The sequence below is a fragment of the Phytophthora infestans genome, genomic scaffold (genome assembly GCF_000142945.1).
Source record: "Phytophthora infestans T30-4 supercont1.45 genomic scaffold, whole genome shotgun sequence".
In the NCBI taxonomy this organism is placed as follows: domain Eukaryota; phylum Oomycota; class Peronosporomycetes; order Peronosporales; family Peronosporaceae; genus Phytophthora; species Phytophthora infestans.
In genome coordinates, this window is record NW_003303714.1 from 1,091,230 (window position 1) to 1,160,496 (window position 69,267).

Here is a 69,267-nt window from a genome sequence, read left to right on the forward strand (position 1 = left end):
AAACGAATACAGGGAGCTCACGGTGAGCAGCTTCGTGAAACATTTGCTCAGCCACTTACTTGCTCTGTGCGTAGCCGTTTTCGAGCTGATCTGACAGCTCAGTCAGGTCCGCAGTCTCCAGGAACTTGGGCGCGGTCAGCGTTGATGGGAACACACTGTTCGTTGAGATGTAGTGCACGGGCTTCCCCCAGGTGGAATTGTTGGGTCTCATTAAACAGCGCAAACTTGTTTAAAGCGCTCTTAATAAGATCCATCGCTGCGTCTTCGTCTGCAGCACGGACCAAGCAGAAAACGACGCTTGTCGAGTACTTGAGCAGAGCGTGAAGAAGCTGCACACCGAGAAACCCTGTTGCACCAGTCAAGAAAAGGTTGCGAGGAGGAAGACTCACCATTTCCACGCGGTAACGATTGTAACCAGCTTTGCGCGTGGCAGCGGGGTAAATGGACGCGTCCGAATATATGTCCTCTGGTATTATGACGGCGTTTGGTGTTGACATGCTCACTGCACGACACGGGAGACCGTGGAAATTGCGGTCCTCCACCGCAGCGTACACACGTCGCAGATTCTCCAATTGTCGACGGGAGCCCTTGGGTATGTGGCCGGAGCTCTCCGCTACATCGTCCAGATCCTTTTCCAGCCGTCCTGAGAGTTTTTTGCCCAGCAGCCAGCGATCCACGTCCGAGTCACGCGTGTAGTAGATTTCCACCATGTAATACTGCTGGACTGGGGGATTTGGAACAACAATTGGGAACGAAACAGACTTGGCTGCGATAGATAATGCTACAGTTTATCATAGAGGCGATATTGGTCCACTGTGTCTCGCCATAATAGCTCTCGCAGTTTGGCGGCCGCATCTCCACCTAGGTACGGCATGGACACAGCTGATGGAAGACGCAGGCGAGCTGCCAATGCGTCACTTGCGTTGTGACCTTCGAGCCAACCGCGCGAATACGTGTGTGGAGTGGTAATCGGTGAGGTTGTTGGGGCTTGGACTGGAGTGTCAGAATAGTGAAGACACGATATATACACGGAACGATATATGTTCCGAATTTGCCCCAAAAATGGTGTAATGCATTCAGTATAGCTGAGTCAAACAATAGGAACTTTTCATTCTGCAATTTGCCACACACACTGCGATAGTCTAGTCAGGATAGTGAAGGCAAGATATATACACGGAACGATATATGATCTTTCAATGGCGCGCGTGTCGAAAGTGGAGTGTCAAGTACATCTCCAGTGAAAACTAGTACTTTCCGTAGATGACCAAACAGAGACGCATGCGACTGTACGCATCTCGCTCCAGCGCTAACAACGTCATGCCGTTTCTCGATGCCTAGACAACGATGAGCGTTTGTCTGAAGAGCAACCTGCGCGACAACATGGCCAAGTCCCGCCCCCACATCGAGAAACACGTCTTCCTGCCGCACCTCTCCTATCATCTGTAAGATACTTCTGACTGCCGCGGGCAACATTTCACCAGCATTCTCGTCCGTCTTTCCAGCTTCTTGGCGAATGTCGGCTGCAGAGACACTACTGTAGATGTCTTGGATGGCCATTTCAGCTTGACTAGCAAGTAGGGGAGTACATGTTGAAGGCTTAACGGACTGGGTGTCTTCAATCGCCGCTCTGGGTCGTAAACACCGTGAAAATCGCGCAATGGTTTTTCCGTAGGTGCGCTTCAACGCTCGTAGCCTCTGCTCCAGTTCACCAGGGTGACGTTTTCTCCGCATCCTGTTTGCGAGGTCTTTCCATGAAATGCGCCTCCCCGCAGCCTCACACTCATAGGCGATGGATAGAAGCTGTTTGTCCTCCCCGTTGAGAAAGTTTGTTCGCATAGCGGCGAGAACAATGTATCTATGAATATGTCGAAGTTTCAGTATGTATGGCTGTATTTTGCTAAGTAGATGCCTTCGTCGGGCGCCCGTCCTCCACACGATAAATGATAGGTATCGAGATTTGCACGCCGGATTTATTATCAAACTTAGCATCCTATAGCAAAAAAGACGTTAGTAGGGGTGAGAAAAGTACGTTTTCCGGCAAAATTCTTAATATCATTTCACTAGTCGCGCGCACTTTACCTTTCGTACTATCCCTAGCCTCGACAAACCTGCAAATGATTGGCTAAAAGTAAACAACGTATCATTATGCTTCTTTTTAAGGGTCTCTTTGAGTTCCAACTTTCGAGAAAGCGATTGAAGGCAGCAATTTGCTACCTCGTACCACGATAGGGTTAATATCAGGTGAGTTTTATTGACGGGGAGGCTACAAGCAAGGGAGTGAGACAAGGGGGCTCCAATCCAACATGTTGGAGCTAGTTCAAAAGCTTAACGCCCCGAAGAATTGTGTCCACGGAGATATTTGCCCAGCGATATGGAGATCAGACCGAGAACGCCGCCGTCGCGCAGCGGATTGTCCGCTTGGAAAGAAAGTTGGCTAGCTTTAAGTACGAGATTAAGGCTCTGTAGGACAAGCTTCCTGCTGGACAGTCGAATCGTAAACAAATGGAATAAGTGGTGTTTTTTTCATCAGAAGGTCGCGAACAATGAGACGTTAATTTTGCATTTGAAAGACCTACACAATGACATGGAGCAGCGATTCTGGTCACGCATCAGTGTCAAGCTGCAGTGTCCACCAACTAACTCCATGCCCACAGCGCTAGTAAACGCATTAAGTTAATAAATAGAAGCCTATTGCACGATAGTACCTCAAATACAAGCCATTGCCGAAATACTACCGTAGAAAAAGTAGTCTAACACTATTACAAGAATCTAGACCAATTTACCTTCAATTTTATTTGGTCATGAATGGAGACCGATCGAGGTAAATGAATGAGCCGAGCTCAATCACTTTCGCAACCTGGCTTCGCGTCGTAATACTGCAAACCTTGCTTGCATTCGTATTTTCACACCACGCTAAGCAGCCTGCAAGCCTCAAGCGAATTAAAGCTGAGATCGGATATTTTATGGTATGGCTAGTTTGAATTTTGTTTACTTCACTATTTCCCCCGGCTATGTAATCGAACTTAGTGATATCACAAAATTGGGCGATATCGTCAAATCGCACATTTAATGGGATACAATCTAGAGAGAACGCTTGGTTTAAAAATTGACCGGTAATTTTTAAAAAAAATATCTTATATTTTGGGCTTCACTCAAAGATAAAGGAGAGCACCATCAGTTAAGTAATAGATCTCGTAGCTAAACTGATATAGCAATTTAATATTGACTCCACGTTTTAGGAACACAATATGCTACATGGGCTATTTTAGCCAAAACAGGAGGGTAACAGCCTGGATCGAGTATGCACCATCCATCAGCGGAAATTTCGTGCTTTCAACTCTATAAACACAGATAGAAGCGGTCTAATGTATTAGACTTCATGCCTTAATTACATGTTATACTGTACAAGCATTCACAAGGCGTGAAATTTAAAAATATCTTATTCTAAATGGATAGTAATGAGAAATTCTCACTTTTTAATCAGAACCTATCATTAACTCGCATGCGTACTTTGCAACGAGCTGGTTTTCTACAAATACGAACTTCTGAACTAAAGCTATCTGTATACTGTGTGTTTTCACTTTGTATGGCATTTTTTAAGATTGGGATAAACCCGGCACATTTGTACGGTATTATGGAATTTTCTCCAAAAATGCCACGCAAACTTCCCAACAGTTTGAAGCCAAGGGGAGAATTAAATTTATCCAATAGGAGGCTTACCCTTTTGATTATCAACAATTAGAGCTAAAACAATTGTTCATTTGGGGACGGCGGAAGAAGTGCTCTTCTAGTGAAACGGCTCTGCATTCGGAGTTTAACAACAAGGGCTTTTCATTTATGTTTGTACCGTCGGTGCTTCAAAAGTGTGACAAGAGCTGTTGGACACCGTATCTTAAGGTAAACTCAAAGACCGCGGGCCAACAGTAAAAATACTTTGGCTACACGGTCCAGCCGGTATTCCCATGCTAGCGCTTCACCTCTGACCACTTGTAGGCTCCTAGCATTTAACAAGCTTATCGGCATGCCCACAAACGCGGAGGTACTATCACACTCGCATGGCTAACGTTCGTACTCGCATAGGTTTGCAGATAAAAAAATACAGGAATCCTATTGACTGGTGAAACATGCAAAAACATTCGAAACATGTCTGCTTTTCCGTCGTTTTTTTGTTCGTGCTATAATCAGTCGCTCGTCACACAGGATTTCATCAAGCTGGTTTTCGCTATTTACTAAAACGTTTCGAGCCTCTCTACTCTATGTGCTCGCCATATTCTGCTGATGGATCGAATTCTAAGAAAAATCAAGGTACAACACATCGGAAAGACCGCGCTCAATGACGGCAGCTCAGTTCTTGGCCCTAGTACTTGCGTGTGGGGCGCTCCACGGGGACGACGGAGTTTCTTACCCTGTTTTCGGCGTGACAACGTCGGTGGGGTTTCACTTTTACATTTTGTAGGACGCGTCATAATGTTTGGTTTTAGGCGATGCCAAGCCTCAATTCAAGCTTCCTGGTCTGTTTGACGTGAGCGCTCTACAAGACGCAATAAGCGAAAAGTATCCGTTCTTGAGCTCTGTTTATGCTGTTATAAATGAACTAAATCTTCACCTACATGTATCGGGCCGCTCTGAAATTCAGAATTTGTTCAACAATGGCTGAACGCCCGACCACTACGTCAGCATCATTTTCGTGTTTTCGCCTGCTGGAGTTGTGACTGCGTGCGCTTAATGCACCTGGATGTGTGCATAATTTTAAAAAGCTAAGTGGGAAGATGTGTAATCGAAGCTTCTGCAATTTTACCAGTACACAGGCTGACAAGTGGTCGTTTAATCAGCCTTTTCGAAGGGTACGTATGACTTCTTGCTAAAGAGCGGGAAAGCCGCTTTGCCGGCGGTAATCGGAAAATAAGTATAATCGCTCAGCTGGGTAGAGAATAGGTGCGCTGGAGACTGCCTTTGCACGATAAAAGGACCGCCTGACGTACGAGAAGAGAGGAGATCGCAAGTGCTTCTTATCCTCGATAGTCCCCTTGTTTAATATTCGTACCCGCCTCGTCGGGCTCAAACAGAGCCAATCTTCGTATTACGCTAGTAGTATCGATAGAATGGCTTATGAGCTGTTGCCCTAAAAATTTATCATGGGATTTAAATATCAAGCTTACTAACGGATGCGCCCGAATAAAAGCCCCCTACCGAATAGTGTCCTGTGTAGTGCTACATGCCTGCACTATTAAATACAAGCCCCTCCTGAATAGAGTCCTTATAAAAACTACCAAATCTGCTATTATTACAAACTTGCTGACCATCCATTCTACAGAGAGAAACTTTTCCGTCATTTCCAATAATGCCTTATCAAAGGCAGTCAGTTAGCATTGGGCTTAAGCAAGAGGTGATCAAGTGGATTAAAGATGTACCTACTGTACATGGAAGTTAATGCTTGGAAAGAGTCAGACCGAGTCGAATACACTCGCTTTGGTAACCCACGTATGCCAAGTGTTGACACCGTTTGCGATTGGGGCCTCCGCGCGTGGCGAGACACGGATGAGGCAACAATCATGCGGAGCGTTGAAATAGCAGGCTTCTCGAGAGACCCCTCGTCGTAGTTTATATCCAAGCACGATGTGTAAGGCGCAAAATTTCGTGAAAAGTGGTCGAAGGAACCGCATATGAACGAAGTCGTCGATCTGTTAAATCTTTCAGAGTTAGATGATGCGTTAGACGATATTAACCTGGTACACGAATCATTTCAGCAAGGAATAAAGTCCTTACCCGTTTAAAGTCCTCTCTGTCACTTTCGGGCGGCACTATTAAATATAGTCCGGACTCTAATAGGGCGCGTCCGTTATTGCTACAATTATCGGCATAACAGCTCGTGGCGGCGGTCTGCTTCTTCACGTCGCATCCACGCTTCTTGGCAATCTTGCGCTCTTCATCCCAGCGGCGACGCTCTTCTTCCAAGCGCTCTAGGGCTTCCACGTCGCCCACGCTTTTCCACTTCGTTCTGCAGCAGCTGCATCCGCATAAGCTCCATAAGCCCCTCATCACCGTTGCTAGTCTGCGGGTGATGCTATTGGTTGACGTGTGATTGCGGCACATTGATCCTAGGTGTTCTTTTAAGAGCATTGGGTACTTGGAACAGCATGCGGAGCAGTCGTTTGGGAAACCAACAAATGGTGGACGTAGCGTGAGGGACTGACTTCCTTAGGTGATCTTGAACTTGAGTCTGCTGCGAGTGACTTTCATCGGTTGCTGTACCGATGTCGTTCTTTCTCAGATTGATGCCTTTTCTGATGTCAGCTGCTGCGTCATGAGGTAACGCACACGCTTCACAGTTCGAACCTCCACAGGGCACTAGGGCTCCCAGCTAGAATCCTGGAGCGGCACAAATAAGCAACATTTCGGCGGAGCGAGTCAACAATGCGGTTGTCGGCACCAAAGTGCTGGTTGTGAATGGCAAGACCCCCCCATCACATCTACCGCCACTCGTCGCACCCCTGAGGCGAGTACTCCTCTATAGTCTCAAAACGCTTTGCGGCTCATCTGCACCGCAGCCGGCTTCACTTTTTTAAGCCTCGAGAAAGCCGAGGGTTTGTTGAAGCTGCTGGGGCTGCTGGGTGTTGATGAGCAAAATAAAACATGTTGTCAAGTGACGACTCGATATAAGAAGGCAGAGGATTTTGAATGGAGATCAGGCAAATTTTTAATTGGAGACTGACCTTAAACAAGCAGCTAAATATGTCAACTATTTTGCTCAGTAGTGCCAGAAACGTCGAGTATATTTATGTGGCATATTTACCATAAACTGGACAAATACGCGCCAAAGCAACGTAATTTCATGAAGCACTCACTGTCTGCACGGCCAGGCTCCAGCTGTTGTTTGGTGGGACCCTGGAGCTTAAATGGCTCAATTGATCACTCACCGGTTATCTAACGTACCTTTCGCAAAATGTGGACTTGTATCACTTTTTAACCGCTGGCTCCATTTGTATCACAGCCCACACGCACAAAAGATTTCTGTTTCTACACGCAATTATACAGCCTCGGCTTGAATACCTCAGAGGAGCGCATTCGCTTCGATAATCCAGCTGCGCTATTTGTTGATTCACGTCGTGAAAAGTTTAGGGCAACTTTCTTTGAGCACGATTGGCCCGTTGAAAACCGACGAGATAAAAAAGATTCGCAGAAAGTTCAAGTACGACTGCAGCAATTCTACTAAAAGAACTTGCTCTGCGCTAACGTATTGACATGTCCGCGTCTTATAAGACCGGAAATGCTACAAAACCTAGCGACTTGAAAGCCATCTGGGCGACCTCGACAAAAAAGATGCCGCAACCAACGGCCCGTCAGCGCCGACAGAATGATGGTCATGGTGAGCCTCTGTTGCAGAAGCAGCTGGTGTAGCGATTGCTTCTTCTGCTGTAACGGACGATCGGCTTGGCCGGTCTCCTAGGGGCCTAATCGTGTGCAGCTAGCAAAGCGATTTTTTCATGCAAGACGTTTCTGTATGTTTTACGTGATTTTATAGGGTACATTCATCCAAGCAAAATTCGAGCTGAATGAGGGAAATTCCAGCGGATTTCGCATTCTAGGGGGTTAGCCTGTTTGCTGTCGCTCTCTGAGCACAATGCTATCGGGATTCTAGTTGAATTGCAGCGGATTTCATCCGCTGAATTACTGTTCGCATCCATATGTTTCTAGTTTTGTAGTTTCTAAACTAAATATACTTTACACATGCAGTTGCAGTCTGAGGCGCGCAGCCTGCAGACATCGACCACAGTGTGGTTCTAGCTGTGTGCAATGTCGTGCCGCATCTGGTACGAGTAACTGATCGATCTAGCCAGCTCTTCAACCCCCAAGGCGTTCGCTTCCTCATATCCTTGTTTTCGATGCTCCGTATCGTTTTTCGGTTCTCATGCCTTAATGTTTCAACACTTTTGAGATATGTTTCTACACGGCTGTCGCTAGTTTAAAAATCGGCGATCAGAATGCTCCACCAAACACTTGATCAGCGACCCCACCGCTTATCGCAATTTTCGAGGCCTGTTACGATCCAAGACCTGCACACCCACAGATCCTGCTGAAGGCCCTTCAGAAGATGTACCGCCACGTTTACGACACGATTGTCGGCGCTCTCAAGCGGGAGTACTTGTCTATCTATATCGACATCGGTGGTGGTATACTGGAGCACGCCCGGCGACTCAGTCGATGCTGGCCAAGCTGGAGTGCTAGAAGGAGTCGCTGACCGACGCAGAGCAGAAGAGCAATGTTTTGCAGAGTCTCGAGCCAGACTGGAAAAGTTACATTAGCTCTCTGGAAAAGCGTCTGGTGGTAAAGCCACCGTGAAATACGCAGATGCACCCAAACTGTTCGTTGTGGAAGCGCTTTCACGACTGCTGCGCATGGAAAGCAAGGTGTGCAGTAGGGCAATTGCTTCAAGCGTGGAAAACGGTAGAATTTTAACGGGGTCGTATACAGGTCAGGCCTGATTATTGGGTCAGGCTCCATTTCCAACAGGATCTTCCTACAGAAGAAGAAGAATCGAGCAGTGAAGAAGATGACGAGGCTGTAGACGTCGACAGTGATGATGACAACGAGGGCGTCTCTGGTACTAGCAGCGAAGAGGACGCTGCTAGTACCAATTTGGGCGCAGGTGTGATCAGCAATGACAGTGATGCCGATGAAGGCGACACTGAAGCCGACCAACCTCGTGCCGCGCAGACCATCGTGGTCTAAGCATTCTAACCCAACTGCTTAGCTTCGTATCTTTCACTTCAATATGTAGCTTAGCAATTGGTCCTGTGTTTGGTAGGGCCGTCAGGAAACCCGCCTGACCCAATTATCAGGCCCTACCCGTAAACGACCCCAAAAATAGCTAACCTGGAAAACGCAGTCAAAAGCCAGTGCAAGTCTAAGAAACGAATTGGCGGTACGTTTTGCAGCAAACGGGTTGCACACAGCAACGCTGGTGGGACTGAGAGTGGCTTAGTCTTCAAAATGAGCTCGGCTACCGAATCAGTAGGATCTGAGTAGTTCATTGACTGGGGAGCGTTGGGTCACATGACAGCATGCGTGACTTGCCGCCTGGTTTGCGCAAGATGGCAGCGACGTGGCTGTAACAACGTCTTGCAGTACGAAATTGAGCGCCACCCACCGTGAAGAGGTCCACCCACCTTTTACTACGAGCGGGCATCGCAACTTCGATAGTGTTTTGTACGTTCCTGGACCTCAACGCAGTCTTGTGAATCTGAGCAAGGTTGAAGCTGCAGGACTATCGGAGCCAAGAACGGTGTGATACTACTAGCGGTCGCACCAAACTTGTGGTAACGCGAAGCAGTAGTGATCTCTACGTAGTATCGTCGTCCAGTATGGGTAGCTTTGCCGAGGCAAATTCCGCCTCGGGGAATGCACGAGACGAGTTGGCGATCTGGCACGCCAGAATAGGGTTACATCCGACTTCTTGTGAGGATGGAGAAGGCTACTCTCCCTTTGCATCAAAGAAGTCATACGACTTTAAGCGAGGACACGTGCTGACTACATTTGACTAAGTGGAACCAAAGGAAACAACTTCACGTGACGGCTTTCTAAGCTGATTAGTCGAATGATCGAGCCGTACCATCTGGTAGCAGTGCTCTCTATTAAGGAAAAGAGGTCAACCACGCAGTTTCGCACTCTACGAGGTTGCATTAGCAATCTAAAATAAGCTGGCCTCATGGCTAGAGTGGTTGTACTGAAGAGTGACTGCGCTGTGGATTACGTTGATGGGGAAATTTGCCGAATTCTGCAACAAAAACTTGACCGCGCAGGAGTCCAGCACCCCTTACTCGTCGGCATGATTGAACAAAGCAACCGCGTTGTTGTCGCACTGGTGCTCACCATAATATTAGCTGCTAGTGAACGCTCTGGGAAAACGCTTCTGGAGTGACACTGTCATTACTGCCGCGTATATCCGAAATTGCTGTCCGTCCAAGGCCATAGGTGGAAAGACGTCGATTGAACAATGGATAGGTCTCACGCCAGCGCTTTACAAGCTACGAGCATTTGGCTGTGGTGCGGAAGTGCTGTCCTCGAAGTCTCAACGAGAGAAGCTTGACGCGATGACTGCAAAAGGAAACTTCATCGTGTACAAAAAACAGTAGCTATCGGTTTTGGGTGCCCTCTGGTCATGGAGGCAATAGAAGCGTCGTGAACGATGATCACCTCGCCTGTGTGAATCCTCCAACTCGAAAAGCAATTGCTTCAGATCGATACACTCCTTCTTACGATCGGCTGTTTCTTCGACCCACACGAGAAAAGCAACCATTCAGAGCACAGCGAACCCTAATGACAGCTTGCGCTCCTTGTCGCATACGAGCGCAGTATCACAAAAGACTAAGCTGCAGCCTTTCTTGTCTGCTCGGCAATACACGAGGTCCATGTCCGTAATCCACTTTGTTACTCAACTAAGAATCATCCGGTGCTAGTAGCTGAGATCCATAGGCGCGGGCTGTTGCGCTCTGTCTCCGCTACCTGGAAATCGCTTCACCACGGAGACCACATGCTTATGTTGTCTGATTGCCGCTACTGCTCCAGATGAGCACCATACTGACGAAAGTAGTTGCTGAATTTGCACTCACCGACTGGAAATTGTCGCTTGGGACGCAGTCGGCTCAGAGTCCAGATCACTGAAGATCCGCATGTTGTCTACACACAGAAGAACCACCACATTTCTGCCAGCCGTGCGCTTTTTAAACGACTCAAGTGTCCGATTGACACTGGGCAAAGTCTGACTCGCTCAAAAACGTTTTGTCACGGTTTCGTGCCAAGCCCGCGATGCCTGCTTCAGGTCCTACATGACCTTTAGCAATTTCCATCCCTTGCTCTAGTCTTTAACTGATGAGGGTAGTGACGAAGATGTCTTCCGAGAGATCACTATTCAGAAATGCAGTCTGCACATCAAGTAGAGGTGGTCCAATCCCAGTTTAACAGCAAGTGGGAGAATGGCTCAGATTAAGTCATAACGAACGAACAAGTCTCAGTGTAATCCACTCTACACTATTGCGTAAATCCCTTTACCACCAGTCTCGCCTTTTACTTGTTGAGGGAGCTATCCGTCAGTGGCTTTCGACAAAAAACTCACTTGGTGTGGACTAGACAGGCATTTGTCTCTCAGAATATTTTTTTGTACGTATGTAACGGGGTACGTGCCCCTAAGTGTACACTGGTTACATGAAGTGTGACACGTCACACTTCAGATTATTTGGTACTAGGTACCAAGGTCGCCCAAAGCCAACCATTGGTTGATGACATTGCATTTCTATAGGTAACTTATAGTTTGTATTAAACCCAAGCTTTATCTACCTATAAATATACTCAGTTTACATTCTACCTTAATTAGGTCACTTCGCTCTCTTTGGAATAAAGAGGTGACCTGTGAGCTGCCATTCACTGAGAGTTTGTATACTCTCGGAAGCTGACTTCCTCTAGCACAAGGTGCTGTGTGATCCCGTCACACTTGGTAGCACTCGTAGTTCGTTCACGCCACCGCGGGTAGACTACCTAAACCTCTCCGAAGTTCGTTACCATGGACAGGAACGACTTCTCCCATATGAACGACTCTCAGTTCGAGTCGGTTCGGAATATGGCAGGCATCTTCGGGATGGAGGCCCTGCAGAGCCTGGTGGTGTCAACACCGGCCGAGCATCTCGAGCGCGTCAATGCATTCGACGCGTACGAGCAGGGCCTCATCGCGCATGTGCGGGAGAACCTGCAGGCTCCGGCGGCGGAAGCAAATCCGCCTCACCGAAGCCAATACGGCTGAAAATTAAGTCGTATGAAGGGAAGGAAGGCGAGAACCTTCACTTCTGGGTCCGAGAAGTAGAGCTCGCGATGGACGCGGCTCTGATCTCGACCGAGCAGCTTTGTGCTGCTTTTGCACTCTCCAACCTTAGCGGCCGTGCTAAGAGTTGGGTGTACACACGGGAAGCAACATCCCCTGGATGTTTCACATCCTGAACTCAGCTGGGTGAACAGCTCCGAGCTGCGTTCCTCCTGGCGAACTACGAGTACCGCCAGCGTTCGCGCTTCCACTCGTGCAAATAAGGGAGGCGTGAACTGCACGAGTATGTGCAACAGATACGGGAGCTCACGGCGTCCCTAGTGGGAAACCCACTCACTGAACACATCAAGATGACTGTGTTCATGGACGGCCTTCGAGTGCGCCCCGCACGCACTCAGCTGTTCCGGGTGCATTCAAACACCCTTGAAGAGGCGATTCAAGTGGCTCTTCAAGAAGAGTACAGCCATCGCCAGGCGCGTACGCCGGCCTCAGCGTGGCCTGGGAGCTCCTTGTCGGCTCGTCGACTCCCGGTCGAACGAGCCCTAACGGACCAGTCCCCATGGAACTCGGGTCCGCCGAACAGCGTGACATCCGCTGCTTCGGCTGCGGGAGGATGGGTCACTTCAAGCGCGACTGTCCCGTGGAAAGACTCCGCAGACGGTCTTTCCACTAGCCCGTCCTCAAGGGTCGCTGGCATAAGCCAGGATTCCGGGGACAGGGGAGCGCCGGAGACCTGTAGGGGCGGGGCGCCCTACTGGGGAAGACCTAAGTCTTCGTGAGGGGTGCGCGGGTGGCGCGTACCACGGGGACTTAGTCCCTGAGAGCCTTCGTAGTCTCGATTCGGCGAAGAGCAGTGGCGGGCTGCGCATAGTACACATTTGTGCACGGGGATACGATCACCCCTTTGGAATCTTATCGGTTCTGGGGCGTCTAAGAATTTCGCACGCTGGCAGACGGTTGTTCGTAATAGCAACAAGCTGTTCGATGCTTTGAGAGAAAGCACGGGCAACGGGACGGTGTCAGTGCGACTGGCCGACGGGGAGACCGTCACTGTTCCCAACGTCCGAGTGGATCTAGCCGTCAAGTTTGAAGACTTTGACAGCCTCGAACAGCTTACTGTTCTCGACATGGTTGCCAACGATATGATCCTGGGCATGACCTGGCTTGAGAAGCACGAGCCCTGGATCGACTGACGAGGCAAGGCAATCGGTGCCAGCCGCCCTGCGCAGTCCGCCAAAGCATTGGTGAGTCATGTTCCCACCTCTGTCAGGACCCGGGGCGCCCGCAAGGTCTGCCAGGGTATTAAAGCAGATGCTTGGGAGTCGTCGACGTATATGACGACTCCGAGGATGTTTTGATGATGGCAGCGCCCAGCGGAGGCGCTGGCCAAGTGGGTAACCTAGGTCCACAGGCGGGTAAAAAACTTAGTTCCGCGTGCTCAGAGTGGGTAACAGAGTTCCTCACACGGTCGCCCAGACCTTAACTGAAGAGGAAGACGTCGGATACGCTTCATGGGTGGGTGACACAGTGCCAAACGCGGTCGCCCAGACCTTAATGAAGAGGAAGGCGTCGAACACGCTTCCTGTGTGTACCACACGAGGCCACGAGCGCCTACATCCCTAGACGTGGGCAGCAAAGCTCCCCGTCACAGACGCCGTCGGCAAAGACACCGCCGCCGCCTCAAGTCGGATCCGAACTTCGTTCCGATCGACGTCGCTTCAAGCGACTCGGAGTCCAGGGCCCGGGCTCCTCCGACAAGGCCGGTGGAAGAGTGTTATCACATCTTCGATGGCGAGACAGGTTTACCCGTCAAGGCATCTGGTGTCCACTTGGAACCGTTGCCAGAGGTTGCGGAGATACTGAACCTCGAGGAAATGACGGTTGAGTCTTTCCTGGCCAGCCTTAAGGCTGGAGAGATTGCTGAGATGGTGCTCTTGAGACCTGATACCACTTGAGAGGAGCGTAACTCCTCCTCTGTCTTGGACGAGAACGTCCTTAAAGACCTAAACAAGCAGCGTCAGGCGCGCTTGGGTTCTGAGATTCTCAAGAACCCCAAGGATCCGGTGTATCCTTTGGCGACGGAGTATGCGGACGTGGTGAACAAACACCCACCGACCCCAACTCCCACCGGATCGAGGAGTACGGCATGCGATTGATCTCGTGTCTGGCACAAAGTATTGTGTCACGAGGCAATGGCCTCTCCCGCGCGAACAGTGCGAGGTCATTGATGCCATCTTCGCCGCGAAAGCGAAGGCAGGCATGGTGCGGGAGTCGAAATCCCCGCACTCGACGCCGACTTTCTGCGTTCGGAAGCCGAACGGAAAGGGGCGTCTAGTTCATGCTTATAACAAGCTGAACAACGCGACGGTGCCGGCCTAAACACCAATTCCACGAAAGGATGTGTTGGTGAACAACATGACCGGGAGCGTACTGTACCGTGCGCTGGATTTGGTAGACGGATACTACCAAATCCTGATGCGAGAGAGTGACATCCCGCTCACCGCGATAAGCACTCCAAGCGGCATACTTTGGGAGTGGCTCGTCATGCCGCAGGGCTTGTCTAACGCCCCGGCGACGTTCAATCGCCTGGTGACGCAATTGTTCCGCCCTTTGCGTACCTTCGTACAGACGTACGTTGACGACATATTCGTCCATAACCGTGCCGAGGGAGGCAAGACGGCCATGAAGGTGCATCTGGGGCACCTCCGTCGAGGGTTGGACGTAATGCGAGCAAACCAGCTCTAAGCCAACATCGACAAGTGCGTTTTCGCGTCACCAGAGATTAAAGTTCTCGGTTGCTTCGTAAGCAACGTGGACGTTCGGGCTGACCCAGACAAGGTCAAGGCCATAGCAGCATGGCCGACGCCCCGATCCCAGAAGGATCTTCGAAAGTGGTTGGGCTTGGCCAACTACCTTCACAAGTACAGTGCAGGGTACGCGGGCTTCGCTAAGCCCTTGTCGGGCCTCCTTCGGAAGGACGTCGACTGGCGCTGGGAGCAAGAGCACCAGGATGCTTTTGACAGCATCAAGGCCAGTCTCCAAGAGGCCCCTGTCCTGGCCCTGCCGGACGAGACGAAGCCGTTTAGCGGCGTCTGCGATGCCTCCGATTACGCCATCGGATGTGCATTGCTGCCGGCCGACACGGCTGGACATGAACGAGTCATCTCGTTCCAGTCCAGGCAGCTCAAAGCCTCCGAGAGGAACTACCATGTCCACGACAAGGGGCCCCCGGCAATGAAATATGTCCTTGTGAAGTTTCGTGTTCACCTTCTGGGCTCCAGGCCCTTCGTGATCTACACAGACCACGCATCCTTGAGGACGGCGACTAACTCGCCACACCTCTCCCAAAGGATGGCGAGGTTGCTGTCCTTCTTCGTGGAGTACAGCTTCCGCGTCGAATACAAGCCGAGCAAGCTCAGCGTGCTTGCGGACGCCCTCTCTCGGCGTCCTGACTACGAGTTGGCCCACATCACACGGGTGAGAACGGATCTATATGATCGGATACGCATGGCGTATCGGGACGACGAGGCTGTCGCGCCTATCGTCAAGTTCTTCATGGCAGGAACGAGCGCGAAGTCCGACTGGCTCTCGTCGCGACAGCGCTCACGGCTCCACCGATATGAGTTGAAGGATGGCCTCCTCTATTACCGGGTGGAGCCCAATGAACCTCCACGGGTGGTCGTACCCAACGACGAGGATCTGAAGCTCGATATCCTTGCGGAGGCGCACGACGCGCCCTCCAGCGGCCACTTGGGCCGCGAGAAGACCTTTCTGTCGGTCTCTCAGTCCTTCAGGTGGACCGACATGTACAAGTGGGTCGCCCGGTACGTCAAGACATGTGAAACATGTCAGCGGGCTATGCCCGCAGGGCACGCTTCGACTCCGTTACAGAGCCTGCCCATTCCGACTAGCTGTTGGAAGGCGATAAGTCTTGACTTCATCTTTGGGCTTCCCGCCGACGGACACGGCAACACCGGAATTTCGGTGTTCGTGTGTCGGCTGAGCAAGATGGTACATCTTGCTCCAGTTCCCGTCACTGTGACGGGCGAACAAACCGCAAGGTTGTTCGTCGATGGCGTGTTCCGCTATCACGGTCTCCCGGAGACGATTGTCTCGGACCGAGACCCGCGGTTCACTGCTGCGTTTTGGAAAACGCTGTTCCCTTTACTGGGAACTCGTCTGCAGATGTCCACTGCGGATCATCCGCAGACAGACGGCCAAACAGAGCGCGTCAATCGAGTGCTCGAGGACACTCTGCGCAGTGTGTGCGCGGCAGCACCACGTACGTTGTCGACGCAGCTTCCAGTTGTTGAGTTTGCGCTCAACAACGCGGTGCACGCGTCCACGGGGCTCACGCCGCTCTACTTGAACAGCTTCCGTCACCCCAGAGTACCTCTCACTCTTCGAGGAGACACTGACTCCTCTATTCTAGGTGGGGGAGAGGCTCAGAAAGCCCTTTCCTCCCAGGTCTCGGATGTAAGACCAGTTTCGCTGCGGATACAGGTGGAATCCTTTATGGATACCAAGCTGAGCATTGTCAGCAGGGTCCGCGATGCCATGGCAGCGGCCCAAGATAAACAAAAGGAGTACTCAGACAAACATGGAAGAGGAAACTTAAGTATATTTGAGATTGGGGACTTAGTGTTGCTAGACACGAGGAACCTATCTCTTGACACTGTCAGCTCTGTCGGCAGCAACAAGCTGAAGCACCGCTTCATCGGACCATTTGCAGTCCTGGCCAGACATGGTGCGTCGTACACCATCGACCTGCCAAAGTCAATGACGACGCACCCGACGTTCTATGTTGGACGTCTTAAGCGGTACTTTGATCAGCAGGGGGTTGCTGACTCGCAGACCCACTTTGACCCAGCTCCTCGAAGCGAGGGCCGTCGACGAGGGCGTCGGAGCAGGCACCCAAGCATCGGTCGGAACGGCAAGGCTGCGGGCAAGGCCGTACGCCGGAGGGGCTCCGTACGAACGGACCCCGGAGCCATAAGCCGAGTACGGTGAGTACGCCGAGTACGATGAGTACGCCGAGTACACACCATACGCGTACGTCTGGGAGTGTGTCGCAGGCGGCTCCGGACGTGGCAGCAGAGCCTCGATCTGTCGGATCATGAGAAAGGCCTCGTCCAGATCGGACGAAGAAGCCCGGCGATCCACCCGCAGATGCAGGCTCGCGACCTCTCGCTCCAACAGGTCCAGGCGGCCCGCAAGACGAGCGAGCTCGCACTGATTCCCGGCCTGGGCGGCAGCATCACCGCTAGTCCCAAGGCCAAGTGCAATCTCAAGCATGAGGACACGTTGACGGAGGCGGTCAACCTCAGGGCCCGGTGTCGGATCCGCAGCCGGAGCACTCGGACGAGCGTGGCGTTCGGGAGGCGCCGAGTACTCGTACTCGTACGAGGGCACCTCCGCCCCTGCTTGACCGGAATGGAGAAGTCCACTTCCACGTGGAGCGGATCCTCCAGGAGGAACGGCGTCGCGGTAAGCGACAGATCCTCGTGAAGTGGAGGGGTTATGCCCACTCCGAGAACTCGTGGGAGCCGATTGAACGGCTCCTGATTGACTGCCCGAAGGCTGTCGCAATCTGGGAACAGAAGCGGCAGCATCTTTATAAGTAGTCCGGGGCTTCTTGCCTGAACGGGGTACGGACGATGAATACACTCCGTACCCGCGCGCGTCGTGAGCGCTGGAAGCCGCACGCTTCAGGATGTCCCTTGGCAGCATGCGCTTGCTGACTAAGTGGGAAAAACGAGCACGAAGATCACGCTGGTCCAGGATGCGGGACAGCAGCTGATCTTCATGGAGTTCCCGTAACTCAGTGGGTGAGTACCTGAGAGACTCTACCCACGACCAGAGCATGTCCTCACAAGAACGCCAAGTGGGACAGCTCTCGGGCATAACCCAGTGGTATCCCCAAAGAGGATAGAGACCCCTCTTCCGGGTCTCGGGCTTCTTACGACAAGTCGTGAAGTCCTTCAGAGGGATGCGGTGTGGCGCGAGAAGCATACACCGAGCAGCCTACAAGTTGTCAACGAACAACTGTTCCTTCTGAACAAGGGCAGTTCGCAAATGCCCCTAGAAGTGTGGCCGCCCACAAGGACACGAGGAGGGACGAGAAGCTCTAGGAAGAGGTCAGCCCCAGAGCTCTCCTCGGGAGGCCAATACCCTCTTGAGTTGATGGCAGCTCCCTGGCTGACGGGTGCCACCACCGAACCCCCACGCACACGCTGGGCAGCTTGTAAATCCTCCTGCTGCTGGTCGAGGTCATTCGTGACCTCCCGGGGCTCAGAGATAGCACCCTCGTCCTCCACTTCTTCGTCCTTCTTCTCCTTCTCTTCATCCGCGGAGTCGAAGATGCCCCGATGGGAGTGCCGAGTCCCCTTCTCCTCGCGGAGTGGAGGCTTAGAGGCTGTACGCTTCTTTGAGAGCTTGGCGCCTTCGGCTTTAGAGGCCTTATCATGCGCAAGACCCTCGGCAAGCGAGATACGTTTGCGAGGATTCTCTTCCTCATCGCTACCGGCTTTGGGAGTGCCCTTGGCCTTGACGGCCGGACTCTCAGAGCGCACAGACGTCCTGGGACTGTGATCACTTTGATCACTAGCGAGCGACTGCACGCTGTCATCCTTGTGCTCACTGAGCACTGGGCTGTGCCCTTCCGCAGAGCCCGTAGGAGCATCGTGCATGCTCTCGGACTCGGATTCGTCCTCACTGCCAGAGTTGAACTCACGTTCTACGAATCGAGGGTTCGGACGATTGTCTGGAGAGGCCGAGGGCGACGGGCTGCGGCGCTTGCTTGTTCGCTTGCCCACAGCCGCGTCACCCGAGGAACCGATCGCCTCGGAGGCCACCTGAGTAGCCTCCTTAAGTGCCGAGCCTTTGCCGTGAGGCATAGTGCTCTTGGCTTGCGCCTTCCCGGCAGCAGCCTTGGAGCGTGTCTTCGCACCGCTCTTTGCAGTGCCACGAGGCATAATAAAAAGTTGAAGTGGAGACCTGGAAGAAGAGGGCACAGACTGCTGCTCGAGGTTCTAACTGTGAAGTGAGCCTCCGCCGCGCTCGCGCGGCCAAGTCGATGGTTTTCGACTTTGAGAATTAAAGTTTGTGACGAACACCTCTTCATTCTGACTGGTCGGTAAATCGAACCTAAGTGGGGAAGGATGTAACGGGGTACGTACCCCTAAGTGTACCCTGGTTACATGAAGTATGACACGTCATACTTCGGGATACTTGGTACTAGGTACCAAGGCCGTCCAAAGCCAACCATTGGTTGATGACATTGCATTTCTATAGGTGACTTATAGATTGTATTAAACCCAAGCTTTATCTACCTATAAATATACTCGGTTTACATTCTACCTAAATCAGGTGTAGTGGGCCACGCCATTAGATAAGTAGGTAGATTTATATTACAAAAGTAGGTGCAGCAGCACACGGCTAGCGTGTGCTGAACTGCCGTCATCCTATTGGTTGATATATGGGGAGCCAGACCCATTATCACCCAATAAGGGTTTGACGTGTATTTGAGTGGTCAGGGCAAGCTGCCCTGGACCTAAATAAAAACAGAGTTGATTTTCCTTCAGACTAAGCACTTGGTTTCACTATCGCGGAACTTGCACGCTTCCTCATTATTACGTGTAAACTAGTAACGGACACTCTAGGCCCGTTACACCTGGTAGCACTTTGTAGTCCTTCCCATGACCAAGTTCACAATGAGCCAAGGCCAGACGTCTAAAGCTTCAGGGCCAACCCTGGAGCATGCTGCTTTCCCTCATCTCACTCGTGTCGAGTGGGAAGCCTTTCACCGCCTTGCGGCGGTGTCCGGTGAGGCTGTTGTCGCGTCGCTGCTGAGCTCAGCGACTCCCGATCAACAACGTCAAGCAGCTCAAGAGTTCATGGAACGCGAGCTCGCCGACGCGAATCGGCGAGCGACAACTCTCTCGCGTTCCTCGAGGAATGACATCGTCAAGTTGGAAACGTCAACCTACTCCGGTGAAGGAGCGAATCGCCTTCCGTTGAATCGCTGGTTTCGCGAAGTCGACATCGCTATCGCCTCGAGGATGATCGAGGCGCAAGGAGCGAAAGTTAACTTCTTACTTTCCCGACTGGCCGGGAAAGCCAAGGAGTGGGCACTCGGCAAACTGGTCGTAAACAACGATGCGTTCTCCACCCTGGAGGCCCTCCAGAGTGATCTTCGTCTCGCCTTCGAGCCTCCACAAGACGAGTCCCGAGTGCGCGCAGAGTTCTTCGCTCTGCGACAAGGCAAGATGACCATGCGCGACTACGTCCAGAAGACACGCCACCTCGCGTCCTGCATCGTCACCAATCCGATTGACATGGCATCTCAAGTCCACGTCTTCGTGTTCGGCATGCGTGAAGGCATGACGCGATACTGTCTGACTCGAGCGGAACCCTCCTCACTCGAGGAGGCATTTGCTCTCGCACTTCGTGAAGACTACGTAGTGGCGGCGTCGTACGCGCGGGCAATGTCCGCGGAAGCTCAAGAGTCAGCTCCGGAGCCGATGGAGATCGACGCGATTGACGCGTCGAACAACCGCCGTCGTGCAGTCCCTCGCGCGAATGGTGGTCGTCCCAGTCGATCCCTCACTTGCTTCCGCTGTCGGAAGGTTGGACATCGCGCGGCTGAGTGCCGCGCGCCCGCGCCAGTGCTCACGCATACTGTCGATGCCTCTCCTACCGATCAGCCAAAAAACGGTCAGGGCCAGTAGGTGCGGGGCGCCCTACTGGCTGGAATGGAGGTCCGGGTCCCCCGGTGGCAACCCAACCTTCTAGCCCTCGCGTGCTACACGCACACTTCAATGCCACCACAGCGTCGGGCGACTCAAGACTGATCATCATCAGCCTCCATGTCGCCGGCGCCCGACGTCCACTACGCGCGCTTGTGGACTCAGGAGCGACAAACAACTTCTTCCGTGAGTCGTGTTTGTCGACGCTACCCAGCGAAATCGCTGTCCGCAACGGTCGCGGACAGGTTGTAGTCAAGCTTGCTGACGGAAAGCCGCGCCACGTCGCGCGGCGCGAGATTACGTTGCCGTACACTTTCGACGGCTTTCGCAGCAATGACGACTTCCTCGTGATTGAGATGAACTACGCATTCGATTGCATCCTGGGCATCCCGTGGTTGTCACGGTATCAACCAGAGATTGACTAGTTGGCCCGCTCGGTTAAACACCGCAGCGGTTTCGACGTGAGCGAGGTGTTCACCCACCTCCTGGTTGCCCAAAAGGACTGGCCCCACGTCACCGTCGTGGACCGGTCGTCCACGACGCAGGCTGGACACAGAGTGAGCGATGGCCCTCTCTGCACGGCTTGCGCAGTGCTGTTGCACGAAGACTCCTCGCCGCGAGGCGAGGGCAAGAACACGATGGCGGTCGAGCAGGGGCTCCCGCAATACGAGCAAGCGGTCGAGCATGGGTTCCCGCAGCGCACAGCTGCGGTCGAGCATGGGTTCCCGCGGCGCACCACAGCGGTCGAGCATGAGTTCCCGCAGCACAATATGGCGGTCGAGCATGGGCTCCCGCCATGCAACACGGCGGTCGAGCAGTCGAGGCTCCCGTCACCCGAGCCGGTGGTCGAGCAGTTGGAGCTCCCGCCGAACGACCACGCGGTCAAGCAGTGGCCCCCGCGTGTGACCGGCACAGTCGAGAGTGAGCTTCAGTGCCTAGAGCGGGGTGATACATCGTCCAGCGAGAGCGATTCTTCCTCCTCGAGTACACACTCGAGGCGCCGGGCAAAGAAGTCGAAGCGCCGTCATTTGAAGCCACGACGTGAAACTGCACCGAGCGGCATCTCACAGACGGAGTCGGTCTGTGTCATTGAGCACGTGGACGACGGCATGGACCGTCAGCGCACCGTCGATCTTGTGTGTCCACCTCGCGACGCTCAATCGATCACCCGGCTTCCAGGTCTCTCCTGGAAGAACTTCCTTCGTGGTCTCAAGGTTGGTGAGGTTGAGCAGGTCTGCCTGATCACAGACACTTCGTCTACGCCACTCGAAGGGAACACCGTCAGTAATGACGACAGATCCACCCGTCCCAAGAGCGCCGAACCGAAGTCCGCTCGCGAGGAGCGATTCGCAGCGCAGTCCTGGGAGTCCTTGCGCGAGTCTGGTAATCCAGTGTACGAGACCGTCCGCGAATACGCGGACGTCTTTCCCGATAAGATTCCAGCCGAACTGCCTGCCGATCGAGGCGTCCGCCACGAGATCGATCTCGCGCCCGGTTCGAAGTACTGTGTGACGCGGCAGTGGCCGCTGCCGCGAGACCAAGTCAAGGTCATCGACGACTTCTTCGAGAATCGCCGTAAAGCGGGTCACGTGCGTGAGAGTGTCTCTCCACATTCGAGCCCAACGTTCTGTGTGAAGAAGGCCACAGGCGGATGGCGCATCGTTCATGCCTTTAACAAGTTGAATGACGCGACCATCCCCGCGCAAACCCCAATTCCCCAGAAGGACATGGTGCTCGACACCATGGCGGGCAGTGTCGTCTTCAGCGCCATCGACTTGACCGATGGATTCTATCAGATCTTGATGAGACCGAGCGACATCCCCCTGACAGCGGTCAGCACCCCCAGCGGTATGCTCTGGGAGTGGCTTGTGATGACACAAGGCGTGAAGAATGCTCCCGCCACGTTCAATCGCATGGTCTCCCATGTGCTGCGTCCGCTTCGAGACTTCGCACCGAGCTACTTCGACGACATCTTCGTGCACAGCCGCGCTGAGGATGGTCTCAGCGCGATAGAAGTCCACTTGAGGCACTTAAAACAGGTCTTCCAAGTGATGCGCGAGAACAAGCTGTACGCGAACCTGAAGAAGTGTATCTTCTGCGCGCCGGAGATTCCGGTGCTGGGCTGCTTCGTGGGCAAGGACGGCGTTCGCGCCGACCCGGAGAAGGTGTCCTCTATCTGCGCATGGCCGTCACCAAAGAACCCCACTGAGTTGCGTCAGTGGTTGGGGCTAGCAAATTATCTCCACAAGTACACGAAGAATTACGCCGGATTGATCCAGCCCCTCTCATCACTCCTGAAGAAAGATGCCACATGGGTCTGGTCACCCGCGCACCAAGCCGCCTTCGACTCAGTGAAGAAGAGCCTCGCTGAGGCGCCGATCCTAGCTCTTCCCGACGACTCGAAACCATATCACGTCGTTTGCGACGCGAGCGACTTTGCCATCGGCTGTGCGCTGATGCAGTTTGACGACGAAGGACGTGAACGGGTCGTCAGCTATCAGTCTCGACAGATGAAGCCAGCGGAGCGCAACTATCCTGTCCACGACAAGGAGCTTCTCGCGATGCGCTACGCTCTAATTAAATTCAGAGTGTACTTACTCGGCGAGCAAACCTTCGCAGTGTATACCGATCACGCATCGCTAAGGACAGCGATGAAGAGCCCTCATCTTTCCCAGCGAATGGCTCGCTGGTTGTCGTTCTTCTCCGAGTATAATTTCGTGGTTCACTACAAACCCGGCAAGAACAACATCCTTGCAGATCCTCTGTCTCGTCGTCCAGATTACGACCCACGCGATTCGCTGGGTCGACAACCGCTGCATGATGAAGACGACGAAGACAACTGTGCTATGTGCTTGGCGTCGGGATTGAACCTGACGAGCGTGTCTTCAGAAACCCCACTCCGCGACGAAATCCGGTCTGCGTATGAATTCGATCCGGTCTATTCGAGTATCCTGGAACATCTCCGCTCGCCCAGTGAAAAGACACTGAGTGTTTTGTCCCGCTCCACACGCCATCAGATCGATAGGTATCGGATTGAAGACGGGCTGTTAACGTACAGCATCGATCGCTTCGATGCTTCGCGTGTAGTGGTTCCCAACGATCCTGACTTGCGCTCGCGGATCATCCACGAGTTCCACGATATCCCCCTTGGCGCTCAATTGGGCCGTGAGAAGACATTCGCCGCAGTGTCGCACGACTTTTACTGGCCCCACATGTATAAGTGGGTGCGCAAGTGGGTAAGGACCTGCGAGATCTGCCAACGCGTGAAACCGTCCGCGTCATCGCAGGCTCCCCTGCGTCCCTTACCAGTGGCCACCGAGGCATGGCGCTCGGTGTCGATGGACTTCGTCTTTGGCCTCCCACCCGACTCCGTCGGGCGGCTCCGGTGTCCTGGTATTCGTCGACAGGTTCAGCAAGATGGTTCACCTCATCCCGGTCCCCGGATACGATCACCGCGACCGGATACCGCGGTGGCCTTCGTGGATGCAGTCTTCCGTCATCATGGCATGCCCGAGTCCATTGTTTCGGACCGCGATCCGCGGTTCACGTCTGCTTTCTGGACGAAGCTCTTCGAGCTATCAGGGACAAAGCTGCTGATGTCGACGGCCGCTCATCCGGAGACGGATGGCCAAACCGAGCGAGTTAATCGCGTCCTTGAGGACGTACTTCGCAGCTATGCGACGTCGTTTACGAGCTGGAGCTCGTTCCTTCCGCTTGCTGAGTTCGCGCTGAACAACGCGGTTCACGCGTCGACTGGCTTGACTCCTTTCTTCGTCAACAACGCTCGGCACCCTCGCGTTCCAGCTCTCCTCGCCGTGGGCCGTCCCACGGCGCCGTGTGGCTCCACTCTGGGTGGGGGTGAAAGAGGCGACAACCACTTTGTGACAACTCCGGTTTTGAACCCACAACCGGTTACCATACCGGTTGCCGACAAGCCTTCTACGCCAACACCGGTAATGGGCCCTCAACCGGTTTCCATACCGGTTGCCGCCTCCTCCTCGAGTGCAGCCTCATCTTCAGCGACTGTTAACGCAGTGACACACGCCCAGGCCAGGAAGGCCCTGACGACTCCCCGCGACGCAGTGTCCCCTCTCGCCTCGTGGACGAATCGTGCCCTGATCAGTCCTGGCACCGCTAACGCGGTGTCTCCATCAGCGAACTACGCGCCAAAGCAACCGGCACATCCGGCTGATAACACCGCTGTCTCAGACTTCCTCCTCCAGCGCCAAGCAGTCACCCGATACGCCCGCGACGCGCTGCAGACGGCGGTCGACAAGCAGAAGGAAAACGCGGACAAGCGCGGCCGCAAACACACAGTAAAGTTCGCGACAGGAGATCGAGTGCTCCTGTCGACTTCAGGAATCAGAGACTCTGCCGTCACCAACCTCGGCGCGAGTAAACTCGCACCGCGCTTTATTGGGCCATTTACGGTGACTTACGTTATTGGCGAGGCTTACACACTGGATATCCCCACGTCGCTGCGACTACATCCGACGTTCTACGTCGGACGACTCAAGCAATACCTGTTCGCTACGATTCCTTCTTCGACTCAGTCTCCTGAGCCACCGGCGCATATAGCGGCCGCCCCGCCCGACGCGCGCGCCGAGCCATCGCGCCATTCACACCAGGCGCCTGCTCCAACGTCCCGCTCTGCAGACTACCATGTACCGCGCGCTCAAGAAGCCTCACGCGCGCCAAGAGCTCCCAATTCGACTGACGAGTCTCAGTCGCAGTCCTCACGGCCTTTGCAGCCGCGTTCTGGGCCTCCTCCGCCTCCTGATACGCCGTCCAGAAGCTCCCCGCGAGATCTCCCTCGCGGCTCCCAACCAGACGTCGGTCGTATCACCGGGACGGTCCCCCGCCGATTGTCGACTCAGCTGGCGAGATCCGCTGGATAGTCGAGAAGATTGTCGATCAAAAAGACACGCCCCGTCGGTCGGGGCAGCGCCATGTGTCCACCAGTCGCACGGCTCCCGCCGCGCGCCGCTATAGGGTACGATGGCTTGGCTTTCCGGCGGACCAAGATACGTGGGAGCCCTGCGCGAATCTTCTTCGCGATGTCCCGGATGTGATCCAAGAGTACGACTCCAGTCTTCCTGCGCCGGAGAGCGCCGCGAATAATCACGCGGCGGCCGAGAACGGGATCTCCAGTCTGCACGACCACGCGAGCGTGATCGAGAACGACGCTGCTGGCGATCGCGCGAGCGCGACCGAGAACGACGACCCGAGTTCTCGTAATCCCAACGGAGCGGCGGAGATGCGCTTCGTCGAGATGAGTGTCGGCGCGAGCCGGCGCGACTAGCGGCGCTGGCATTTTCGGACAGCGAGCGACGGTAACGCTGGATCCAGGCATTCTCGCGATCACTGAGCGGATGCTCGGCGACCTGGGCTCTCCACTCGTCCGTAGTCGGGCGAGACGACACACACCTCCTGCAGCCTTCAGCAACTCGCACGTAGCAGATGCGGTCGTCGGCGTTCCAAGCGCTGTCGCAGATTCGTACACGCAGCTCGCCCAAGGAATGGCCCCCGATGATTTCTTCCCGGTATGCGATCCAGTCGACGAGATTCTCTTCCTGCGCTTGCGTCCGGTTCCAGCGCCGGATGAAGGCGCACCACGACTCCTGTAGCGCACTGTGGTCGACGCCGTCCACCGGCTTCTGGCGCAGCGCACGAAAACGCCGGAAGAGGTCCTTCATCTCGTCCAGAGACTCCGGATCTTGCGCTCCGGAGATATCATACAGGGCCCAGGGTCTCAGCACCTCGTTCATCACGTGAATGCCGCGTGCCGCGCTCGTCAGCGACGTCGCCGTCGCTGGAATCTGCTGCTGTTGCTGTTCCATCGTCCGCTCCTGTTGTCTGCTGTGCAAGTCGTGTTGTACTTCTCCTGCGTGGCGCAGGATCTGTCTCGTCCCCGCCTCGTTCGTTCCTGTTGGCCACGATTTTCTTCTTGTTTCCCTTTTGATTGATTTGTTCCCCGCCCATCGCTTATGTTGCGTAAGTGCAACTTTAAGAGGGGGGTGATGTAGTGGGCCACGCCATTACATAAGTAGGTAGATTTATATTACAAAAGTAGGTGCAGCAGCACATGGCTAGCGTGTGCTGAACTGCCGTCATCCTATTGGTTGATATATGGGGAGCCAGACCCATTATCACCCAATAAGGGTTTGACGTGTATTTGAGTGGTCAGGGCAAGCTGCCCTGGACCTAAATAAAAACAGAGTTGATTTTCCTTCAGACTAAGCACTTGGTTTCACTATCGCGGAACTTGCACGCTTCCTCATTATTACGTGTAAGCTAGTAACGGACACTCTAGGCCCGTTACATCAGGTCACTTCGCTCTCTTTTGAATAAAGAGGGGACCTGTGAACTGCCGTTCACTGAGTTTGTATACTCTCGGAAGCTAACTTCCTCTAGCGCAAGGTGCTGTGTGACCCCGTCACATTAACGTCGCAAACTGTCCAGCTCACATTCATGGCTCAATGCTACTGAACTGCATCTGGCCGTGTTACGGCTACCTGCAATGTCAACAAATCTTGCAGCTCGCTGATCAGCGCAGTATCATGAGCGTTGTGAGACTCCTCAAACTCCAGCCTTCGCACTTTTTTCTTCTTGATGTGCTTGCTGCGACGAGTAGCCTGCTTTTACGCGGGGGTTGAATAGATGTCGGCATGCGCTGTTGCTAGGAGGATCAATTTCTTGTGCTCGCTGCATGTCAACAACCTCTTGGAGCATCTCTAATCTGGCTGGTGCAATATCCCACGCTGACTTAATTTAAGGCAGCCCGAGCAGTTTCCCTTCCAGCGTTATTGTTCTTGTTTTCGGAAATTCTGACTTAAAGAAGACTACCGTCAGCGGAAAGACAACCAAGCAGATTAACACGTTGCCGAAGGCAAATGAGTACAGCAGGAGATGTTGTACATGTATGACGGTGTATACCAGACCAGCAGATGGCAATCAAAGTTTTGTCGACAAATTTCTAAGCTGGTTGTTTGTCAAGAATGGTAAGGTTCTCTTTCTAAATTTGCAATGCCCTATTTTTAGCACAAAAATAGTGAGAAAATGCTGATACAAAACTGTTTTATTATTAAAATAACAAACTTCAGCTACGTAGCGCTAATTATTATTTTTAATATTGGTCAAAAAAATTAAGCGACTCCGCGCTGTTTTAACTTCAATAATTATTATTGGTCCGGAAAGGGTAAAAAACAATGGGCACCTCGGAACGCCGCGTAGCCCACGTTAGCCTGGAGCCGGGCGCGTCGCACCTCACGCTGCAGCTTCGACTACTCGACGACCGCAGGAGCTTCTTCCGCCCTTGCACTGAGAAATTAGACCGCGTTCGCTTTCGTCTGCAGCTTCTGGCGTCTGCTGTCTCAATTCCCGGAGGCAAGAAGAAGCAAAGGAATGGCGGGACAGCGCCCACAATTCCTGTCAAATTCTTCGACGCAGATGGTCAGCAGATCAACGCAAAGAGAGCGACCGTGGGCGATGCATTAATGCGCACCAAGCAGCTACAGGTCGGCTCAGAGACCTTCACAGTACTCCACAACCAGCCACTAGTGACGGGCCTAAAGGTGCTGGAGCCTGTGATGGCTGGTATTACAGTAAATCCGCTACTTGAGACTCAATTCTGCACTGCCGACGAGTGCTCGTGGTGCTGGTATCGTCGTAACAAAGGCGAAGAGAGCGGTGGGATGTTGGTGAGCTCCGAGAGGAGATATACACCGACCGAGGAGGAGCTGGACTGCACGTTCTACGTGGAATGCCATGCACCAATGATACAGTCAGAGTATGCTGAGGACAGCAAGGCAGAAACCGTAACAATACCGGTACTACCAGGACCTAACCGGTATGTGTTCAAAGAGAGACAACAAATGGGTGCAACCAGTGCGACAGACAAGTATCCTGATGCACACGAAGCGTTCCGAGTCATGAGTTATAACGTGTTATATAACGGTTATGCAACAACCGACCATGCAAAGAAGAACTTGTTCTCCTACGTCGACGACGATGTCATGAAGGAGACGCGTCGGATCCAGTTAATTCTCCACGAGATCGAGGAGAATAACAGCGACGTCGTCTGTCTTCAGGAGATGGGAGAACATGTATTTAACCACTTCTTTAAGCCCATGTTGGCCTCAATCGGGTACCATAGCTTCTACTCGGATAAAACCGGTACAACCAACGAAGGCTGCGCTACATTCATCCGAACTTCGCGCTTTGAAGTGGTCGAACAAGAAACAATTAACCTTTCCATTGCAGTTAAGAACTCGACAATCCCAGCGTCACAGAGTCTCCTACAGGACTTCCCGGAACTCGCCAAAGGCATCGCCCGCATCCCGTCCATCGCACAGTTGCTCATTTTACGATCCAAACTGGACCCAGCCCGGACTATTATCCTCTCGAATACGCATTTATTCTATCGAGGAGACGCACATTTGATCCGGTTGCTGCAAGGTGCTGCAGTAGTGGACACTGTCAGCCAGTGGAAAGCCAAATCAAGCTTCGAGAACGCAGCTGTCGTCATGTGTGGAGACTACAACGCACACCCTCGCTGCGCACTCGTCGCTTTCCTTCTAGACGGACAACTCGATTCCAGTCACAGGCATTGGCAACAAGCTCCATCGTTCCGCTGGAATTTGTCCAAAATTGACGATAAAGACTCCAAAATTCAGGAAAAAGTCACAGAAGTCCGTCCGAATCGCTTTGAACATTCACTCCAGCTCGTCAGTGCGTGTGGCATCCCTGCATTCACGAATTATGTGACGAGCTTTGTGGACACTCTGGACTATATTATGGTCGGGTCCAAGACGCTGCAAGTTCGTGATGTGTTCCCGCTCTTCACAGAGGAGCAAGTGACGCATGAAGTGGCACTACCGTCGTCCACTTTCCCGTCAGATCACATATCTCTTGTCTGTGACTTAACATGGTGAATGAACTGTGCAAAAATATATCCCGCGAGAATTAATATCGACGTTTTACTTCACAAAACTATTTTTGCAGCAGGTCTCTTCGTATTATTCTTGTGGAACTCGTGACAATGGGCTTGAAGAAGGCTCCGTTGTTGGGGTCTTCTTCTTCACTTGGGGAGACTGGCCAGTCCGTGATCGAGGGTGATCGTAGTCTACTAAGCCACTTCGGTGCAAACCCTGTTAGACAGGATAATATATTGAATGTAGCAGTGCGAAAATCCGCTGCTATCCGACGTAACCAGGTCGCAAGAGGTTTAGCGAAGCAGCATACCGACGCCAAGACTCGAGAAGAAAGTCTCAAACCGCAAGTGTCTCGACATCAACGACAGCGGAAGATAGTGGAGAACTATCAGCGACATCAAGCGCAATGTTTAGAGAAGCAAATAAAGCACTCGGAACGTCACGAAGACTCGGATAAAGATGACGATTTCAGTCAAAACGTCGTCTTGATTGTACCAACACGAACGAAGTCAGCTCCTTCCAAGGCCTCAAGTCGCTCACGTCGCTGGTCTCCCATCGTACCGTCCAAAGGAGCCACGAGCTTTCTACGTAACACGAGAATGCGTCAACTATCCGAGAATCAAGACGACGATAGACATTCCGACCAAAGTATTATCTCTACACGGCTGAATCTGTGTCCGAGTGAAGCAGATCTTCCAGTCCAGCCGGTATCAAGTTCAAGGGTGCATCAACTTAAGGAGACTTCAAAGACGGATGCTCATAGCTTCACAAAGGGACCAGCTCCGTGGCTGTCACAAGAGAATAGGTCGTCACAAGTTGTCCTTCGCGAGCTCGCTATTACCAAAGACATAATGATGCGAGAGCAGCTTGTTCGCCAGTTAAAGCAAACGCTACCGACGATCGAGACACTTGTTAAAGACTTTCTCAAAGCTCAAGAAGACCTTAACCAGGCTGAAGCCACACTGGAAGCGACAAAGGTGTCTCCGTCTCGTATGAAGAAGACGGGGTCGTTGATTGGGCTCACTACCACAGTAACTGACGAGGATCAAGTCCAGAACGCTCTGGTAGATGCGGAAGCTACCGTTACCGACTTGACAACTCGCTTGACGGACCTAATTAAGATAATGAGCCACCACATTCAACATGTGGAAATACTTATTCAAGGTTTCCAAGAATCTACGGTTTGTATCGTGGAAGGAATTCTGGCTTGGCGACAATTAAGACAGCGACGAAGACAGCTGAGTAATTTCCACAGACTGTTTCGGTTCCCATGGAGGAGACAGAAGAGAGCCAACTACCTCGTGCATATCGATGACGATTTACGTATGCTATTTCCTTCTCTAGCCATGGAATTGCTACTGGGTCCGAAAGCGACGTATAACCCACTGTTATTGTCAAGAAAAATGGTTAAATCACTTGGACTCTCGTCGACGGGAAAGACTTTTCTGACCGAAAGAGTAGATAAAGATGCAATTATCTGCAGTGACAATTCTCGCCAACGGAGTGAAAACTATACGCTCGTAGCGGATATTTCAAAAATCCAAGATGCGGTGGCCAACTTTATCAAGCGAAACACGTCTATAACCCCTCATGACCGCTTGAGACAGTGTCTTGAAGCGATTTATCAAGAGAAAAGCCTTGAAGCGCAAGAGAAACAACGATGGGGAGAAGAAGAAACACGAGCTCAACGCTCTTATGATCCGTTCTCCACGATAAAATTTGCGGGTGGTGTGGAGGAGACTCTCACTAACTTGATGGCTACACAATCGCCACACGGTAATTTACTTGGAGAACAGCTTCGTATTCGTCAAGAAGACACAAACCGCGCAGTTTTTTCGACTTCTACTACACAAAACAATCAGACGGATACAGTCAACGAAGTTCTGCAAGTAAATCCCGAACGTTTGCGTCTTTTCTTCGAGAAACGAGCGACTTTGCTCGAGTCTCCCGCCAATTGCGAGCTTCGTGACATTCAACCTCGCGGTCAGAAGAATAAAATACGAGGGAAAATACTGGTGCGGAAAAATAACGAGAAACGTGTGGAAAATTATCTCGCACGGAAAATCCAGCTTCAATATCTGGCACATCGTCAACGTCAAGCGATTCGAACTAACTTGACCCAATTGGTTGAAAAGATCCAAACTAGTGTAGTAGATATCCAGCGAGTTTTCCGCGGGCATCGCGCTAAATGTGACTACAAGTGTATGAGGAGCGTATGGCTGGAGCACAGACAGCAAGTGGCAGCAGTGCGTACGATCATCAACGCGTTCCGACGGTATCAACGACGTCAACGTCATCGACATTCGATGACGGTCGAGTCTATTGCTCAAGTGCAACTTATCACTCTATTAGCCAATAAACTGAATGATCCGGATCAGGATGCAGAGAGGTACCGTCGCGTCGGTGAAGAGCGACGTCGACAACGGATTGTGTTGCTACAGAAGCACAAAATGGAGCAGCAAGAGTTGGAACGGCAGCGTATCACAGCTGCTATCCGGATGCAGGCTGTGGTGCGTGCACATTTGGCTCAGGGACAAGCAAGAATATTACGACAAGAGAAGAAGGCACACATGAATGCTGTCAGTGCGATGGCAATCCAGTCCAACATTCGCAAGTTTTTGATTACGCAACAGGAAAAACGACAGCGTTTTCAGAATGATCTGAAGCGTGTGAACCAATCAGCAGTTCGGATTCAGTCCATCTACCGGGGATACAGCTCAAGATCGAGTATTTCCGGCCAATTAGAGGATAATTCGCGTCAGACACTCGGAAGTTATAATACGCTGCTTGACGACGATTCGGATGACGACGAGGAAGAGTCGGATTCTAGCAGCGAAGACGAGAGTGAGACTACGGAGGTTCATGAGAATATTGCGGTGAATTTGGAGAATCGATTGCCGCCTATCGCCTCAAACTCACGTCCGTCAAGTAGTAAAAGGAGCTCGGTAAGTATGGACGAGAAACCTTTTGTACGAAGTCGCACCCCCTCGAATTCTGTGTCGTTGCCTCCTCTTTGGGCACATGAGGGACCGTCCAGCTCGTTGCAGTCGTCCACATCGACAGGAACAGCTCGACGTATCTCCATTGGAATGACGCGCGTTGAGCTCAAATTGAAGGACGCAGAGATCGGAGACAAGTTCGACACTCCGCCGTCTAGACGAAGCTCTTTCGTAGGCAACATACGGCATCAAACATAATAGTTTACGAAAAAAAAGCATTTTTATCAAGCATTTAACCTATGACAAATTCTTCCTCAAAAGAGATACGTCACGAGCGTGGCAACGATAGCAGACGCAGCGAGCGACACCATCTGAGTGTTGGCCCCACTGGATCCGGAGCCCTTCGAATTCGAAGCCGATTCGTCGCCGACGGCAGTCGTGCTGCCACCAGATCCGCTTTCGGAACCTTCCATAGTGCTGGTCTCGGCCATCTCGCTGCCACTGGCTTCAGTCATGGCTCCACCGGCAGTGGGATCCACAGTCGTCGAGTCCATCATAGTTCCAGGAGCCATGGTTGCCATGGCTCCACTATCAGTAGGAGCCGTTGTCGCGGTGGTCCCCCCTGTAGTCGTGCCACCATTGGTGGGGGCCACCGTTGCTGCCGCGGGGGCTTGTTGAGCGGTGATACCCTGGGTGGCGATGGCGGCAGCAATGAGGACGACAGTGAAAAACTTCATCTTGAATGCGATCAGGAACAACCGGGGCGACACTTTGTAGATGCGAGGACTGGAGCGCAAATGTGCGAATGAGAAACTATAGCCGTCGCTTCCGAACCCGCAACACTGTTGCCAACAGCGACTGCTTGCAACAGGTAACGGACAAATGCTGCGAAAGAAAATCCACGCGACCGTTTTGCAACGAATACTTCGCCTGTACTCAGATAAAATTTAAGTGAGGACGGCGAAAATCCCTATAATAGAAACGGAGAAATTCTGTCAGCGTATGACTTCGAAACGCCACGCGTGAGACTTTAAAAGAATCTGGACAAAGTGATGCACGAGCAAAGACTCGAGTTGGTTCGATTAATGAGGTAGCAGCAGTATTTTTTATCTACATCGCTGCGGAAGAGAATGGTGGCACCAAAACTAGGATCAAGTTCTACTTAAATGAGAGCTCCAATAGCCACCGCAACGATGGTGGATCCGTACAGCGCCATTGCCTCAATACTGGCAGCACCCGAGCTCGAGCCGGTGTCCGCGAGCGAGTCGGACGCGGCACTGGCAGCCTCTTCAACGCCAGAGTCACTGCTGCCAGAGTATTCTTCTGACGCTTCGTCGCTCTCGACGTTGAGATCCTCCGAGCCACTTGAGCCGCTTTCCGAGTCGCCCACTTCCACGTCGGTGGTGTTGGAGCTTGCGCTTGAATTGGATACGTTGTTGACATTAAATCCAGTCAAGTTTGGCTCCGACGACGATTCACCGGCGCTTCCCGAGACGCTGGATCCTGCTGAAGACGCAGACGCGGATGTGAATCCCGACATTGCCAGTGATGCGGACGCCGAGAGAGAGGCAGCCGTCTCAGCTGAGGACACGGTAGCCATGGCGAGAACAAGCAGGAGCGGGGTCAGGAACTTCATATTGGAGCTGAATCGGTGAACTTAAGGAATGAGTCTTTGTATGCGAAGATGTGGGAAGTCATTCGAGTCTCTTCGGGGTAAGGAGTCAGAGGAAACCGTCGATTTTTTGCTAGAAACATGGGCACGACCGCACAATAATGATGCGGCCGTTGAGACATAACTCGGCGTTGCTTGCGCAAGTCAGCTCACGGAAAATGTGAAGGGTTTGGCGCTGGACTTTATCCTCCTCCGTGAATGACTCCGGCAATTCATTATTGTGATAATTTGATTTTGGTACTCCACCCGAATGACCTACTAGTTGTACACTCGTAAATAGCCTACAAGTTGTAGCAAGAAAAGAGTGATTTTTGGCGCATCGTGCAGCTGATAAAAACCCGAATAGCAAGCATGTAAGCTACAGTGTACCTATTATATCTACTTTGTCGGACGGTTGAAGTAGTTCACGTTAGTCGGATCGTCGCTAGGGGCCAATTGTTGTCGGATTACATGTGCATGATTATGGGTGGAAGCATGTTAGCGTCAAGGAAAACTGCATAGATTGAAATTAATTGAAAAATAGCAGAACGATTTCGATCAATCGTCCCAATCTAAAACCCAAAATTTACGGGACAGTTTGCCTACCTACATGAGTGTGAGTACTACAGATACCAACAGTACAGACATCTTGAGACCCTTGTCTCCCATACCGGGATCAGCGCTATTACTACTGGAAGCAGAATCCTGGCCGACGATGTTCTCGGTACCGAAGGAGCCCGAGCCAGACTGACTGTAGCCTGACTGGTAGTAGTTCGCTTTGGTGTCACTTCCAGTACTACTACTACCACCATTGGACGATGCACTTCCACCCCTAAGCGAACTGTTGGTCGATGAAGTCGCTGCTTCCCGATGAGGAAAAAGTCGAGGTTTCAGTTGACAAACTTCCGCTGGTCGAGCTCGATGTTGCTGTGGTGACGTTGCCCTCCGTCAACCCATTTCTACTAGTAGTTGTGGAACCCTCGGACGTCATGGTTTCCTCATTCGATGAACCCGTTGTCGTTGTTGTCGCTGTGGGTGCTGTTCCATCAGTAGCGCTAGAATCCGGGGTAGTCAACAAGGCAGTCGCGCTGTTAGTAGACCCCGACATCGTAGGCTGGTTGCTTAAAGAAGTTGTAGATCCTGCTGTACCAGATACCATGGTGGGAGAATCGGTCGTTTCGTCGGTAACGCTGGTGTCCGAGTCGGTCATTTGAAGACTTGGAGCTGCACCTATCGGCTCATTGCTGCTAGCGATAGAGGGCGTTGATGACCCAGAAGTCACAATATCTGAATTGGGGTTTGACGTTGAAGCTTGTGCAGTAGTTGTGGTGGAGCCTCCCAAAATCTCAGACGTAGCAATACCAGCAGCATTAGACCCTACTGAGATTCCGGACGAGACAGATACAGAAGTCTCAGCTTGAGTACTTGGCGTTGCTGCGTCGTCGGTTGAAGGCGATGTATTCGAGGTTGTTGATGAGATTTCAGTACTTGTCCACGTGCCAGTAGCTGCGACATTTGGGGAAGCCTCCGAAGTTGTTGAGCCTGCTGTGGTTGAGGTGGTTGACGCACCTGCTATCACGGTTGCGCCGTTGGTTACTGCGCCGTTGCAGTCGTCCAGGGATCACCGTATTACCCTGCGTATCTTGTTCAAAGTGGAATGTGGAGCACGTGATTTGAGCAGAGACACTGGAAGCGGCAAGTGCTACCGATGTGATGATCTGCATTTTTGAGCGAGATGGAATCAGTGGTAGAGATGGAAGTAGCTGAAGGTGCTGGTCTAAGTAAGTTGGAGAATGATCGAGTATCCTGTCCGCGCTCCACCGAGACGTGGAGATGAAGGTTGCTAGGGAGTTTCAACCTTGGTGCTTTAAGTGGCAGGGTAGCGCCTGTAGATCGTGCATTCTTGTGCAAACGAGTGGAAATATGCGGCAGTAACGAGCACTTTCTCTCTAGGATTGCTTTGCTACAAGTTGCTCACATTTTTTCCTGCCGTGACAGTCTATTTATGTGGTCGGCTCAAGAGCCGATTTTCGTGGTAAGAATGCCTTATACAATGCTCCGAGTCATTTGATCATTTAGTGGCTGATTTAAGGCGCCACGCTAGGGTAGAAACCACCGGACAGCCTACATTATACGTACGAAAGCCCCGATCATGACTTACTGACCTCAGCAAACGTGTTCAGATAATCTGTGCAGCAAGTTGCCATCTTCCAGTTGCTTTTTGTGCGGGATGATCTATGTGGGCATTTGCAATGCTTTTTATTGAAAAGACAACGTTGAATGGCTCTCTGACTAAACAGGCCCCTTTTTTGAAAGTTCCCTTACAAGCAGGGAACCCGAAAATGCAATACTAAGATTAATACATCGATGTGAGCTGAGAAAATTAATAATTCAATTATTTGCAAAACTTCGCAAGTCACGATTGTAGTTCAGAAACATTATCATCTCGAGCCTGGCTGGAGACATTCGCTTCCGTAGATCAGACAGCACCAGCTTAGCGAGAGAGAAGAAGCGCTCACACTCGTTAGACGTTGGCAAGATGTACGCGACGTCGACGTAGTGCGCAATTGCGTTTCTTGAACACCGCTCTCACAATTGAACGCTCTTCGGCGGCTCTTGAAGACGACCGTTCGAGATCAGGCGACCTAAATTTAGCGCAGGCTAATTTTTCCGCGACGTTCAGCGCGTCCCCACGCTGTAACTTGACTAGACCTTCCTCAAAATTGGGGTTGTTCCCGGCATAAATTAATAATTAAATTAAAAAATTCGGATTAATTTTTACGCATATTATTTTTCGGGTTCCCTGCTTACAAGGACCTTGACAGCAGAGAATGTCTCCCGATAACAAGAGGATATGTCTTGGCATCTTGGACCTGAATACAATAATTCAGAATCAAGAAACTCGCCAGCTTGGTGGTGCCCCCCCCCCCTCTCACACCACACACACACATCAAACACACACACGAACCATCAAGTGTTGAGCCGAATACTGTAGATTATCGCGATTGAGCCTCGATTTTTAATAATTAAGCTTTAAATACTACTTTGCAGTAATTAATAATTGGGCACCTAGTATACCTTATCTCTAGATGTCTTTTTTGTAGTCTGTATATGTATTATAGTCTGTATATGTATTATACACGATAGCTTTTTGAAACAATGGACCTATTTTACCGACCAATCAAGTAACGCAGAGAAATACATGTATACAGGGGTACAATGGTTGGATGGTGGTGACTCGAGAAAAGAATATGCAAGATAAGCTGATTAACCTTTACTGTCACCGCTCAGATTGATCAAATAGTAGCGTAGCTTACATCCGGATTGCTTTGTATTCTATCGAGAAAACAATTTCAATTGGGACAGGTGAGATAGATCCGAGCCATACATGGCTACACTTATGCCTAGTTATTGTATGGAGGGGTGAGCGAGAGCTTTCGTTTAAAAATTTTGTGAAAAACAACTTGTTTCTATCTAACCATACAAAACGCCTTCTGGGGCGATGCTTTTCCTGCAAGGCTGGATGATTATGAATTTTCGAGCCGAAGTTTGACCCGAACGATCTTATTAGACTGACACCGATTGCAGACTTAGCCGAGTGGAGCAATTCTGCGGAATAGTAAAGGTATCTTCGCTGTCGAACAATGTTATTTACCCCGCTTCAATTACTATACATGTAATAACTTAGCAGTGAAGGTGTCGTCAATGCACAGTCCTTGTTGTAAACTCCGTGGAGACGGCTCGTAAACACAGAACGAAGCGCTTCGTTCTGTGTTGAAGTTTCTGTCTCCTCGCCGAGTAGTCTTCAACCTTTCTCATCGACTCCTGCCCTGGAAAATTCGCATTAGAAATCAAGCAAAGCTCAGTGTCCAAATGTACGACGCCACCGGTAGGTCGTGGTTGAAGTTAACGCGAACTTGAAGGCAGTGCTTTCGAGTCGGATCCAATTGAATCGACGCTCGAGATACAGTACTGTACAGCCCCTGCCGTGAATCGCGAAAATACACGCCTCCACTTACGCACAAGGCGAGCAAACGCTAGGACTCGTAGCGTTTGCTCGACGGGAAAAAAATAACGCAGACTCTGTCACAGAGTCTGTGACCGTTGAATCAATTAGCTCAGCGAATACCCCCGTCCAACTATATGTGTGGAAAGCTTGCGCGTCTCTATTGTTTATCTTTGTCGCGTTAATGAGCTTCCGTGCGTCCCACAAGATCAGCAGTTTTAGTAAGGGCCTTGCCAAGGTCCCGCGGGAACTTCAACCACCATCGAGTTTTCTTTGATGATTTGTTGATATCTCGCTCTGCATACATGGCTGCTTACTTGAATGCAGTGCATGTAAGTCAAGACCCGTGCGGCGCGAACCACCGCAACGGCGTCTTAGCTTGCATCGGTATGTACACTTCAAGTGCCAATGCACCCCCTTGAGTTGAGTTCCAACCCGTCTGAGCGTCCGGCTCATGCGCTTCTGAAGCAGATATCTCACTATCTTCAGACTTCAGATTTTGGTGTTCACTTCGACTTCCAAGGTCATTTCCCGATGGTCCACGCCCGGCTGCTTGAAGCTGTATCCCGTCACGTTTAGACTCAAAGAGACTGGTGATTTGTCAAATCGAGTCAAACCCATGTTCAACCGGGCTGGTCATCCATTCTACGAAGTAAACTTTCTCTTGGTCTCCTTACTCAAGATAAAGTCACACCTCGACTCATTCTTCGTTTTGCGCTGAAGCAACACATTCCGGTCTACACGTCGCACTCGTCATGGTGGCAATACCGATCACCAGTAATCGCCACTCTTTGGATACCGAACCAACCGAAGGCAGTCGCACCTATGCCATCATCGTCTGCGCCTTTGCGTCGCTCGGAGGTTTTTTCTTTGGCTATGACCAAGGTGTGACCTCCGGTGTGTTGATCATGGATTCGTTTCTAAACGACTACTGCGTCGGCTGGCACAATTTCACGTATGACGAATGCACACGCTCCACCTCTCAACTTCCTGGAGAATGGACAACCTTCACTGTGTGGTACAATATGGTCTACAACCTCGGTTGTCTGGTTGGTGCTCTGATCGGTGGCTACGTCGCCGACAAGTTCGGTCGTCGAGCTACCATTTTCTCCGCCGGCGTGCTGTTCTGCATCGGAACTACCTGGGTGTGTCTGAACCCCGCACACGACCACACACTCATGTATCTTGCACGTATCGTGCAGGGCTTCGGTGTTGGCAACTCGTCGTTCTCGCTTCCGTTGTTCGGATCCGAGATGGCTCCAAAGGAGCTTCGAGGTCGTCTGTCCGGGTTGATGGTCTTCCCAGTTACGTTCGGACAGTGGCTTGCTAACCTGATCAATATCCCGGTAGAGGACGACAGCAACGGGTGGCGTATCAGTAACGCCGTAGCGATGATCCCTCCGGTTATCGTGCTCTGTGGTATCTTTTGTGTGCCTGAAAGTCCTCGTTGGACGTATCAGCAAAAGGGCAAAGAGAAAGCTGAAGCCGTTCTTAAGCGTCTACGCCAGACAGAGAACGTTCACCATGAGCTTCAAGCTATCGGTGACCAGATCGCTCAAGAGGAGTCCGAAGGACTGGGACTCAGGGAGCTTTGGGAGCCATCAGTCCGTAAGCGTGTCTTTATCGCCATGGCGTTTCAGTTAGGACAACAGGCGACCGGTATCAACCCGATCATGACCTACGGTTCGCTCATCTTCAAGGACATCACCGGTGCCGGTATCTACGCGTCGCTTCTGCTCAGTGGCGTCAACTGCTTGAGTACGATGCCCGGTTTGTTCATGTTGGACAAGTTTGGACGCCGTCAAATGGCTCTCATTGGCGCTGTGGGGATGTTCATGGGTCACCTCTTTGCTGCCGTTCTGTTCACTGCGATCTGCGATGGAAACGTCGACGACTCTGGCTGCCCTGAGGTCGGTGGTTGGTTCATCTGCATTGGTACAGCGTTCTTTGTCTTCAGCTACGCGGTCTCGTGGGGCGCCGTGCCCTGGATTTACTGCTCGGAGATCTTTCCGATGAACGTGCGAGCGACGGCGGTATCGCTGTCGACGGCTGCTAACTGGGTCGGCGGTGCGCTTATGACGGAGATTGTCAAGCTGTTCCCACACCTGAACATCAACGGCGTCTTCTTTCTGTTCGCCGGACTCAGCGTCTGCTGTGGCGTGTTTGTCTACTTCTTCTGTCCGGAGACTAAGGGTCTTCTTCTTGAGGACATCGAAGAACTTTTCCACTCGCGCACAAGCGCCAAGTCGCCTGCCTACGTTGAGGCTAAGTCTCCGGTCGTTCTGGCGTAGAATGGCCCCGTCCAACTCGTCGATCAACAGTCGAAGTACCAAAAACCTGTAAGTGTCATACAACCGAAAATAAAATCAATTGAGACCTGTAAGCTTACAAACTAACCCTTTTTAAGGAAAACCTTCAGAAACAGTAAAATGCATTGCAAGAAAAGAGATACTACATACGAATTTTATTTTGCGATTAGGGGGTTTCAGCTTTTTATAATTCAGATTTTGGCGTCATTTCTTGGGCGTTTCAGTCCGGAGGCTCATTTCTCGAAGCGATGAGAGACTAAAAATCATGACAAGAAATTATAACTGTACCCCCCCCCATTACTACACTGTAGTAAGTAGTACATGAAAGTCCGCCAAAGATTTCATTGTAAGAGTATCGCAGTTCGAGGCATGAAATATGGCAGCTCAAGGGGATACCCACGCCTAAAAAGAACCGAACCGAAACCTGGGCTTTGATAAATAATCAGAACCACCAAGAATCAGGAACTGGGTTATGATAATTTTGGGGCTCGGACACCATCCCACTTGAGACAGCAGAACATACACAGTCGGTTCAGAACCAGTTTATGCAACCGTCAAAGGTTCGATTTCTCATGACACCATTGGTCCGTTGTGTGCGGTAGTTACAAGATGGAACGGATACCCTTTGGCTCCAAAGGTAACCACAAGATAGGATATAAGATGCTAATGCGTGCAGCAGCCCGTCGCGCCAAAGCATCCCATGCAGAGCAAGATGCTGAAAGAGGACAAGCGATAATGGAGTTCGACGAATTTGAGTCACCGCATATATCCGGCCAGCCTGTGCAACGGCGTTGTCAGCTCAGAATTGAAGATTAGATCGATGGAAACCAGCACATGCGCCAGCTAGTTGTACAAGAAGAAATGGTAAGTTTAGAAAAGGGCGCATATCAAGAAACAATCTATGAACACGCGCTAATAGAGACCCGGAATCGTGCAATCGAGCATGAAAGACACATAAAAGGCCGCATGAATCAGTTGGTCGCTCACAGCGACCATCAGCTAGCTCAAGATACCGGTACCGAAGCCTCAGAGAGAATAATTGAGCAGCAATTACAAGCGCAGCTAAATCAGTCTCATGAAGAGATTTGCTTAAGAGCGAAAGCTGAAACGCTGCATCTGCAGAACTCACTTAAAGTTGCGTTGGAGAAGGCTGAGACGGCATCTCACGAGCGTCATAAACAACGGACAACAGTACAAGAATCGCAGATATCAGAGTTGTCGGAGCAATTGAAAGCTCAAATTGCGACAACGTTTCTTGAGCAGGCGTCGACAAGTACATCATTAATGGCCGATCTGGAAAACAGGTTCAAACAGGCCAATAATTTGATAAAAGCAGATATAAGAGCATATGCTACCCATGTGGACACTCGTATGGAATACACAGAGAACAACGCGCGTATATACACAGACAACCAAATGATCCGATATCGAAACCCGGCTTCAACAAAAGCTCGATAACGCTTCCCAATCTCACCGCTTAGAAGGGAGACAGCAATCCGCTGATATCGCACACCTACTGCAACTGCAGCTTCAAACTACGCAGAAACGAATCGAAACGAACTATCGCTTAATAAGAAGCAGAATTCAATCGAAACAGGACCAACGAATTAAAGAGATGCAACAACAAACAGACACGCAACTTCGTGACTTCGGCAATCGCTTCAAAAGTACCCAGGCCGAGTTACCTCAACGCGTTGAGACTTTGGTAAAGTTGAGCTTGGAACGACGCAACGACTCGCTTCAAGACCAGCTTCAACAAAAGCTTTTGAAAGCGCAAGCCCAGCCCCTCCGTGATATAGAATCTAAGAACCAGAACTCTTTCGCTGCTATAAGTGCAAAACTGGACAGGGCAGCGGTGGAAACGGCCGGCTTACACACAAAACAGGAGCTGTTTGAAAGTAGAATTGAACGAACCATGCAACACACAAAAAAAGAAGTCAACGAGCACCTGACGTCAATCATTCTCCGCTTGGACAAGCGGCACGATCTATGGCAAACCACACCCATCATTGAATCCTCTCAAGATGTATCAGTTGCTAGCGAGACCCAAGCACCGATGTCATTAGAGACGAGACAACTCGACATTCCTGATGCAGTAGTAAATTCACCAAAACGAGGAGCAAGACCACTACCTGACACGCAACATGGCACTCAAGTACTATCGGGTGGCATGAACCAGTCCCTAGAGTCAGTAGCACAATTTCAGCAAGCTAACAATGCTGAGAATAATTCATCGTCACCGCGCTGGGATGGCCGAGCACAACAATCATTGGATCAAGCAGCTTTAAGTAGACTGAATTTGCTTGAGGCTCGCAGGGCTGCACAGCGTGGTGTGGAATTACGAATTCAAGCAAGGTATGCAGCATTACGACGAGAAGCCATGTTGCGAAAGTGATTCCTCTCGCCTCACTCATTTAACTCGATCCGTCTCCGCTCTTACCAAATCCATTCAATTCAATAGTTCAATTCATATCTGATCGGCCATAACCTTGCCATTTCGTTCGACTACATTATCCGCGGTAGTGTTTCAGCAATGACATGTATCACAACTTCCGACTCAGAAGTGTTATCGATGCATTTGATACTTATACTAGTCCTTTAAACAAGGTTAGTTGGAGCAGTAGCGAGAGCCGCCTCGACGGAAGCTTGACGCTGATGCGGCATCATGTTGCATCTTCAAATGTGTAATCAGCGCCGATGCAAGGAGCAGAGCCGATTGCGAGATCGTTGCAGAGTCTTTTGTACGCGTCCGCGAGCGACGACGAACGCAACATAGCCCTCAAGAAATCGCCACTGATGCAGCGTCTCGCTGACTTGTTCCGTGAGCATTTGAAGAACGTGAAGACGTTCGCTCGAAGAGCTGCGGTGCGCGCTCTCGAAGCGCTTCTGAGGGTCCACGCAGGCGACACGGCTCACGCATCATCCAAGAAAGACCAATTTGACATCCATACGCGCAGTACAGACTCGTCTTTTGTTGTCCGCGCGCAGTCTATCAAGTCGTTGTCAGCAATTCTACTCAAGTTCCCACGCGATGAAGATTCGCACAACCTGTGAAGCCTAGATGTTCTCCCGCTGTGTGTTGACCTGGAGACGAGTGTGCAATCTTGATCGTTGGAAGCGACAGGAAGAGCTGTGTTTGACCGAGTCCTAACGTGGCTCGAGTCACGTCGTAACAAGGCGCTACGAGAAGCCCCCGACTCCGTTTGGATACAAGTGGCGCATCTTGATGGGGTCATGGCTGGCTGTTTGCAAAAGGCACTGTGAATGCTCATCAAGAGCGACATAATCGACGTCGAGAAGATCATCAAAACGTGCGGCTTTGACATCGAGTAAAGCGTCAGTCTGTACAGCTCTGGTAATGAAGAAGTGTAGTAGATATGTCGAAAGGATTAAATAAGTCGTTTCAACCCACGATTTAAGTGACAATCTCACTAAGTACGATGCGTTTATTCATATATAAGACATGTATTCTTTTTATAATAAATCACAGGCCGACGTCACAGCGCCAGTGTGTTCGTGTCAAGATGCTGGAGCTAGTCGTCGCCCCAATGAACAACGAGAACGACTTCGTCAGTGCCTCGCCGGACGGTACCGTCGTCTCGACTCGCTCGCTGTGTTGGTCGACCGCGTGTAACTCATACAGAGCTCTCTCTCTCTGTCCCGAGAACAATAGCATCACAATCATCGAAGTCGAGCGTCGGACGTAGCGTTTTGGGCGCCTAAATTGAGGCTGGGCATCATGTGTTGTGACAACAGCCTGGCGAAGCCTGTCAACCTCGTCGTCCCGAGTTCGCTTGCGTGCTGATTGAAGTACCGTTTTATCGGAATTAATGCCGTGAACTTCTTTTAGATGTTTTGTGCTTTCGACGTCTTACCGTAAAGCTTATAATTCGATGGTGTTCGCGACAGCTTTCACTTCCGAGACAAATCCATCCCATCGAGCTCGGCTGCCACTCTAACGCCCAACTAAAAAATTATTGACCGCTCTCCAGCCTTTGAAGGACCAATGTGAACCCAGGTAATGGTTGGAAGTTCTTTATTGCGTCTTGTACGGCAACAGGGACACTGGTTTAATTTGGGTTTACTGCGGGGGGCTGACGAAGAATCTCCACTGGCCAACTAAGACCTCGAGATGCATCGCCTAGTATAGGAGTGCTTTCCGGCTCTTGAAAGTTGTCTTCACCTTGGTCGATATGCCCGGGAGGAGGGCAAAATAACGACGAGGACTGTTGGGTGGACCGTTGTGCCTGTGATGCATCCACGCTACGACGCTGGGCTGGTAAATGATGAGAGGCTGTCATCATTCCGAATGATGGCGGTGTTGCAGGTGAGGTAGTTGATTCCGGCTGAAGCAGTCGGCGACGGCTCTGGTCATGCTCACTGTCACTATCAGTACGAGTAAACCAGGATCTCATGCAGATGAATCACTAATAAAAGGCCTTGTCCTTGGCGGGGTGTTAACGTCAGGAGCAGTTTGAAAAGTGAAATGAAATCTCCAGTGTCAAATCAAATTTGAAAATTACTTCTTATCAGCAAGGGAAAACAGCTGTAGGCATATGTAGAAGCAGTAAAGCGTGTCGTACGTCGGCTTTCCACCTACTGTCGCACGTTGATGTCATTTTGAGAAGTGCGGCTTTCCCAGAAGGCAGTCTCTAGCAGCGGTTACTTATTTCTGTCCAATAAAAAAGCGAAATTCGTCCAGGAAAGTACTGTCAGAAATGAAACTGTGAGCTTCAGACCATCCGTTTCACTTTTGGGTTCACATAAAATTATGAAACGAAGCATGAACCTCGATTACTGGAATTACTGGGTTGATACCCATAGAGTGAAACTTACGATCTGAGTAACCGTCGGTAACTAGTTCTATACCGGTAAGTTTATTTAAGGCGTGGGGATACCTGTGTAAGCTGTAGCCGCACGCCTTTTTTATAAGCTGATCCATCGAATTCACCACCGACAAATCCAACCACAACTCTCAGATCGATGCACAAAATAGCACGCTCAGAGATATCAGGAGCTGATGATACTGGAGCGTTCTTGCTTTTTTTCATCCAGGATAATTTGAGCTGGAATAATCGCTTATCAGATAAAGGCGTGACTACCCCTTCGCGGTTAATCCAGATAAGATAAAAAATGAGCGATTCAAAGAGGATCATTGCTTATGCGCAGGGACTAACTAGCATTACTCAATACAACAAAAGTCACCAATACATGTTAGAGCAGCGGTCATTCTTTTCACGACATTTCTCATCTCTTTTTTTAAAATAAACTTTATTTTCTTTTACTGACTTTCATATCACTTTTATGACTATCTTTACTCTACAAACGAACTAGAATCTGGGTTTTCCTCCTTCAGACTTCACTGCGAATCCCTGCCATTCCCGATTTGCTCAGAGCTCGGTCGGCTCAAGAAGCGCAGAGCTTCCGTAAAGAAGCAGCCAGGCGGCCAGCGAGATTTTTTTTATGACGCCCGTAATCGCAGCCTGTCCGCCCATCCTAGTCAGGAACCCACCGCGCTCGTCGTACGCCAACCTCGGGTGTCATACGGCTCGTCTGGAAACGCCCGACGGGCTCACAGGCGCGCGGGACGGCCCTGTATACGCGACTCTCGACCGCGACCCGTGTCTCCTGGAGACCAACGCGAGCCCGTTCTTCGACGACGCGGATGGTGTGAAGCGGTCTGCCTGGCAGGCCGTCCTGACGTTCCTTCTTCCGGGACAGCGCCGCTCGGACCTTGAGGCTACATCCAGGAGCACGTGGACGTCAAGTACTGGATCCCCCACTGGCGCTTCACTAAAGTTACTTACGACAAGACAGCGGAGCTGCTGGAGCGTCCGCTGCTCTCGGTATTTCAATTTCTTCGGTTCGCCACTTTCTTCGTGGCGTCTGACGCCCATCCTGACAGGTGCATCAGGACCTCTGAGGTCTTATTGTGTGGACAAGTACTCGAGTACGGACACGTCTCTTCCATTACGTTGGTGGACACGAACGACATAGTCCTAGACCCCGACTGTGACTACGTCTGCACAGTGGCTATTCGTGGTTACACTCGAGACGCTAGACAAGTTGTCGTCCTTCCCGTGGACGAAGTGCGCCGCCATGCGATCGTTCGTGAGGAATTCATTCTGTTTTTTCCACGGTACACCTGGTTCTTCCTCCTCGCCCCCGTCCAGAGCGGCATGGCAGGCGCTCACTTCGTCGCCTCCGACCTACGGTAGTGATCAGCGGCAGGCTGTCGTCGTCGTGAGCATTAAGAGTGGTAATGTCCTCTGGGGCGGAGTCGTCGTACTCGTGTGGGGCCACCAGGTGTCATGTCCAAGCTACAGGCACAATAGAGGCGTTCGCCCTACGGGAGGATGCATACGTAATGGCTCGGCGGTCCGGATCCACAGCAGAGTGGCCCTTCGTATCTGGTGCGGGAAAGACTCGGTCAAAGGCCGGGCCATTGTCGGCTGGACGGGTCGGAGGAAACGTAGTGAACGCCTGTCAAGTCGTTCTGAGCGGGGGGCGGGGAGGAAGAACCAGGTGCACCGTGGCAAAAGTCCAGAATGAATTCCTCACGAACGATCGCTTGGAGGCGCACTTCGTCTACGGGAAGGACGACAACTTGTCTAGCGTCTCGAGTGTAACCACGAATAGCCACTGTGCATACGTCGTCACAGTCGGGGTCTAGGACTATGTCGTTCGTGTCCACCAACGTGATGGAAGAGACGTGTCCGTACTCGAGTACTTGTCCACACAATAAGACCTCAGAGGTCCTGATGCACCTGTCAGGATGGGCGTCAGACGCCACGAAGAAAGTGGCGAACCGAAGAAATTGAAATACCGAGAGCAGCGGACGCTCCAGCAGCTCCGCTGTCTTGTCGTAAGTAACTTTAGTGAAGCGCCAGTGGGGGATCCAGTACTTGACGTCCACGTGCTCCTGGATGCAGCCTCAAGGTCCGAGCGGCGCTGTCCCGGAAGAAGGAACGTCAGGACGGCCTGCCAGGCAGATCGCTTCACACCATCCGCGTCGTCGAAGAACGGGCTCGCGTTGGTCTCCAGGAGACACGGGTCGCGGTCGAGAGTCGCGTATACAGGGCCGTCCCAGCGGCCTGTGAGCCCGCCGAGCGTTTTCAGACGAACCAAACGACCCCCCAGGTTGGCGTACGACGAGCGCGGTGGGTTCCTGACTAGGATGGACGGACGGGCTGCGATAACGGGCGTCATAAAAATTCTCGCTGGCAGCCTGGCTGCTTCTTCACGTAAGCTCTGCGCTTCTTGAGCCGGCCGAGCTCTGAGCTCCTGGCGGCAAATCGGAGAATGGCAGGGATTCGCTGTTCGGTCCGGTTCGGAAAACCCGGCTACCTTCTTCGTACTGAACCGAACACGTTCCGCGTGCGGTTCGAGCGGTTTTTCCAGAACAGCGGATCTAGAGGAAAATCAAATCCGCTGTTCACTGTTAGAGGTTTTGCGGAACAGTTCCTTATCTTAATGAGAACGATGGAACCCAAATACGTGGATATTTGTCTTGGAATTCTCCGCTCACATCGAGTGAGTTGGAACGCCTCAAATTGAGATTCTCAGCCATCAACCACCGCTTCTTATGAGCATACACCTTCTGACGAAATTCAGACAGCCCCCCCCCTCCCGATCGAGCTTTAGAAACAGCACTTGACAAGGGCACTGCACGACCAACCAGAGAAAAACCGGCCGAAACATGGGGAGCTACCATCCGTACGTGGATTTTTTTTCGCCTTTGGTTTGTGCTCAAGCGAAGAAGAAGTCAAGATCGGCACATACCTAATCGAAATTTCCCGGGACTTACAATTGTTTACCATACCTATTCGAGAATTCTTCGCTTACAGTCACTTATGAAATTGTGAATTTCGCATTACGGTCGTTCCTGTCTAACTGCATAGCATGGAAAATAATAGGTTACCAAGATTAGCTCGTCAATTATTTCTCGATGGCATCGGACGCAGATCAGCGCTTCACGGAGGAGTATTTCCTTCAGACCACAGCACCCAAGTGGACCAACGAGAGGCGTGAGCAGGTGAAGATCTTTCTGGACCACCACCGCGTCGTGGGCAAGTGCGTCGCGGTCGTAACGTCTGGAGGCACGACTGTCCCGCTCGAGCGCAACACTGTGCGCTTTCTGGACAATTTCTCCACGGGATCACGAGGCGCAGCTTCGGTCGAGTATCTACTGGAACTGGGCTACGCTGTCATCTATGTACATCGTCCGGGATCGGTTGCCCCCTTCGCCAGACACATACAGAGAGCCACCTCCTCGTCCTTGGACGTGGACTTCCTGCAGCACGTCGACACACGCAATAGTAACGAGCAGATCCAGCTGCTTATTGAAGACCCCACAGCCAAGAAGAACGTGGTGGATGCAGTCAATACACTACGCAACGTGCGTGCGACTAACACGCTGCTTACGCTGCCGTTCACGTCTGTAGACGACTATTTCTTCATGCTACGGATGGTGGCAACCTGTGTGGCTCCCTGGAAGGAACGTGCAATGTTCCTTTTAGCAGCTGCCGTGAGTGACTTTTACATCCCTCAACAGGACTTGGCAGTACACAAGATCCAGTCACGAGCAGGTCCATTGGAACTGACGCTGCAACAGGTGCCAAAGATGCTCGGCGTGTTGCGTCACAACTGGGCGCCGCAGTCTTTTGTGGTGTCGTTCAAGCTGGAAACAGACTGGGATATACTCCGCAAGAAGGCCAAGCAGGCGATCGCCAAGTACGCGATGCACTTGGTGATTGCCAACGAGCTGCACTCTCGTTTCGACGAGGTGTTGCTGATTACGGACCAGGACGAGCGCTGCATTACTCGACCAAAAGAAGAAGCTGACATCGAATTTGGCTTGATGGAAGCGGTCGCTCGTACGCACTACCATTACATCGCGTCGCAGGACGTGTATGTGCCGGATGAAATCGGCCACCGCGTCTCACGTAGCATCATCTCCAGCTCTCGAGTGTGGAGGAAGTTGCCTCCATCCATGCAAAGCTTGCTGTCCGTAATGGACGAACACAAGGAGGAACTCTTAGGCGTTGTGGTCGGTGGGTTGCTGTCTGTAATGCTCAGCATGCTACAGAACAAGCTACGTCGCTCACACTAGAAGATAGAAAATCCTAGAATTTAGATAAGATAGCATTCCAGATTCTAGATTCTAAGTTGGACTGTAAAGCTGCTTTAAACCGTCTATTCACTCTGGTGCTGTCGCTTGAGATTCTCTAGAAATTCCTTCTTGGTCTCGTCCACAGTCATGCCACCACGACAGTTAGGCGAGGGTTTGACCTGCGCGTTCGCCTCCCATTGCTTGGGTGTCTTACTGAGGATACTGAGAGCGTGCACACCGTCGTCTAGTTCTTGTTGCAGCACGGCGTTGACCATGCGGTGGCGCTGGATCAGCGGCTTGCCGTCGAATTGGTCCGTGACCACCACCACCTTGAAGTGCGTCTCGGAGTTTTTGGGAACACTGTGCATGTGGCTCTCGTTGATCACGTCCAGGTGAGTGGGGGCGAAAGCTGCCAACAGTTTCTCATGAATACGACGCGCAATGGGACCGGAAGTGTCAGTCATGATGCGACGGAGCTGGAAAGAGGACGACGATGCACGTTAGACGCTGGCGACCTCCAGCGGACACTGCAACACCTCACCTGATGCGTCGAGGGGAACAACATTGCCAATTCGACTCTGATTGGCAGGCGACACGAGAATAAATTATCAAAACATCTTCTCAAGCAATTTAATTGGTAGAAATACAGACGTTATAACCAATCGTGACTATCGAAAAGTAGCACTAACTGCACTTTGTTCGCCACTAAACGTCACTGCTGCCACCGTAAGCCAACTCGACGACGTGGCTTCTTATTGAGATACTGAAGTCATCATCATGGTACGTGAAGGCTGAAGCTCCTGCGGCTCGAGGAGGCTTCTCTAACGGTATTTAGCGAGCAGATTGAGTCCGTCCTGCTTGTGAGTCGCCAGGGCAAGACGCGTCTAGCCAAATGGTACATGAACGCGTCGATCAAGGAGAAGACGCGCATGATCCGCGACATTACGTCGCTGGTGCTCTCTCGCCCTCACAAACAGTGCAATTTCATCGAATTTAAGGAAAAGAAGATCGTCTACAAGAGGTGCGTGGATATAGTTTATAGTAATGCGTAACGGAAGCTAGAGATTTAATTGTTATTGCTTTCAGATACGCGAGTTTGTACTTCATCGCGTGCATCTCCAAGGACGAGAACGAGCTCATCACGCTTGAAGCCATCCACCTGTTCGTCGAGGTGCTGGACCGCTACTTTGGCAATGTACGACTGTATTTAAATTGCTATGAGTGGAGTAACGACAACTGATAGGACACGTCAAATGCAGGTGTGCGAGCTGGATATCATTTTCAATTTCCACAAGGTACCACCAGCAATATTTTTTTAGAGATAATGTGGAATTTGTAAACAGATATTTATTTCGTTTTTTGCAGGCGTACTACATTCTGGACGAGCTCTTCATTGGTGGTTATCAACAAGAGTCGAGCAAGAAGGAGATCTTGCGCATCTGCACGCAACAAGAAGACTATATGGACGAGTCCAAGGAGGAAGGATTCACGCGTCCTCGCACGGGTACCCGCTAGTCGATTCGACCTAGTGTCTCGGCGACTTTAAAGTAACAGCCAACTGCTTTACATCAATCCAATGTTTTTTTTCTTGTCCTAAAAAGGCCCTAGCAAATTAAATTCGGAAGAAATAACTGCAATTACCACAAGTACTACAGAAGCAACGTTTGAGTTATCGTCTCCACTTTAATCGTTTACGCCTGCGGACTACTCAGTTTCCCAATCATTTCTAAACCCTAGCAGCCTAAGCAGGTAGTAAAGCCCGAAAACGCTTCCAAGTCCACCAACAAAACTAAAGAGGAGAACAAGTACTCCTTCATTCGGAGACATCGTTTCCTGTTGACCCCTCGACAAGTGCTTTTCGACCTGTCGGACAGCTTTCAGCGAGGGAGATGTCTGCATCGATTTGACGAAGTTGGGGTCTTTGCTTAGACTCTTGACTTGTTTCATCAGCTCCGGGTTTTCCTTGATACTTTTGATCCCTTTCTGAATAGCGGGGTCGTTGGCCAGACAATCCGCCTGCTTTATAAAGCTAGGATTCTCCCTTAAGTTCGGCAAATTCTTCGGGTTCCTCTTGAGCAAACTCTTCAATTTGCCGAGATTAAAAAGCGCCCTCTCTTCATTGTCTTGGTGGGGGCCTCGGCCATCAGGATTGGCTGAATCTGCAAAGCGTTCCCGAGTTTCGTTAGACTTGAATCCGTTTGGGAGGCCATGCCCGTATCAGTACGTTCGGCGCAAATATTGCCAAAGTAAGCGAAGAAGCTGAGTAGAGTCAGGAACAAGAACGAACGTACGCCCATATTGCTTGTTGACGTTGGTACTGCGAAATGTGCAATAAGCCCAGCACCGATAGAAACACAGCATTGTTTAGTGCCGCGCACAAAGCATGAAAACACAGGAACTATAAAAAAGCAGTTTATTCAGATTGGGGGATGTTGCCACGTCAACCAGTTTTCAAACTAACAACGAAGTCGCGAACTGCGCAAGGAACCTCGTTAATTTGAGCTGGCTAGCATACTACAAATAGCATAACGTGAGCTGCAAGTGAGCAGACTTCAAATAGCATAACGCTAGTTCAAATTCGTAATATGCTAACACTTATTATTTCTCGAAGTAAAAATTAAAGTAGATCACATAAATCGATGTAATGTGCTTTTCTACCAAAATTCCCTCCGATTGACGGCCCTACGCTCTGTCAGTAAAGCTTAGGCAGTAACATAAAATGGGAAGCGCTCCAAAGTACTTAACTTTCAGTGAGGCACAACGCTTTCTTCAAGCCTAGCAATTGCCGTTTAACAGTATGATACTAAGAACTTAAGGAAGCTCAACAGCCTAAGATTATTTTCTTTTTTTATGTTCGATGCGAGGGCGAGCTCTGCGTCAATTCCATTTATGCTCTGCAAACCGTATTCCTTCTGTGAATCACAGAAGGAATACGGTTTGCAGAGCTGAAAATAGACTGTGATTAGCGACAGCCAAATTCTTGAACCTATCGCTAAACAAAAAACATACCTACGGTAAATTGATTAGGTTTACATGTAATATTGCACTTTGTATGTTGTCAGTAAACAAATAAACCACAATACCGGTAGTACAAAATTTAGAGTGCAATGGTGTTGAGGTTAGGGCCCGTCACAGGGACCGCCTCTCCATCGTGCTCTCTATAAACTAATAATGAAGAGACACGGTATTTTTGACTCTAATAAATAATGTACTAAAATGTCTGGAGCATTTTAGTTCTAGACTATGTTTCTGAATGCCGCATACTAATTTCTTGTTAGTAGCCCGCTACTTTCTTAAACATTAATCTTACTTCTTCATTTACCGAGTCCACCACAAGCTCTTATTCTTTTACCAAGTCCGACACAAGCGTTCTCCTCCTACACTCAAGACTTCCTCTCCACTATGGCCGCCTAGACCACTCTACTTTTGTCCTCACTCCATTCTGTGCTGCCCTAACAACTCTGCGCTAATCATCCCTCCAACAAATGGCAAGCTATTTGTTTTGTCATTAATGAGTGAGCGTCGGCAATCACATAAGGATACGGTACATTCCTGTTTCACCGGCTCTATCTATATTTGCCAGGCTTTTTGCGTGGGACCTACGAAGTAGGAAATAACGGCGAAAATTGGCCATTCGGACATTATTGTCTACAGCGATCCTTACAGAAGATCAGAGGCCTTACGTAGGCCTTGTCAGTGCTGGTAAAGTCCATGCATTTCGACCAATCGTTAAAAGTCCGCCCAGGTCGTTTTGACAGAAGGTGGACTGATTGTTTAATGATATGGCTTAAGTTATAATTAGTCAATTAAAAAGTAGATGCTATGAGTCTCAGTTTTATTAGCGAAGAAGAAGCCAACCGAGAAGCGTAGCATGGCCTGGACCTAAACGACTACCAATTGATAGTCCTAGTGTTGGTGAAGACTCTCGCGTATCTGATTGAACAATGCTAGAGCCCTTCTAAGGTGCTGCCACGGACGCAGAGGCGGGGGTGCTCTTCACCGTGAGTGCTACTGATAAGCTGCGGATTTCGCTATGGATTATTGCTTTGGAAGGGACGCTGTTGGAGCAAATGGTCGAGGCGTAGCTGGCGCTGTGTCCGAAACACGGAAGTGCTTCGTGCCATTTCGGATAAAGACAAATATGAACGCAGCGCACAGGTCGCCAGTCTCGCTGCGTGAGACTTGTGACGGCTAGTACACAGAGGGCGTCATGGCCGTGAACGTCGATAAAAGCTTCATTAGGTTGCAACCGGGCATCTTGCCGGAGAACGCTTTGCTTAGCTTCGTGAGCGCTGAAGGTAGCGATGGGTGCGCAGACGAAGTGCTCGGCGACCAGGTTGAGGATATGGAAGTGCGTGTTTTTCGTTGTGGTGTCACTGTAGCTATTATGAACCTGGAATCTATTGCGTCGGGTACGTTTTAAGCTGCCAGTTAAAACTATATTGATGTTTTAACTACGTTGCTACGGTGATTGCAAAACCAGGCTGAATTTCCGGTCGCTTCACAACGTGGATCTGTTAATGAGTACGTACACGAAGCGCGTTTGAGCAAGGGGGCGCAGTTCATACCTGCTACGTTAGTAAAATGGAATCGAGGACTACCGAGTTCCCTTAGTTATCCCGTACTATTTGTTATGACATTCAGGAGGGCTCAACCAATCAAGGGCCGAATGGGAAAGACCTCCGTACATCCTTAGTTATCGCATTCAGTCGTACGAACTGTCTTTCTGTCGGTGCATCTTACCATCGAGTGGCTTCTACTCAACGCTGCCGCCCAAAAGGGCGGCCACGACTTCCAGGAGGCCGAGGCCGTAAAATGAGGAAGAACCTTGTGTCATCCTTTAGTGCGGTGCACAAACTAGAGGTCCTAGACCATTAGGCAAGGGATGGGGGCATCAAGCGAAACAATCAGTAATTTCTATCCTAATCTTCCTCAGTCTAGAAATGACAACTGCATTCATTGTTGGCGCCGGACACGGCCGAAACTCAAAACGTTATGTGGCGAATGTGGCGGTGCCAACAAGAAAAAGTTACGACCGATAGGTGAGGACACGGTGCTGCCAAAATATAAGGAGCTTTGTTTGGTACGCTGGATAAATTATGTAAATGACATCGTGAGCGAAATCCTTATATCGGGGAGAATTTAGTTTGGACGATAATTTTGACGACATGTTCCGACCCGTTGCAGATATTAGTCTACAACAATAGAATTTTTTTATGATCACTTTGGATAGCTAAGGGAATTCGGTATATGAAGAGCTCGTGTAAATCTAGCGTAAACATACGATGTACAGCGAAGTTTTGAGACGGTTCTAAAAGCGTTCATTTAAGACTTTTAGCTTGAGATATAACAATGAAAAGCAGCATTTATATTTACTTTTTGTTAGAATTCTGTCAGCCCAGGTGCTAAAGCTTTGTCCTTCTCGTCGTCGCTTCACCCAAAAAGATCTTCCAGCGTTGCCTTTTGGCCACAATATCCTTGAAGAACTATGTCTTCTTGTGAAAAGCTTCTGTCCTTATGATGAGGAAAGACAACCTTGTTTGCATCTGCAATTTCTTCAAATTCATTGCTGGTCTCATCGTCCGAGTCATCGCTAGTCATTTGAGCTCCCGACGTGCTAGTTGCATTTCTCTCATGCACTAAGTACTCTGTCTCAATCTCGTCATCTTATAAAATCTCATCCAGATATTCGCTCCACATCGATTGCGTCGGGACACCGTCGAAATTATTGCCGGGATCTTCACCATCGCTATCCGCATTATCATTCACCAAATTTCGCTGCGGCGATGGTGTGAGTAGATTATTTGCTGCTCTACCAAATCTCCAATTAATATGCCTTTCTTTCGGAGATAGTAGAAGTTTCCTTTTTGGATCTGCAGCCTCCTCTCTTAGCTCGCGTTGTCAAACATACTTCGCTATAATTTCAAAATCAAAAGCTTTCAACGCGTTAAGGCGATTGCGCTTTGCAGTATAAATTGCACCGGGCTCACTAAATAGACGTTCGCAGGCTGTAGTATCTACTGCAATTGATAGCACTCGAATGGCCAGCTTTGGAAGAAGACTCTTGGGGTGTTCTGCAGCAACGCTTTCTCAAACCTCCTATGGCGACCCGAATAATTCACTTGGTTCTGTTCGGGTAAGCCGTTCCTTTATCCAAGATAGCATGTCACGTCTCAACTGGGATGTCCTCCGTTTTGAGCAGCCGACGATAGTAATGCACTGCAATCTTGCCCAATGCACCTATTTCAGACACGGCGGTGTCCGGCATTGTCCTCGCTGTCTCCGCATACAGAGGATGTAACGCAAAGCCCAACATAAACAAAGGCTGTTCACATTGTGCCAAACGAGCACTCAATTAAACTATTATGACGAACGAGATGTCACTGGAATCTATTTTGTATGTCCCGAAATGATAATACCACGTCACCCAGGCTGTTCTCGTCACGATGTAGTCGGTAGGACGCGTAGGCCAGCGGAGTGGTAGCTGCCTCTGCGTCTTTAAGCTCTTCCCAGAAAGATGAATCACCGAATAGTTGTAGCTGCTCCGGAAAATCATCGTAGCTCTTGTACCGGCGGTGCAGCATTTGAAGAGCCGACTGGACTCGCAGCAGGGGTGCAAAGCATCCATGCCATTTACTCGATGAAGCATTCAAAATTTTAACGGCAGTTGCAGCTTGAGCTGCGACGTCCTTTAATGTCGATCGCAGCACTGCCTTGACTAGGTTGTCAACATCGTGCGCGAAACAGAATAAGAAAACCATTTGGGGCCAGCGAAGTGCTAGTATACGCCGAGCTCGCGAGCATTGTCCTGCATTATCTGTAATTATAGCTCCGACGCGCCACTTCGCTTGCTGCGCTTGTTCAATAACTTGCTCGAGCTGTTTAACAATAGCTATTTCGCGGTGTTCATCACCAGCATGACGTAAAGCGTAGGTAAGCAACATGCCGGACAGCGAGAGCTGGTAGCCCAGCAAATGTTCTTTGCTGATATTTTGCCATACATCGGATAGAAGGTTGACCCAGCCCTCCGTTGAATCCATAATTGAGATCGTCGGTTTCGATTACTTTGCAGCGCTCGGCATGCTCTTTACAAACACGCTTGCCCAGCGTGCGGCGAGAGGGAATATTGTCGGACACTCCAGGGAAAAGTAGCTTTAACAGTCGTCGAGCTGAAGCTTTTTTCAATAAAACGATCAGGAAGATAATTATCCGCGTGCATTTCAATAATTGAGCATTCAATCTTCGTGGCTTCACTTTTTGAAAATTTCCGCCGTTGTTCCTTCATTGTTTTTGCTGACGGTGATCTTTTATGCTTGGGAGACGAGCGGTTTTCTAGGACCAGTGAGCGGTGAGCTCGGCATCGGGCTGTAGCCTAGGACTGGTGCGCACGGGTAAGGATCTGAATACAGTAGATTGCACTTTTGAGGCTGGCGTAACGCCAAACGATAGTGCAGAGCTCGCATCGCTCTCTACGCCAGAGGCCAAGGCTATAGCTACGACAGGCTGGCATGGCGACGCGGTTGGAAGTTGAGCAGCTTGATAATGAGCACACTTCGCGAGGTAGCTTGTGTAGCTACGCGATCGGCCCACTAAGACCTTTGGTGGGGTAGATGATAGGTCGCTGTTATAAGCCGCTCTGCAGAATCTGCATTCTCGATAGCCATAGCCTCCTCCAGCCTTGCCCAGCTCTGGAAGGAGCCTGAAGTGTCTTGTCTCATGGCCTGGTGGGCAACCTGTAGCAGGACCTGCCATGCCCCCTTCCCTTACGATACTTCTGAAAAGTGTGCGACTACAATCCCGGCCAATATGGCCTTGCCCGACTTTAACCGTATGGACTTAACCCACCGGCAAAATACGTTACGTCCTTTGATGGACCGGATTTTTAAGTCCCGGCTGTCAACACTGGCCTGTGGCTGTCAGAGACTAAATTTATTATCCTTGCTTCTAATCTTAGATCTTGCCCTACCCCATCCTTGTAAGGACCAGTCTTTCGAGGCCCGATTGGCCGAGGTTTGAGAGAGGCACAATACACAATGGTGTTCTTAGCGCGAGACCTCACTGTCTTCACAAAGTTCATTTGACTCTGTAGTGTTAGCACAGTACCGCAAAAGTCGTAACAATAGGTGCTACCCACAAAATGATTATATATTTTCATGGGTGCTGTTCATTACGACTTTTGCGGTAAGCTGGGGCTAATATCAGCGGGTCTACCCAGTGTCGCCAAGAAAAAGAAATAACAATTTAATATAAATAGCAGTTGTATTTAGCTTTCATGTAGATTGCCTTTGAGCTAAGCAAGAAAATAGACATGACGACCGCAACGAGACCCACCACCCCTATGCGTGAGCGGAGTTCCACTTGCTCTTGCTAAGTGGTGGACTGTATTGATTTATGTTACGCTTTAGCTGCTGCGCGAAATAAAGTGTTTTAGCTCGGCAGCAGGACTGACAATACATCAGCAACTTCAGATAGTCTCACAACTGCATGCTCAAGGCTCTCTCAATGGAACATGCCTAGTAGATACATTACCCACAGCGAAGACTGACGTACCAAGCCCGTCGGCTGTTCTAAGGGTGAATCTAGTTGACTATAGGTAAACACGATAGGTGCGCAGTGCGTTGCTAAGAGGTGTGTGCGAGCACAAGCCAGAACAATCTGTTTCTCCGTCTATCAGATCTTAATTTGCATTCAAGAGCTCACGTAGCCAACACACTCTAAAATGCTCAAATCAGCAACGCTGTGCACTTGTTGGCCTGTAAATCGTTAGCGACTCCACGAAGAAAGGCGACGAGAAGAGCTATCTCACATACTTCGTCACAGTATGTTCGGCTGACAAGAACAAGGGGGTAACAGAAGAAATCGTAACCAAAATATCAATAAATGCTGAATTCCATCGATAATGGCTCGAAAGGTTTCCTCAAATGGGCCTACAAAATTAAAAACTACTAAACACTTGTATTCTTATGCCACTATTTGGATATAATGACTTTATCATGAGACTATTGAGAGCGCGGGCTTCACTAAAAATGACATGCGCATGGACGAGAGGTTCACCCTCACAGGTCTCAATGTAGTTCTTCCCGTGGACTATAGCAAGAAACTATAAGTGGGAATATGGGAAATCCGTAAGCCCCGTAATGAGTCGTTGGCTGTATATTGCAAGCAGGTTCGCGAGCTAGTGCGCCTAGATCATACGCTCACCCATGAGCGAATATGCCCTCTGTCGACTCTACAGCGGTGGCTTACCCTACGAATGGCAAAACAAGAGTGATGCAAGTAGACAGGTGTACCCTTCGGTTGGTACTCTTGGTCTACTCTACGTACAAAAGAAACAAGGTGAACAGCATCTACATCGTAGCAAAGGTCCCGGAAAAACAAAAATGGCTCCAGCCAATGTCTTAATATTGGGCGTCGACCTAACAGCAGCAGCTATCGCCACATCAATATCAGCAACGCTATCGAGATGACAATCGTAGCTGTGGTAGCGGCGATCATAATGCACCCACTTCAGCCTGTCAAAACCGTCCTAGACCCTCAACAGGGCGACCACACCCAGCCCACATGAGTACTGTGCTCTTCGCCAGGGCCATCACCTAGTCGATCTCAGCAGGTGGAACAACGACGCAGCCCTTGACTACTCAGCAACAGCAACGTGAGCGTCCAACCTGTGCGGAGACACGCCAATTTGGACCTGGAAGCTTAAATGACGATAAAAACATGACTTTGGTTGAATAACACCATTAACCCCTTGGTTCCCGACGTCGTAAGCTACGACATGACACACTGATTATGTCGTAGCTTACGACATAGCGGAAACAACAATAGAAAATGGATCGGAAACAGAAATACAATACTTTAATCAAGTCATTTCAAAACAATAAAGTTCAACAGTTAAATGAGAAAAAAACGAGCCAGGGATCAGGGGCGATCGGAAACGATGGGATGCGCGGAAAAAAATATCCAGCCGCCACTCAGTGGCCCACATCCAGATACCACTCATTATCGATTTTGCCCGATGGCTGACATTCGCTCAGAGAACCGCACGAGAACGGACACCGTTGCTGTAATGACACGGAGCAATGACTTTGAACACGTTTAGAGGCAATTAAGACCAGTGAGGTGGGAGTACAAGCGGCTGAAGGGGATTCAGACAAAGAGAAAATACGTAAGTGCTGATGAATCATAAGTATTGGTTGGAGAGGAGGCTGTGGTTGCGCACGCGTTGGAAACCGGATTGCTGGACGAGGATGCGATTGTTTATTATGGTAATGGTGCCGACCAAGAAACTGTCGCCCCTGAAAAGACCACATCTGCCATCGACAGGACACCCGCTGCCGCACCCTCTGTCGTCGAGAAGACGTCATCTTCCGCTGCCTTCGATGCTGACACGACCGCTGCTACCGCCGACGAGACATCCGCTGCTTCCGTCACTAAGACGGCCGTTTCCGCCAAGAAGACAACCTCTGCCGCTGCCTCCGCTACTGACAAGACCGCTGCTTCCGCCGACGAGACTTCCGCTGCTTCCGCCACCAAGACGACTGTTGCCGCCGAGAATTCAGCTGCTAGTGTCAACGATACCCTTGCAGCCGCCGACGACTACGCCAATAACACGTTGGACACATTTGACGATGTATGTGCATCGCAGATTGATACGAGCGCCGTGCTGTTCCAGAGGACCATGTATGAGCTCTTTGGTACACCCAGTATCTGTAGCAGCTCTGACCCAGAGCTTTTCCAGTCAGCGGTTGCACGGGCGTTTGGGTTGTCAAACCTGCAGCTGCAGTCAGAAGTGTCTGGCGCGGAAAGCGACACTCGAACGGACACTGTACCCACTGCCCAACCGGACAGCGTACCTGCCGCTCGGCCTGCGAATGCTCAGGGCACCCGACCTGTAAATGTACCTGATACGCCTTCTACGCGTGGTCTACGCTCTCGGTGTTCGGTGAAGAAAGACGTGAACTTCATTTCAGTCGATGAGGACTTGAGCGAGTATGAGAGCTTTAACTCTGGCGAAAGTGACGCCGACATAAACGCCGACAATGATGACGATGGCTTCGATAATTGTGACGAACCGGAAGACGACGATGAGCTATCAGAAGACGACGCTGTTCCGATGGACGCAGCGTTCATCGAGTCGCTTCAAGTGGGGTGCAATGTCCTAAACAAGCAAGCAACCCAGCTGCATGAGGACGCGTTGCGAGCAATGCAGTGGACGCCAGTGTCGCACCAGTTTAAGGAGGGGGCGCACCCCTACCCCGATCTAAATATGGATGAGGCGCATCTGGTTGCTGAATTGCGTGGTCTTTGACACTCTCCGCTACTATCCGTCTTCTACTTTATGCTTAAGGCGCTGTGGGTAAAGATTGCTACAGAAACGAACCGGTATGACGCTCAGCAGGTCAACCGGCGGGCGGAGCGAATACATGCGAAGCAAAACGATCGACGGCAGGAAACTGTCAAACAAATCAGTCGGCGGCTGAAAGCGAAACCGGGATACAAGACACACGAGATTTTCCACGTCATCGGGCTCTTAATAGCGCGTATGCTTTGTCCGCAAATCCGACGGTTTGCTGCTCACTGGTTTGATGGTGGAGGAGGGAGCCGTTCCCGCCGAAAATTTCGGGAGATTCATGGGACGCAATGGATGCCAAGATATCTTGCGTGACTTGTACTTCGTGGACAACGAGGCAAAACGTACACAGGACAAACTGTGGAAGCTGCGAATGGTTGCAGATACGTTGCAAGATCGCTTTCTGGCAGCGTGGACTCTAACTGCGGTGTTCTCCTTCAACGAAGGCGTACTACCTTCCATTTCTTCACGAAACACGATAAGAATGTTCATGCCCGATAAGCCTCATCGATACGAATCAAAAATACTTATGGTGTGTGATTCAAGAACTGCATATTGCCATATGTATTTGCAGTTCTCTGTATGTCGTAAGTTACGTCTTAAGTAACGTGTCTGACCGTTTATGTCATATGTTACAAGATTCAAGCTATGTACGGGCAAGTACAGAGCTGGAGACGGCTAAAACGCATCATTTAATCATAAGACCGGTGCATCTGCAGCCGTTCGGAATTTGAAGACTGTCCTTGACCCCAACACGCGGCACCCATGGCACGCACCGCTTTTACTCGTCAATTCTACTTGCTATCGAGCTATTGGCGATATATACAGGTGTATGTGATTGGTACTATCATGACCAACCGGCTCGGATAAGATGCGAATATAAAAAAGAAGGGCAAGTCACGCCCAGCTAGTATACCTCGGGGCACGTTCACGTTCTCCCGCTCAGTGGCCATCCCCAACATGATAGCTTTTTACTGGTGGGACCGGAAACCTGTGCACTACTTGTGTACAGGCTCCGCAATGACAGCGACGACGATTTGCCAAAAACATCAAGCGGGTTGAATCAGTCTCCGTTCCCTGTCCAGCAGCTGTGACCGACTACCAATATTGGATGGGCGGAGTTGACGTGCATGATCAACTCCGCCTACAAACGTACTCGTTGCAGATGTCCACTAAGCTCAAGAAGTATTACAAGACCTATTCTTGGTCTTCGTGGATCTAGCCCTAGTTAATGCGTATATTTCGCACAGGGAGTCTGCACGTATTACTGGAACGCAAACAATGAAACGAGGATAGTGGTTTAGAGTCCTGCAGAACTAATTGCTGCGGCAAAGGTGGAGGATGTTGCAGGTATAGTGGTCACACCGCCACCAAGCAGCCAAAAAGAAATCGTCCCCAGCTACGGCTCACGCATGCCGTGGAGCAATCGGATGACTCGGTGACTGTTACAGGCGTTCAAAAGCGCCGACAGCGGTCGTGCAAGGTCTGTGCGCTCTTGCGCTCGGATCGTAAGAAGAAGTTGTTCGCTACGACGTTCTTTTGCGAGCGTTGCTCTATTGATGACGCTAAAGTGTTGGCTGTGCAATAAGATACGACGGCGGTATAAGGGAATCGTCCAAACATGCTTTGAGACGACTTCGATTGCAGCCAAAACGTACCCGCTACCCTGGGCAAGAGCGTTGTACTGTGGCGGTCGGGTAAGAAGGCTGGTGCACACAAGAAGACCCGCCGAGAGCTGGTGCTTCGTGAAGGGGAAGATGGCGACGATATAAATGAGAGCGGAGAAGAGTAGGCATTCTCTGTGCAACATCAAATATATGTGAGCTTTTGTTCGATCGTAACAAAGCTTATCATGAACCTTTGCACGTTCTGCACTGTCTTTTTTGTTCGGTTGGATTCATAAATCAGCTCGCTGCACCACTTATACTCAGATCTGCAGCAGATCTGCCCGCTGTACTTTCCAATTTGGGGTAACTTACGACATGCGGTGTTCTCTGACGACATTTCAGCACATTCTAGGAGCGCTGGCTATAGGCGAGATGGAAGCGAGGTTGGCACAAATCCCACCTATTTTCGAGTACCTTCCACCATGCCAGTGGCGATTTCGCCCAGGGAAGCAGGCGCTAGGAAGCTGCTTACCTAAGCTAGACATTGGCAGACCTGTGAGTCTACGTCAGCCGTTTGGGTCACGCGGGGTTTTCCTGTTGCTCTCCGAAAGATCATTCCGTGAAAAATGACACTATCCTTCTCTTATTTGGCACGACAGGCGCGAGCGTTACGAAATCTCGACTAGAGGGATAATCAATCTAGCCACTGTCATAGCTGCGTTTATGTGACGGGGTCACACAGCACCTTGCGCTAGAGGAAGTTAGCTTCCGAGAGTATACAAACTCTCAGTGAACGGCAGTTCACAGATCCTCTTTTTATCAACTATTAAAGGTAGAATGTAAACTGAGTATATATGTAGGTAGGTAAAGCTTAGGTTTAATACAAACTATAAATCACCTATAGAAATGCAATGTCATCAACCAATGGCTGGCTTTGGACGACCTTGGTACCTTGTACCAAATATACCGAAGTATGACGTGTCACACTTCATGTAACCAGGGTACACTTAGGGCTACGTACCCCGTTACAGTTCGCCCCTACATGTAGCATATCATTTGCCAATATCCTCTCCTCGTCAGAAAAAGCTGTCGTATCCGTCAAACGAGGACCCAGCAATACTGTTAATATTGAATAAACTATGGACACAGCAGGCATTTAGTATCGCGCAGTAGGGCGCGCAGTTGTAAGCTAGAAGTTTCTGTTTTTGTTCTTGGGGCACTTGGTGACCGTACGTTTACAGCACTCACTATCCATTACCGGTATCCGAAGGCGGCATCGTTTTAATATTTGAGTGCTAAACAGACAAAGCTACTTATTCACAAATTTCATAGCCCCTTTGATTTCAGGAATCCTGAAATCATCGCTAAAGTATCAAATAAAAAACACCGCCGTCAACAACAACAACAGCAAGGCGCATCGTTATATCATGATGCTTTAGCCTTAACTGGCATAGATTGGAGTGTCTAATGACTAAATGTGAAGCAGCACAAAATGAGCACACTTCAATGCATTATAGTATGATTTTTTTTAATTCAAAGTAGCTTTCATTGAGTTTCATATGAGAGGTGATTAATCTTCAGTTAATTTAGTACAAGTTTAAACCGGCAGTACAAGCGGGTAATTAGTGCAGGCGGGCAGTTGCATTGATACGAGCTAAGTTTTAGAAACGGCCCACGAAATCGAGCACGAAGCTAAACAAAATATATTGTGTAGCATTTGTAGACGTGCTATTTGAAGTGCAGGTGATTCTGAGTGGAAGATGAAGGTACAGTGATAGCCAACAATAATAAAGAGACTTTGTCAAGATCACTAGAGTAATCTTTTTTTTTCAGCATGGTAAGCATGATGCTAGGGGCTCAGTCTTTTGTGGAAATAATTGCACGGCTTACTGGCAACTCAGAATTTTGTAGCGACAGGTCTAAATGAGACCCATATTTATGAAATTAGAGAAGTCGATTTAGGCAAAGGGGGGTTCAGAGATTTTGGAATAATTATCCCGCCAAAGCGAAGTGGAGCGAGAATGCAAAATTCTAGAGTAAAACCTAATCTACCGCGACAAGTACTGGACAATGAACGTCAGTTCGTTGAAAATGTACAGATCTTATCTACCGCTGTTTTGACAGTGATTGCCAGTGTATGCCCATCGTTTTGTACATTGATATTTCCCGTATGAGTCTTCGTTTAACGGCAAGCTCCGCATTTTTCGCGGCATAGATAGTTGTACATAGTAATTGTCGATCGGATTGCTGGCGCCTAGACGTCGATCTTTTCTTATTAGTACTCGTCTTTCACCAACTTGTTTGTTCAGTGCAGGATCATACGGGAATGTCACCAAACACGCCGGCTGCGGGTCGTTATCAGCTTAATATCCCAGATAAAACGAGCGATCCCGTCGTAAATTCTCCATTGTAAGCGTCCTCGTATTGAGACAAGGAACAGCCTCCGCAGCAAGCGAAATTCGATCGCTATTATCATGCAAATGACTGAATGTAGCCATGTTGAGAGCTTTTTCTGAACCAAAAATTCACAATTGCAAGTTTAAATTTACTAAAAAAATTGGATTCAATAAAAGGATGAGAAAAGCGACAAGCATGCTGCTGGAGCTCGTGGATGAATGCAAACAACACATTTGGGAGTTCATGGACGTACAGGAGCTTTGTCGAGTGGCGTGTGTGGCTCGTAACGCTGAGCAGGGAGTTTTTTAGGCCCAATATGGGAGAAACGCGCCCGCACACTGCTGTCCAAAGGCCAGGAAGCGCTGGACACCGACACAGGTGTGCTGAGCTGCCGGTTGCAACGCCACAATGCCAGTCGCAATCTCTTGACACGAGAGGAGGACTGTCAAAAGGTGACAATAGCTCCGGATGACGAGGACAAACTATCTGAAATGTATGACACAATCGACTGGAGACTTTGGTGTCGAGACACGCATTTGCTGGTAATGGTTGGTAACATTTCACTTATTGCTGAATTATTTTCCAGACTTTTGTAAGATTTAGTTTTAACAATACGCGCTTTGCTCAAGCGATGAGCCTAAAAAGGGAGCGATCTCAGCTTAATGAGGCGATGCAGAGTGTCAAAGCCTCTTCTCATGCAGACAAACGCACGCGTCGACTTCAGATGAATTGTGTCAAGTGGATGAATCGAGCGCACAGACGACAAGCTGCAGCGTCGCAGTCGATACAAGCGCAGAATGCCGCGCTGTCAAAGGCGGAGCTGGCTTCGAGACTGCAACAAGTGGAAAATATGATCCAAACGACGGCGCAAGAACAATTCGGACTGCGAAAACGAACGATGAAAAGTTTGCACAAACTCGACACGCAACTGGCTATCGAATCGAACCTATTTTATGATTCAGGAGCCTTACAATTCGTCGCTTAAACATTTATTTTATTGAAAATAAAAGTGTGTTTTTTACTTCGATGTTATTACCAAAGCTTGGTAGGTTCGGCAACGTGATTTCGATACGCTCCTACGTTGCAAGCCTTGACATTGGCTAGTCCTTGACGCGCATACTCACTCGAGTTTCGCCCACTATTCTAAAAAAAAGAAAGAGTAAGCAGCGACATCCAAGGTCTATAGTGTAACAATAACTTACCCGTAGAGCAATGCCCAGTTTGAATCTTGCATTCTTGAATAGCGTCTCACAGTCGTATCCATGACTCGGAAACAATCCCGTTTCCTCTTACAGTAACAAAGATGAGTACACTAGCGACGAAAAGGGGAAGGCCAACTTCGTACAGTAATTGGAAGACCTTCCTGGGTAGCTTCGACGTTAGCACGGAAGGCAGCAGTCTCCTGTCGAGTGCGTTCCGGTCTGGCTACAGTGACACAAAGAAAAAAATATGCGATAACTGTAAAAAAAAATGTCTTCAAGATTTCGTACTATTATGTTGGTGACGATCTGAGCGTAAGGTGTTGTCTCCTTCAACTCGTTCAGCCTGACCAATCGCTGTTCTTCCAAACGAGCTTGATCAAGTTCTTGATGTTTCACTCGTCGATTTTGCGCTACAACAATCCAAATGAATATAATACTTCTTCAAGTACTAAAAAATAATAATACAACCCATACGAACCTGGACTTCGTCGTGTCGGTACTGTACTCTTTCAGCATTAGCGACACTCTGAAGCGCTCGTTCTCGTTCTCGTCGTTGCTCTTCTTCCATCGTACAGTTCTCCTCGGCTATTTTCTGCAGTATTTACTACTTTTTATACTTGTCGACAGCATACTTCTGTTGATCATGCCTTCGTTGCCATTGCACTTCTCCCTCACGCTGTCTCTGAGTTTCTAGTAATTGTTCAATCTCCCGTTGCTGTCGTTCTATCCGTTTTTTGGCTTCTTTCGTCTCGCGCCACTGAGAAACCTGTTGGTGCCGTTGTTCGCATTGCTGCTGCATCTCACTCAGCTCTTGCAGCCTCCGTACTCGCTCTTTCTCTTGCTCAGCAGATAAACGAAATCTGCAACTGGCTTTACTCTGAAGCTTGTCCAATTTCCGTTTAAATGCTCGTAGTCGATCCTTCCGTTTCTCTTGAAAGAAGCGAAGATGCTGATGGAATTTCACGTGTTTCTTCATCTTCAAGAGAGGGACAGTGGGCGGTACTAATGCGAGTTGATCCTACAGTAATGAACTCTTTTTACCAGCTCATTGTTTCTTCTCACAGCTGCGAAGAACGAGAAAAAATAGCTCTTCTTCTGATTCATTCCACCCACGAATTCTGAACGATGCAGCGTCAATGTTGCCAGCTGCGTCACTAGCTGATGCAGCGCTGACGAATTCTCTCTCATATTCTGCAAGATCTTCTTCAAGCTGGTCGAAAACCTTTTGAAATGCTTGGTATATCTCAAGTCTCAGCATCTCGTCAGAGCACTCGTTCCCTCCTGCTGCGTCCAGCATTATAACGATTCTCTGCTCTTGACTCTGCTGTTCATCTCCACTATCTAGTAGCAAGCTTTGAACTCTCTCTCGCACCACTGCACTTTTTCTTCCAATGCAGCATCAATCATTTGACGCCCGATGACAGCGTCGTAGATCACATTGGCCTAACGCAGGGGTGTGCAAAAAAATTGATTGGAGTTGTTGGATTGCCAAGATTGTCAGTCACAATTATTGATCGTGTCAAGATCGGCAATCACAATCTTAGTTTTTCCCCTAGGTCCTAGAGCCTATTTGCCCAATCTTCCACGGTAGAACAGCGTTCCGCCAGTCAAAGGCTCGAAACCGAGCCTACGAGCGAATACCCAATTTGCTTTGGCGCCATTTTGGTTGGCACACTTGTCGTAAGAGATACCTGGAGCTCGCTGTGTGGTCATTATCCAATTTGCCACATACTTGCAAAGTCAGCTACCAGCAGCACACCGTGCAGAGCGCCCAGATCGCCAAGATACCGTACAAGGACCCTACACCTACGGAGCCCACATGCACAACCTGCTACGAAGTCGTCAAGCAAAGAAGGAGGCCGGCTAAAAGAATCTCATCACGCACCTGAGAAGTCATCACGATGGGTTTGAAACAGTCGCTGAGGAATGCATGAAAAAGCGCGGCCAGTCAATTAGCTGAACTGGGACTTTGTGACACTTGCGGACGTGTCGAAGGCCATTAAGCGAGATAAAACCATCAACGACGCAGTGGTAGTGCAGATAACGACAATATATTGCAATATCTAGCTTGAAGATTGACAAGATTGCAATCATTGATTGTATTGAAGCTGAGCCGGCAATCAATAAACGGTCTTTATTTACACACCTCTGGGCCTAACGTTACAATAATGCCAACGAGAAATTATTCAACCGGAGGCCCAAGCTTGGCAATACCTGCATTTCTTTCGATAAGTTCTGGGGTTTCTCCTCAGGAAGGCAGCTATTATCGTGTTCTTGAGTAAAACCAGACAGGCGCTTTAACGGTGCTCGCTACACCTTTGCATGTCCAAACTGGCGGTAGTGTAAACCAAAGTGGAATAAAGTAACTAAAGTAACAGTTAAAATTCTAAATTTAAGTTTAAAAAATAGTATGTAGAGCAACGTGGATTTAGTGTAACGCTAACTGGTGGTTTAGAGCCCCTGCCCCAACCAGACTTTCATCTCCACGCGCATGCCAAGGGAGCCTAAGCACTGCCTTGCCGCCAGGACGCGGGTCCTGGACGCTCACAAGTAAGACAGGGACTGGATGCTAGTTGCAGACCACAATGGCATCCCTCCCACCACAGCCCGGAGCATCATCGACCGCAGATCCGCCGAGATCAAGACGAGAGGCGGTGTGCGTGCGTCGTGCACAAAGTATACTGAGGAGATGAAGGATGCTCGAGTGGACTACCTAGAGGAGAATTGTTTGTATTCGCTGATGCAAATGCAGGATATGCTATGGTTTAACTTTGGCACTCGCATAAGCACTTCACTTATCAGCAAGAAACTGTGCAATAAGCTGTGTACAGTCAAGCAGGTCTGTTGGTCTCGAACTGATAGAAGCCAACTACTAAACGTATTAAGTAAATGATTTTCGGATAGGTTCGTATCGAGCCACACACGTGCAATAACGACACCAACATAAAAAAGCGACGTGTATTTGGTGAGGCCCTAGCAGCACATTAAAGGAAGGGGTCGCTCATCGTTTACTATGACGAGCCCAATTACAGTATCTACACCTTTGCCAGTCCAAATCGGCGACAGTGTAAAGCAAAGTGGAACGTCCCGGAATTTTTTTTAAATTTTTTTATTTTTTTTAGAAAAAGCCTGTCATGCAAAGTTGATTTTGTGTAGTGCAAAACTTTACGTGCCGTACTCGATAAGTTCGCTACGAATAGCT

The 69,267-nt window shown here is 50.2% G+C and overlaps 9 protein-coding genes across 9 annotated transcripts in view; 5 read left to right on the forward strand and 4 right to left on the reverse strand.

Moving 5' to 3' along the window:
* The window catches only part of PITG_16379 (uncharacterized protein), a gene marked incomplete at both ends in the record, with an annotated part of 603 nt that extends 533 nt beyond the window's left edge, over positions 1-70 (reverse strand). Inside the window, one exon of the mRNA XM_002897387.1 lies at positions 1-70. This exon is cut by the window's left edge and continues 533 nt beyond it.
* A 27,697-nt stretch (positions 71-27,767) lies between these two features.
* On the forward strand, positions 27,768-29,492 carry PITG_16380 (2',5'-phosphodiesterase, putative; the record flags this gene model as incomplete). Its single annotated transcript, XM_002897388.1, has 1 exon — positions 27,768-29,492. One exon carries the CDS (start codon positions 27,768-27,770, stop codon positions 29,490-29,492), a length of 1,725 nt encoding a protein of 574 aa, XP_002897434.1.
* Positions 29,493-30,343: 851 nt separating this feature from the next.
* On the forward strand, positions 30,344-32,165 carry PITG_16381 (uncharacterized protein; the record flags this gene model as incomplete). The annotated part of the gene is made up of 3 exons (XM_002897389.1): positions 30,344-30,949; positions 31,061-32,106; positions 32,159-32,165. 3 exons carry the CDS (start codon positions 30,344-30,346, stop codon positions 32,163-32,165), a joined length of 1,659 nt encoding a protein of 552 aa, XP_002897435.1.
* Positions 32,166-32,745: 580 nt separating this feature from the next.
* Positions 32,746-36,236, reverse strand: PITG_16382 (HAM34-like putative membrane protein, putative; the record flags this gene model as incomplete). Its single annotated transcript, XM_002897390.1, has 6 exons — positions 32,746-33,217; positions 33,640-34,074; positions 34,693-34,942; positions 34,986-35,137; positions 35,652-35,800; positions 36,222-36,236. The coding sequence occupies 6 exons, from the start codon at positions 36,234-36,236 to the stop codon at positions 32,746-32,748; spliced, it is 1,473 nt and encodes a 490-aa protein (XP_002897436.1).
* A 2,607-nt stretch (positions 36,237-38,843) lies between these two features.
* PITG_16383 (Major Facilitator Superfamily (MFS)) lies at positions 38,844-40,379 on the forward strand (the record flags this gene model as incomplete). The annotated part of the gene is made up of 1 exon (XM_002897391.1): positions 38,844-40,379. The coding sequence occupies one exon, from the start codon at positions 38,844-38,846 to the stop codon at positions 40,377-40,379; it is 1,536 nt and encodes a 511-aa protein (XP_002897437.1).
* Positions 40,380-41,231: 852 nt separating this feature from the next.
* PITG_16384 (uncharacterized protein) lies at positions 41,232-43,451 on the forward strand (the record flags this gene model as incomplete). The annotated part of the gene is made up of 4 exons (XM_002897392.1): positions 41,232-41,261; positions 41,926-42,584; positions 42,724-42,752; positions 43,090-43,451. The coding sequence occupies 4 exons, from the start codon at positions 41,232-41,234 to the stop codon at positions 43,449-43,451; spliced, it is 1,080 nt and encodes a 359-aa protein (XP_002897438.1).
* A 4,894-nt stretch (positions 43,452-48,345) lies between these two features.
* PITG_16385 (uncharacterized protein) lies at positions 48,346-49,509 on the forward strand (the record flags this gene model as incomplete). Its single annotated transcript, XM_002897393.1, has 2 exons — positions 48,346-49,335; positions 49,426-49,509. The coding sequence occupies 2 exons, from the start codon at positions 48,346-48,348 to the stop codon at positions 49,507-49,509; spliced, it is 1,074 nt and encodes a 357-aa protein (XP_002897439.1).
* Positions 49,510-49,535: 26 nt separating this feature from the next.
* PITG_16386 (BolA-like protein) lies at positions 49,536-50,076 on the reverse strand (the record flags this gene model as incomplete). The annotated part of the gene is made up of 2 exons (XM_002897394.1): positions 49,536-49,985; positions 50,051-50,076. The coding sequence occupies one exon, from the start codon at positions 49,971-49,973 to the stop codon at positions 49,593-49,595; it is 381 nt and encodes a 126-aa protein (XP_002897440.1).
* Positions 50,077-65,895: 15,819 nt separating this feature from the next.
* On the reverse strand, positions 65,896-66,633 carry PITG_16387 (uncharacterized protein; the record flags this gene model as incomplete). Its single annotated transcript, XM_002897395.1, has 2 exons — positions 65,896-66,006; positions 66,544-66,633. The coding sequence occupies 2 exons, from the start codon at positions 66,631-66,633 to the stop codon at positions 65,896-65,898; spliced, it is 201 nt and encodes a 66-aa protein (XP_002897441.1).
* Positions 66,634-69,267: the final 2,634 nt, after the last annotated feature.